Source organism: Manacus candei, unplaced genomic scaffold (assembly GCF_025592945.1).
Source record: "Manacus candei isolate 608988 ecotype Guabito, Panama unplaced genomic scaffold, ASM2559294v1 h1tg000017l, whole genome shotgun sequence".
Taxonomy (NCBI): Eukaryota; Metazoa; Chordata; class Aves; order Passeriformes; family Pipridae; genus Manacus; species Manacus candei.
In genome coordinates, this window is record NW_026138065.1 from 30,967,176 (window position 1) to 31,039,264 (window position 72,089).

The 72,089-nt window shown below is 39.6% G+C and overlaps 1 protein-coding gene across 5 annotated transcripts; it reads right to left on the reverse strand.

Annotated features, from left to right (window-relative positions):
• Positions 1-34,750: 34,750 nt before the first annotated feature.
• On the reverse strand, positions 34,751-44,098 carry ETAA1 (ETAA1 activator of ATR kinase). Of its 5 annotated transcripts, none has more exons than XM_051783888.1 (7): positions 43,895-44,098; positions 42,231-42,368; positions 41,891-41,967; positions 40,205-40,323; positions 38,644-39,895; positions 37,821-37,932; positions 35,769-36,012 (listed from the first exon to the last, which is right to left on the reverse strand). In XM_051783888.1, the coding sequence occupies exons 1-7, from the start codon at positions 44,073-44,075 to the stop codon at positions 35,897-35,899; spliced, it is 1,995 nt and encodes a 664-aa protein (XP_051639848.1). In that variant the 5' UTR covers positions 44,076-44,098; the 3' UTR covers positions 35,769-35,896. The 5 variants fall into 5 exon arrangements, with proteins under 5 accessions (XP_051639844.1, XP_051639848.1, XP_051639846.1 ...); XM_051783886.1 differs by having other exon boundaries at positions 38,152-39,895; positions 43,895-44,093; XM_051783884.1 differs by lacking the exon at positions 37,821-37,932 and having other exon boundaries at positions 34,751-36,012; positions 38,152-39,895; positions 43,895-44,091.
• Between the last annotated feature and the right edge of the window lie 27,991 nt (positions 44,099-72,089).

Genomic DNA, 72,089 nt, shown 5'->3' on the forward strand with positions numbered 1-72,089 from the left:
AAAAGGGCTGGATTTAGCGGAACATTTTTGCCCATTGATACGGAGAATAAAATCACACACTTCATATAGTAGGAATATTACCATGGACTTCAAAAGCAGGAGGTGAAATGCTCCTGCAAAATACAGCTCTCTTCTCTGAGGTCTTGGTTGTCTCTTGAATGCCATCACATTTCAGCAGACAACCAGTTTCTCTAACAGCTCAAGGTGACAAGCTAGTAGTGTAAATAAGAGTAAGCAGTGCAAGTGAGTGAGAAGGCAGGTAGATAGAATATTTTCAGTGAACATCGTGCTGTGTTTGGTTTTCAAGTTCTAATTATCACTTCATCTTTCAGAGCTGCCACTGAACTGGATATGGGTTTAGGGTGTTGCCCAATGACGGTTGCTCTTTCTGATGAGTCCTTACCCACTGACATCATTGAGATCAGAGTTTCCAGCTCCTTTGGAACACTGATACTTTTCCAGCTTTCCCTCAGACAGCCTTTTTGAAACCATGTGGATTTTACCTCTGTAGAACCATTGCCCACTGTGAGCAAGGAACTCAAGTGTTATTATCTCATACCTGCTAACTCATTTTTAGTGATAAAGCACGTCCTTTGCAATTTATCGGTGGTCTTACCGTCCTTTTTGTCTGTATGTCTGGGACTGTCAGGAATCTGGCAGCCCACTCAGCTACTGCAGTGTCTGGCTGGACTGTCTGGACAGTTGGCCACTGCCACAGGCACACAGATCATCTCTGTATCTCTTGTCTGTTTGTGGTCTGGCATCGCTCTGTTCTTGGGGTCTTCAAACATCGGAAACTCAGGATTAACCCAAAATACAACATTCAATTACAGAACTGGGAAAGTAGCAGCAAGAATTTAACTACATGTAGTCTGTATGTATATAATATCAGTTTATAGATTTAATACAAGTCAGGGCTGTGTTAAAGCCTCAGGCTGTTCTTTTTTTCCCAGAGTCGTAATATTATTTTTTTTCTGAGCCGGTTTCTTCTTATAGCATTAGGCATGGCCCTATCTTTTCATGTGACTCCACCCAGACCTGCAATGTGTTATATTTAGACATCTAAAGCATTCCCTGGTACCAAGGCAGCTTTATTAAAAAGTGGAAGTTTCTTGAGTGAGGATTAGCAGCTGCTGAGGGACACTGGACCAAAGTGGTCAGTTTTCCACAATGATATTTGTGTGGCTGTAATTTTCCTCTTGGCCATCTTTGGACTGACAATTGCTCTCCTTTTTAAACAAAGCAATGCTAATGAGGGAAAATGGGATGGAAAATTGGGGAAGTCACGCAAATCAGTATGTAAGATCTGAGGTGTTTGAACTTGGATGCACAGTCTGAGGCACCTTTGGGAGATCTTATTTTGAGAGAACTGCACAAGCATTTTGTGGAAACCCAGCTCCAGCAGCTTCTTGTGACTGTGAGTTTAAACTGGATGTGGCCTGAGAGCAGTGTAGAGGGGAGGAGGGAATAAATAATTTACAAAGGCTGGCAGAAAAGTTCAGTTGTCCATCTTTGATTTGCGTGTTTGCTTTGGTTTAACATTTGTCTTTGACTATGTAACACCTGGCTTTGATTCCTTTTATTTGGTCTTCTCTTGAACAAAGCTTTACTTTCCCACTCTTCTTTCCAAGCCAGAAAAGACAAGAGGATCACTAAAGCAGAAAAAAACATGTTGCAAGAGGACTCCTTTCTGATTTGGGGTAAGCGTGAGGGATTCTGTGGTGTAAGAAAGGCTCAGTGGCTCTCTGTGAGAGAAAATACAGGCCACAGAATAAGATATTTTGCCATTAGCTCTCACATCTAGTTTATCTTCTCCAAGTTTGTCAGCAAAGCCCCATCCTTCCTTCCTTTCAAGCTCCCCATCTGACTCCTTTCCTAATACACAGACTTCAGTGAATATTATAATCAGAGATGGAAAATCCTTCATGTTCTTTTCCTTCTGTCATTCATCTTTGTTTCTGTATATCAGCTGCAGATGTTTCTTGTGCAGATGTCTTCTCTTCTTCTCTGTCAAAACCAAGACCGAGGTATTGTGGTTGCCAGTGAATTCCATTGTATGGCCCAGCAACTTGGACTGGGAATCAACACATAAGTGACCTGGTGAATTCCCAGTCCTGCCACCAAGCTGAGCAGGCAATTTCCTCTTTCTGTTTGTCTCCCACCTTATTTTTTTACTATAATTCTTCAGGAGAGGGAATATCTGCTATTCTGTGAATACACATCACCTAGTGTAATAGCTGCTAGACATTACTGCAATGCATATTATAAATAACTGGAAGATGATTTAGAATTTTTAAGACCACAATATTTTTTTCTTGCCAACCTTTTTTTTCCATGGTTATTTTTCCCTTTGTCTATTCAGTGATAGCTTTCTCTAAATAAGAGCAGAATCTTACTTTTTTTATGAAGCACACAATGAAAATGTGAAAACTCTAGGTACTGCCTCAATATTATTGAGAAACAATAAAAACATGTCCTACTATCTAGAAATCACTGTATGTGAGGGAGAGAGGCAGGAAATAAAAGAATCATGTTGCATGCCCTTACTGAACAAATATTAGCTCTTCGGGGTACTGTATTATCACAAAGCACTTAAGAAATCCAAATTATTATAACAGTCTGAACCAAACTTGCTTAGTTCCTTCCCTGTCACACAGTCTCAGCTGCTAATGTTATTTTAATCAAAGATTTGATCAACAATATTAGGCAGAGAGTTAGCAGTGAAAATTAACACATATGCTTCTCGCTAGGGAGGAGATTATTATTTTTAAATCTGCATTTATTTTCCCACTACCCAGAGTGATTTCTTTGGAGATAAGCACAGTAACCAAAATATAATGTGTTCTATCTCAGTGTCAGTAGAAATAGACACAGTACCCAGAAACTTGCCTCAGGTTTTTGAGAGTTTTTTGAGGTCTTTGAAAGAAAACAATTCATATCAGTTTTAGTATAAGGTGGTGAAGGAGCTTTCCACTTTGCAGCTTTATGTTTTGCATGAACACTATTAGATGAAAGCTATTCCTCTTGCATTTGGATTCACAGGATATACCATAGTATTAGTGTTTTAATTAAACCTAGGTGCTGGAAAATTAGAACAGCCACTTTGGGGGTAAGAAATGTTTTCTCCATTTACCCTATTATCCTCTCACAGCAGGGTAACTCAAGTGAATATTCCTGTTTCCTGTGAGCATCAGGGAGACAACAAGTCCAGGACTGGGAGATTGTTGTGCAGAAGCTTGCCCAGGTACTGGAATTAGCCCCTTTCCTTTCCTGCCTGTCAGTCCTCCTTTCCCAACTGACTTGGGCAGACAGCATAGCTGAACTGTGAAGAGTGTCTGCTCATCCCTCTTGGAAAGAGCTTCCACTATCCTGTGCCACTGCCTTGGCCAAGCAAACCTGGAGCAGGATATCGGATTTCAGACCTCTGAACAGCCAGGGGAGAAGCCTTAAATCAACACAGTACATTCAGATCCAAGTAGGTAGCGTGGTCCAGAATCCACATAACAGAGCTGAAACATGATGGCACAAGACATTTAACTGATGTCAAATTTAAATCCCTATTAAAAAGAAGTGTTCTCTAGTCTGCACCAGGCCATTCATTCTGGTAATCTCATTCCATATTTCTTTTTTTTTTGAAAGAAGACATAGATTAATGACAGAATGAATCCCAGTAGAAGGAATGTGCTCCTTATAAGGCAGGCTTGGGGGGGAGATGGTGGAAATTGTAACATAGGATGACTTTGTTGGCAGAGAAAGTTGCATTTGTACCATTTAGATTTGAAAATCCTTCACCCAGGTCAGCATAGTTCAGCCAAATTAACTCCATCTGGGTAGATGGAGCTGAGGATTACCTGTCAGGAAAGGACCTAGAATAGCATATTGTAACTTAGGGACACATTTTAAAAACCTCTTAGTGACTGGGGCGGATCCATTCAGACAAGGGGGGGTGAGTGGGAGAGGGGACTCCTCAATGGGATGAAAAGGTCTGAACAAAGCCTGTTTGTTCAGCCCTCTCTCCCATCTAGTTCGTCCCGACTTGTTGATGCCTTTTAGAGAAATATGGTCGTGGTTCTTGATGGTCTTGAATTAATATACAATCTCGCCAGACAAGTGAATGTTCGCTATTTGCTCCGCTGTCAACACATGATGTTTAGTGAGATTCCTGTGATGATTTCTAAAGCCTCAGGCTCTGGAGTCACATGAACACAGACTCATCCCTAGCTTCTTGTAAAAAAAAAAATCTGATCCCAACAATAAAATAGAACTTTAATCTTCACGAGTGTAGAAGAAAAGGACAAAAGTTAGTTGCCAATTTGCATGTTTAAAAAACAATGCATGGCAAATGAAAACAAACCACGTATTTATAACAATGTCACTGTCTTAAAACTCATCTTGTGATGAAGAGAAGAGATTGGTGTGAAGGTTCAAAGCATCATATTACTGTGTGGGGAAGCTTGTGGTATCTTAGTATCAACTGGTCCAATCACCTGCAAGTATTTAAGCTCTGGTTAAAATGCAGGACTGCAGATGTCCACAAAACCTGGAAGATCTCACAAAACAGGCATTCCCCTGCCACTCATTGGCAAAGTCTGGGCTTGTTTGAGGCCACCCAAAACATCAGCAGAGAAAGGAGGTAGCGCTTCTCCCTTTCTGTTCCCCCTCTGTTAGAGCAGTTCCCTGGGAGGTGAGACCTCCCTCTACTGAGGCTATCTCTGCTCCCATCTGTTTTCTGTCCTACAGCTGCTCTCATGGGCAGGCAAACTCATTCTCTCAGGTACAAGTCTGTGTTGCCAAAGCTGGTGGAGATGTAAGGTTTTGTAAAATATTCATTGGCCTGTGGAAAGGATCAACAAGATCATAATACAGAGTGGAGTAAGGGCACGTACTCCAGTTTATCTTCAGATCTCAATAGCAAACTCAAAAGTCCCTTTTTTTAAGTAGAGACTTCTCTAGCTAATGGTCTCCTGCTGTCCACAGAAAACCAGCGAGAGTGATTGTGAATGGACCACAACTTCCTAAAGTACCTCATAGCGCAATATTAAAGACATTCCCAAATCATTATATGTTTAAGGACTCTAAAGGAAGAAAGGCTTAAACTGCAAGGGTACATGTCCTGAGAGTGTTACACAGGGGGAAAACATGAAGGGAAGGATATAATAGTGTCTTCATCTTTTTTTGTAGAGTGTACAATGTAGCAATTTTTTTTAATGCATTTTTTCCTCTTTTTTTTTTTTTTGACCTCCTAATGGAGATGTTACATTATGCATGTATTACCCCTATGGGAAAATGTTTTGGAGTTTTCATGGAGGAAGAGTAGGATAGAAAAATGTTCTATATCAAGCGAAACAGATTTTGTTTTCCCATTTCAGCCGCTGAAGTGAAAAAAAAAAAAAATCAATGATTAGTACAGGCCTAATCTGGAGATGTATATTTTAGGGATCACATTATGCTGAATATGTGCATTACATACACAAAGTAAAAATCCATGCCATTATTGTGCCTGATCAGTAGCCACTTTTCAAATTGAAATATCTCAGCCATTTTAAATGACGTTTTTATTTTTGCAAAGACGCTAAAAGCAATTAGAGGGCAATATTGACTGTTCACTTGCCAAATTCCACTGTTCCAATGAAAGCTGCTTTTAAGTTACTGTACACAAGTGCAAAAAGCATCCCAAATCATTTTACATACATTACAAGCAAAACCAAAAAGAAATCACCATTTAAAAGAAAAGAAAAAGCTGTTTATAAAAGAAACGCTTGCTCCCAAGTTGAAACCATGTGTCAGCCTAGAGCAATCTGTTAAAGCTGAGTTATGAACCCCTGGAAAAAAATAGTTGTTTGCAGTGCCATTGCTGAGACTCATAATTAAACCAGAGACATGGTGCAGAGAGGTCTCGTGCTGATGTTCTGCATAGGGAAGGTTCTCTAAATGCCTTTGGTGGGACAGACGATAAATTTTGTCTCTTTTCAGTCAGTAACATTTGTTAGTTACCTCTTTTAGTTGTTTCTTTCTTAATAAAAATAAAAATAAAAATATGAAACACTTGCATGTGACCATATACAAATGAACAGGATGGATTTTCTGTAATTTTAAAAAATTATGGTCAACCCATCTTTCCAGAATTCAAGGCTACCTCCAGTTCACCTGAGGGACCATTAATTTCTCCATAGCATGAATTTATGCAGCAGGGTGATTCTTAGAGAGTTGAGTAAAGGCATAGGTAAGTCAACTCAAAACTTTTCTGAGGAGCTCAAACATAGGATGTTGTTTATAGCCAGAGAAAATTATCAAGGTCCTATTGCAAAGGTGATTTTGATTGGATTGGTTGGTAGGTTATCCAGGTTGAGCTGGCAGGAGATTGCAGCAGATACTGTTGTCCTTTGGGGATTTGTTCTCCACCTACACTTTGTCCATGTGGCGTAAAATGCTGATACTCTTGGGATCAAATCCTCAGGGTCCATCGTTTTGTTAAAATCAATTGAGTTCCACTGTTGGGGTAAATCATAGGCTCTACTCTTTTGTCTGCCATTAATTTGTCTGTGGGCTACGAGCCAACATCTTTTCTGCCTCAAGAGTTTGATTCTCATTAATGCTGAGGCCTCTTTACACCTTGGCAGTGAAAGATGGCCTTGCAGCAAAACTTTATTTACACCCATTTTGTGGCCCCTTTTTCACTTCTGACACACTTTTCCACCTTTTCAATGCTTAGCTCTGAAGAACTCACGAATGTTTTGATCTCAGACTAGTGTTTTCATTACTGTGTTGTCTGCCCTCATGCATGGAAAACAGAGATTTTTTTCTGCCAGAAATGGGTGAGTTTTAATTGCAATGGTCCAAGCAAATGTCATGATTCAGAGTATAAGAGGACCAACAGCATAGATGAGCTGCACAAGTCTGTGTAAACAGAAGCTGAGACATGAGAAGGCAGAATGTCTTCCTTTCCTTTCAAGAAAAATGTTATCCTAGGAGCAAACTGAGGATACATGTTCTGAACTGGGAAAGGTTGCCCTTATTTTACAAGGCCAAGTCGTGTAAATACAAATTTCTTGTCTCTTTTCTCTCCGCTCCCCTTCCATCCCTCTCTGTTCTTTGGGGAGCTGAGTTTTTTTTTTCCCTGGGACATCCCAAACACAGTTGATATATCTCTGGTATTTTCTGGTGTCTGCGAAAACAATTTTCTCCTTCATTTCAAAATAACAATTGAGTGCCACACCATGTGCCTTTGAGATATGAGACAGGGTAACCCTGTGAAGAACTAAACCACAGCCATGCAGAAAAGGAAAGGGGGTTATTTGAGTGGAGTGACACAAGGGCGATGGTTAGTAGGCTGCACTGAGCCATTGTTCATTGGAACATAGTCTTTATTTATAAATTATAAGTAAAGATCTGCTAACTGCCCAACTGAGGACACTTACTCATCTGCGCACCTCAGTCCAAGCGCAATAAATACAGATCAAATGTTCACTATCCATATAATAACAAGGATCTGATCCAAAGCACATTTTTATTTCTACAGGGTTACCTTCGATAACATTGTTTTGTTGTGTTATACAAGGACGCGTCATTATTTAAAGGAAAATAAGGGACAGAGCTGAAAACAATTGGAATTGCCAGTTGGAACTCTTGACACACTCTTTGAAAAGTAGTACCTTAGCCAATATCTATTCATACTATTTTTTTTGCACAATTTACAGTGCCATTTATTTTACATTATTTTGTATTTTTTTTGCTAGCTCTGAAACAAGTTTAGCTAGTTTTGAAGCAAATTAAATGGAAAATTTAAAAAAAGCCAACTGTCAGGGCTTCAAAGTAAGCTTCTACTGACTGCAGTGGGAATTACAGGTGCTCTTTGGCTCTAGGAATGCAGCATTTGTGTTTTGCTGGGAATCATAAAGAACTGTATTGTGTGAGACTTTGTGCCAGGTTCCCCAGGACGCTGCAGGAATGTCCTGCTTGCAAAATGAAGAGCTCAGAAATGAAGAAATAGTGTGGCGAGTGTGGCAGGCCTGATACATCTCTCCCTTCCATGGCCACATTTTTATTTGATCTTTTTTTACCTAGTTGTATATTGTTTTTACACAACATCTCCACGTAACAGAGAATACCAGATGGAAGATATGTAGCCAAAAAACAAAGCCAAAAAAAGTAGTTTGTTTCACATGCTTGTCATTGAGCACAGCTTTAATTTATTACATCTCAGTGTAAAATAAGTCTTGGGTTTTTTGCCTTTTTTTTTTTTTTTTTTTTTTTTAAGTAGCCTTACCCATGGTGCCCATTTTTTGCGGGGTCTGAGTGTGTCAAATTCATTGAAGGTTTTACCTTCAGAAGTAGCCCTGGGAGTATGTTCGTCCCAAATTCACATGCATGGATTTAGGCACTTAATTTAAAGCACTAAAATCTCCTCTGGCTAGCATATATTCACTACAGGAAAGTTGGTGTCACGGGAGAGCAAGTCAAAGTAGGCAATAATTAAGGGTGTAAGGGGAGTCTTTGGCATGTACTGGTGGAGGCATCTGTCTCTCCCCTGTTATCCTAGGGTTCTAAGGGACATTTGGGGACAAGAATACAACAGAGTCGCAAGAGTCTGCTAAGAGTCAGGGAATTAGCTAGGCTAGTCACAAATATTACTATCCCAAGCTGTTCTTCATCACTCATGTCCTGGAGATTATTGCACTCAGGAGCTCCATCAGCAGCAGAGAGTGGTGAGTGCTCCCTGCTCTGCCTCGGTGCTGAGCCTGCAGGTGAGCTCTGACTGCGCTCATTGCTGCTCTGCCCCAAAGCTTTGAACCACATTGAAGGCAATTCGTGTCATAGAATCATAGAGCCATAGAATGTTAAGGTGTTGGAATGGACCTTAGAGGTCATCTAGTCCAAACACCCACTGCCATGGGCAGGGACACCTCCTACCAGACCAGATTGCTCAAGGCCTTATCCAACCTGGCTTTGAACACTGCCAGGGTTAGGGCATCCACAGCCTCTCTGGGAAACCTGTTCCAGCATCTTACCACCCTCATAGTAAAGAATTTCTTCCTGATACCTAACCTAGATTTTTCCTTTCCATATGTACACATTCCCCCTTGCCTTATCACTACAGTTCCCGATGAAGAGTCCCTCTCTGGCTTCCCTGTAGGGCCCTTCAGATACTGGAAGGTTGTTATGAGGTCTCCATACAACCTTCTCTTCTGTAGGCTAAACAGCCTCAACTTTCTCACCCTGTTTTCACAGGGGAGGTTCTCCAGTCCCTAGAGGAGGTGCTCCATTTCCTGTTGATTGGCAAGACTCTGGCACAATACTTTACTGCCCTCACAAATTGAGCTCTTTCTTGCTGGACATACCTTTCTCTGACTTTACCAGCCACACCTTCAGGCTACATGTAATTATGAGGCAGGAGCAGAGATACTCCCAATACTGTTTAACGTATTGACTCTCCTATTTCATCTCTTTCCTGCATGAAATCTCATGAAACAGAATCACACAGTAATTAAAAAGAAAAAAAAGAGAGACCTGTAGACTTGTGATGTCTCCACTCCTGGGGCATGAGTAAGGTTTCTGTAGAGATTTTGGTTTGTTGTGGGTGGGATGTGTCTCATGTCATTTTAGATGCCGGTGAAGTAGATTCCCACACCTAAGCCAGTTTGAGTGTTTTATCTAGTGAGTGCTGGGAAACAGGCACTTGTCACTCGCAACTGGTCTGACCTGTTTTGGATGCCTACCATGGCAGGAGCTGATTCACAACCTAGGAGTACTTCTGTCCACATGCTAGAGAGATGACTAGCTGGCCCCAATGACTAGCTCAGAGCTGGGTGCCTGCATTTGAACATCTAAAATTGAAGTGGACTTCTCTTTTTGACTTTGGGGTGCATCTGTTGTATTTTTGGGCCCCTGCTCAAGAGTCAGAGAGCATGTTTTACTTTAAAGTGCTGCTTCCAGGCTTTGCTGTGGGGATGAGGCATTGACCACCCAGCCGAGTGCCAGGCTGAAGCAGCTTCTTAATGTTCTTTCAACCAGATGTTTACAAAGAATAGCAAAAAAATATTCCACTACACCCAACTGTGTGCTAGACAGCAAAAAATGCAGTGAAGATCAATCAGCTGAACCAGAATTACAGAAGGACGAATAAAAATGGGGTGCATGAAGTTAGTTTCTGAAGCCCTGTTTAAACCAGCGCATACAGGTCCTCTTCTCCAAAGCAGGGTACAGCTGTTTCTGTTACAGTTGCTACATTTTTCTTGTATCTTTGACAAGCTTTGAAAATCCTTTTTGCATCATTGATTTTAACAATATTACAGAAACGTACTTTTTGCAGCTTTAGGAGAATTTCTTGGAAAACCTGTGTTCTGTCATCTATTACATCAACGGTGGCCCCCACAAGAGAAAGAAGTGTGTCTTCGTTACAAGGAGTATCACAGTTTTTTAAAATTAGATAGCAAAGAAGAATTTTCATGCTGTCTTTAGTTAAACTGGACAATGGATTTGTTTTTTCTGGAACAAGTCTTCCATGTTTCACCTAGAAAGGAAGGAAAAGTCTTACCTCTAGCTTCTGTGTAAATATTTGCACAATGTTAATTCTTGAGTTTGTCTGTGATCATCTTTAATTGTTTTAAATAATCATAATAAAGAAAAGAACCACTGATTTTTGTTACAAGATAGACTACATGTAATTATGTAGGGAGACTGAAGTAGTGGCTTAAATGTACAAAGTTCATTGAAATACAGAGGGAATGGATTTGGCTCAGCGAGTCTGAGATGAAACAGAGCTGTTTTGGGAAAGCCATTACAAGTGTCAGCCTGGAAATTGGCTATTTCTGCACCTGCTAAAGAACCACATTAACACCAGTTTCCACTGCACCACCTTTTGGTTGTATGAATAAGAACAGCACGAATTTGGATTTCAGAAGACCCTACTGATGGCACAGTAGAAGAGAGTGAAGATATGATCATTTCAAGAACAAAAAAAAAAGGATAGAGCAGTAGACCAAGGGTCTACTGTATGTTCAGAGGGTTTTGAAAGCTAGGCTGACATTAAAGTTAAGGTTATAGACTGATATGAAAATTAGGACTATCCCCTTGAAGCTTCTGGCAGCTGCCCTGAGAGCCCCGGTTGTTGCTACAGAGTTGCATCAACACAGTAAGTGACACCCTTAGTTACTTGGATGAGATATTATACCTGGATTTTGCCCTGCTTATTTCTTACTCTGTTTGCTTCAGGCCAAGTTAAGATTGTTTATTTGTATGGAATAAGCCTTTGTGAGTGTTCCCTAGGCTTTGACTGTTTGCTTTTACAGGATGTCATTTCTATTCAGGGCTGGCCCTTCAGATTTCACGATACTCTTTCAGAGTCAAGAACTGCTTGGGTGAGTATCATCACTTTCTACTGCTCCACTCAAACACCAAAGCAAAAGTGTCCTAAAGTGTCCTGAAAGTGTCTGAAGGGTACTCTAGTTTTAGAAGTGTTCCTCACACTAACAGTGAGCTGACTTGAAATCCTGTGTCTGACCAGCTCCAGGCTTTCTGAGATTTGAAAACTTAACTTCAGATATTTGGCTGAGCTTCTTAATGAAAATGGAAAATTTTATTTTGAGCCTCAGCCTTCCTGAAGAACAGTCTGTGCCAAACCTGATGGGCTTTAGATAAAAACCAGGATTTGCAGAACGCTGTGTCCCAGCTCAGACAGAGGTCAGCAGGAGTTTTGAACGGAGTGGGATGGGCTCCTCTAGCTGGAAACTTCTTTATTTGCCTCTGAGCTCCACAGCCGCTGGGGTTTGAGACCTACGCAGGTGCGCGGTGGGGAGTGAGCCATTTGTTTTGCTCAGAAGAGGATATTTGTGATGAGGGAAAGCACGGATTTTATGTGCTCACATTTTTTTGTTTCCTTCTTAAGCAAAAAGGGAACCTTTAGAATGCCAAAATCTTGTCTTAATATTTCACGGAGGTAAGTCTTTTATAAACGCATGTTGCAAATGGCACCATAAATTCTCCGCTATGGAAAATTGCTATCTGGTTTGAAACTAGGCAGGATAAATAGAACTATAAAAGGTTACCTGGAGTAAACAGATAGGGTTTCCAAAATGTACCACATGAGATAGATTGGAGCTCATAGTAATCTGTTTTCCATGCTTAACATACGCTCAGCATCAGCTGAACTCTGTAACTGAGCTGCCATCTGTATCAATCCCGTTCCTAGATGTCACGGCCCTGTTAATGAAATCTGGAAGTGGAATTGTAAATGGATTCAGTGAATGGTAGATGTCAGCCATTGCGTGATGGGCAATCATCAATCATCCACTGTCAGTTATTTCTGTCTCAGTGAGTAAGCCTTTATTTAAAGCATAAAGTAAGAATGTTGCCAGACCACAGGAACAAGCCCTGAGCTGTTTGCAGGTGCTGCTATTCACAACTGCCAATTAAACCCCTGACATTTCCATAATGGCCAAGAGGCAAAGCATATGCACTTGATATAAACATTTTTGTAAAAATTAATCTCAGTTTATCAATACTTCACTTTTTTTTTTTTTTCCCAGAGCGACATACAACATCCTACTTGGCCTATTGTTTGTTTGCTGTAGAAAGAGAGAAATACGAGTTGGAAAGCAGCCAGGGCATTCATTTCCCCAGGATATACAGTAGATTCCAGTGGCTCATTTCAACCCTTAATTGGGGAGGGAAAGCACAGTAGTGAGGAATCCCAGCTTCGGAAAACATTGTGTGTGCCCCTTACTCCCCAACCATGTGCATGTGCCCAACTCCAGAATTTCACATCACACACTGGCCTTTAGCTTGGTAAAAATGAGATGTTTGGTTTGGCAAACGCTGTTCCTGAAGTTACCCAGCCCATTGTGGTTCTTTACTGCTATTGCAAAATTTTGCCTTATCTGGATTTTTATACAGATCTCTGGGTATACTACTTCTGACTGGTCCTTTTTATTACCCCTCCACTATCTGAAAAAGAAAAAATCCAAACCACCAAAACCTAAAAATGCAAACACTTTTTAATATACTCATTATTTTCTTTTGGGCAGGAGAAAAAAAATAAATTGTCAACTCAACTTATCAAAAGCATTCATCAGTACCGCTGCAAATTTATATCTATTTCATAAAATTGCCAGTGACGAGCTAGGTTGTTGTTTTTTTTTTCCCAGAGAAAATATTTTCATGGAAAAAATTTATATATTTCTACAGAAAAAATAAACTGCCTAGTATTGCCACCTGACATTTATAGTTTGGAGGACATAAAACTTTTCAGAGGTCCTTTTATTTTTTGCTCTCAGCTGTTTATAGTTCTTCAGGGGTACCCTGATCTGTAAGTAAATACAGAAAAAGAAAGGGCTGCATTCACTTTTTCGAGGAGATTTCATCACATGCTGATTGCTCTACCCCATTTTGCTGCAAAGTCTAGGCAAGGCAGAACATCGAGTGGGAAACTGGATAGCACTGGGGCATTTTTAAAGTTGTCTTCTTCACTCTTCATGGTACTGAGGAAGATCACATAAGTCATCCAGCAATTTGAAGTGAATTCTCACATTTCGTACCATCTAGTTGTAAAACGCTGCACTATTGGAAGAAATCAATTTCTGAAACCCATAGAATTCTGTTAACATGATATTTTTGGTGTTGTTGTTAGAGGTCTTCCTGGCGTTTGGTTATTAAATTGGGTGTGACTTTTTGCCCGATAGCTGTGCCAGTGTAAGTGTTAATTGTCAGATGCAGAGATGCCAGTGCAGTTCTATCAGCATAGCTTATTTTACTTCACCTAAATGAAACAAACCATCCCACCTTAAGCACTTCATGGCACTGGAAGTGTATTTATACTGAGCAGTTTCTTACCTATAAATGTATCTGACATTTTATGTATAGATTGATGTTTGTTCAGTTTCTTTTTCTTTTTTCCATGTAGGTGCCTTGTGAATTTCCATATCACTTCAGATTTCAGGGATAGATGTTGCTTCAGGACTCATTTTGAGTTAGTTCAGGTAACTTTCTAACACATTTCTTAAGTTTTTAATTTCTTTTTCATTCAAAACCATTCAAAATGTTTGAGATCCATGAAAACATAGTCTGCAGATACTAAATAAGAATATTAAGGCCTAAGTAAGGTTGTTGATTCAGTCTCTTTAGAACCTGAAGGATCAAACTGGCTGAGTTACCCAGGGCAAGTCAACTAATCCCACATATACCACCTGTTAATTTTAAAATAAATTAAAAAAGAAAGTGCTTCGAAAGGGCTGACTTAAAAAAGTTTTAAAGCAAAAATCTCCCAAGTGTCAGCATCAAGTGCTTCTCTGTAGCATATCTTTTTGCCCACAGAGTAATTTCCTGGGTTCAGAATGACTCAATATTCACTATCACCCAAGACAACCATCTTCTTTGTATGCCCTCTTGTAAGAAGAAATCACTGAGGTCATGCTGCAACGTTGTCACCTCGTAGTCGCCCCCCCTGCACTGAGCTAAAAGGCAAAGGTAAAAGGTAACTATCTCCCTTTAGGCTCAGTTCCTGTTCTCTTGTAGATGTTAAGGCAATAATGACAATATTGCTCTGACTGTGTCCACATGACAATGCAGAAATGCCCAGGCTGGCTGTAAATGAACCATTGTGGATACTGGACGCAGTCAAGACGAGACAGCAGAGAACACCAAGAGGACTAATTTACCCAGCTTTTTGGCAGTGTTAGCTCCATATGGGTTAATTTATCCTGTCAGAAAGCAGGCTCATTTATGGTTAGCTCATTTATAGCTTGTTTGAGTACCTCTTCACTGTACTGGAATTTGCAATGTAGACATACTTTCTATTAAGGTGACAAGTGTGTGATTGTATTAAACAAAAATATGAAGGGTGAAATTTTGAAGGCACCCGAGGGCTTCTTCTGAAGGTGATTTAACAGGTTGCCACTTCCAGGGATTTGCTTCTCAACTTCTGCTGAAGACGACATTCCGCATGGATCAGAAGGTGACATCCCGTGCCCACCTAAGAGCCTCATGAGTTCACAGCACAACATTTTAGCTTAAATCACTGAAGAGGATGTGTTTGCATTAATACTCTACACGATGAACTGAATCAGAGCAGATATATCCATTGGTATGGCAGAAGCAGGCAGACAACTTGAGTGGTAACACTTCATATTGCTCCCTTTACAGAGCCCAAAGAGAACTCTGTGCCAGAGCCCATAGATTTACAGTGCAACAGGGAGTGAGTACCTCATTCCCTTCAAATCCGGTCAAAAAAACCCTGCCACCAATATTTGTCTTTTTAGGGTTGTGTAGGTTCAAATGTCACTATCTAGTCATCTACTGTAGACTCTGATCCTGATCAAGCAGCCAAAGCACAAACCCAGCTTTGCAGCCTGGCACAAGTGAGATTTCTCAGGTGCTTAAATCTAAACACAGTTCTAAATTAAGATTTGCTTGGTCAAGCTTTACATCCATTTACTTCAGGGTAGTTAATACCCGTGAGTGCTTCTGGTGCAAAGGGATACTGGCATGTAGAGAAGGATTTGACATCCAAGTGAGCAAATTAGTACCAGTCGCCTTCCTTTTATTGCTGCACTCACATAGGATGAGCTCCAGGTTTGTCTCTTGCTTCCCTGCTCCTGGAGCTGCCCAGCTATGATCTACTGTGCTGACCTTACCAGCCAAGTAATGACTTTCATGCTGCTGAATCCCATCAGCAACTTCATGTCTCTTGTGGTCGTCTTCATCCATGGCTAACCTGTATTATCGTTGGCACGCTTAAAATTGTGATGTTATGTTTCAAGTGTTTTTAAAGCTGAAACACACAAGCTCTTTTATTTCTCTTCTGCCTTGTAGGATTATTTCAGCTCTACACATGCGAAACCTCATATTATGCAAGAAATTAATCACATCAGGGTAAAGTAGCTACTGAAAAATTGCCAAGCACCATAAACATTGGTCAAAATGCAGGCCAGCCATTTGCACAGCAAGTAATTGAAGCTAGAGGTTCATTGGAGCGACGTGTAACTTTTCATTATGAATTAGAAAGCTTTTCAAACATAAAACGATATCTAAGAAGACTGCACTACCTAAAAGGTTTCAGTAAACACTGGGAAAAGAAAAAAAAAGTGTTAAAATATGCTGGAGAGATCAATCATGCTTTGTGGTTACTTGCTCCACGTAGTTTCACACACATTCTCTGATAAACAATGTCCCACACACTCTGCCCAGACCCATTATTTTCTTCAGCACCAAAGCATCAAGGGCCAGATCTTCATTTGGTTTAAGTCAGCAGAGCTGAGGTTGACTGCTTGCCATTGATTTATGCCAGCTGAAGATCTGGCCTGAAGAGTGACAAAAATATAATTTTATGTTTTATTTATGGGTGTAAAACAATAGTCCTAAAGGGAGCAGATGTTCCATGTCAAGGGAGGAGGTTTATTAAATGCAATTCCAGACACAAAAGCTAATCTCTGTGGTCAGGGAAGGCATGAGGCCTGTTTTACATGATGAACTTTAATTGAAATCTTGCTCTTTTGTGTTCATTTATTTCTTCTATTTGGGAGCCGACAAGCATCATTTAAATTACTTACCAGCTGCCAGACACCTTAAAACAACAACAGATAGTTGTCTTAGACACCTGGAGAAGGTTAGACAGTCTTCATCTGTCTTTCCAGTACCTGCTGAAATAGTATTAATTTGGTATCACATATTTTTAATTAAGTGGTCACTTCACTGAAGAAATTTCCATCTGTTTCAGATGGAGCTGTGGGGAGAAAGATCGTTCGGTTTTATGGAGGGTTTTGCAATTGTAAAATGTCTCTTTTTTTTTTCCAATTTGGAATTAAAACCAAAGGATTTTGAAATTCTTTCAAGAAGAGAAGGGAGTGTCTGCCTCTAAGTCCCAGGCCCCAAACCTCTTATTGTCCCCAGCACCAAAACTATTCCCTTTGTGGACGATCTTCCCTCTGTAGATCCTAGAGCAGGAGTTCCTTGGCTCCTCTAAAGCTGCTGCCAAAAACTGAATTTAGGGAGCTGAAAGAAAATCAGTGGTAAAAGCCTGCTTGCAGGAATGCTACGGTTTTTGAGGCACTCTTCATCATGTTTCCTTACAGTGAGCTGACATTTTTGACTCCCATGCCGCTGTACCCACCCTAAAATGGGGAGAGCATTCAGTAATGTGTCTGTTCCTTGGCTTTATATGGCACAGACACTTACCACAGTGATATCTGAGCTCTTCAGAGGCACACAACAACAGTCAGCTGAGCAGTGCTGATTCACATCAGATAAATTTTGGACCAAAATGTATAAGGATGAGTTTTTCTCCCTGACCTTCTGTGTTCCTTCCCACACCCTTGCGGTCAAGTACGGTACATGGAGAGCTGGAGAACAAGCTGTACTTATCAGAGGCCAACAGTGACATCTAAATTGCAGCTTCAGAAAAAGAGGACAAGTGGAGGAAAATTGGAATTGAATATTCCTGTGTTCAATTAAAAGAGAGAAACAAAAGTAAAAATTGAGGAAGGCTGTGTATGAAAAGCAAAATGGGGCAGGCGCTGACTCTAGTGTGTCAATTTAGCTGGAAATCCCAAATTTAATATGTGATTTTGTTCTGAAGCAGGCTGAACATAAAAAGTTCAAAATTTTCTGTGAACCAAAATTAGAAAAAAGAAACCTAAGTCTAAACTGGTAATGGGATGCAGGGAACATTGAAACATTTAATTCATGTTTCAGCATAATTTTTTGTTAATTCGTGTTAGAAATCTGCTGCCTCTTCATTGTAACACTTTTCAGCACAAACAGCAGCAACAACCACAACTTTCCATTCTATAAACATCAAAGCAGGAGCTTCCAAGGTTATAAAAATACCTAATTTTCGTTAGCCTCCCTGGATAAGAAGTTAGTGGAATAAGTTTTTCACAACAGATTTAGTTTGTTAGACATGGCATTTGTTTCCTTTCAAAGCCATTCTGGATAACATTTCCAGTTGCACATTTCCAAGGGCATGACTCACTTCATGGGATAGGATACATCTTTTGGAAATGTATTCACAGCTACCATGGTCCTTCCAGACTCCCTTGTAAGTCTCCCATTAGAGAAACAGGACCTTTAGGACACAGTCTCACCTGATTTAAACCTCTGCTTTAGGATGATGTAAATTAGACTGTGGAACTGTCTTTTTTCCCTCCCCAACACCAAAAATTAGTGTAGGGTGACTAACACCAAGGATCAACTTAATCTCACCCGAATATTCTTGTCCATGGGGATAGCTGCTGTAGCATGCTGTGGAAAAGCAGTTCACATCTCTAATCATCACACGCAGGCAAGAAAGAAGGTTTATGCACTGAAGCCACCAAAGAGTAATAAAATGCTCCAAAAATAGGAAGGGATTAGTTAGAAAGAAGTCTGAAAGCACCTAAATGTGTACAAATGCAAAGTGCAGGAGGAGTATGTTATGTGCTTAATTATCATTTCAAATGTGAAACGCTACTGAGGGAGAATAAAAATTAAGCCTTTCCAGGGGAACGAAAGAAAGAGGGTGGGTTGTGATAAAGGGGGAAATAATTTTCCTATCAGATAATCTGATTAGTCTGGGGAATAGTTTTCAAGAGAAGCAGTAGCCTCAGAGTTTGAGTCATTTCATACCACAGCTTGGAAATGCACAATAGAGATCACTTCTGTCTAGGAAGGGAATGAAAAAATAGGGTCTACCAATCTTATCCAGCCCTCACTTCATTCAGTAGGAATCTTTTCCACTGACTGAAGCGGGTTTTGGATCAGACCCTTTTTAACCTACTACGCCGATGGCTGTCCGAAAAGACTTAGGAAATGACACGAACTAGAGCCCAAGTATGACACCGAGAATGGCTTTTTTGGGCTGCTGTAAGGAAAAAGGCAAGTTGCAGAAAATGATGAAGCAGGCGGCTGGCAAATCAGAGGGACTGTTTTACAGCTGGGAGCTGAGTCAATCCTTAAAATGCCTTTATGGAATTAAGTGACATTAAGCTTGGGTGTTGGTAATTCCCTTAAAACTGTAAGCAAACACTTCCCGAGCAGCAGCTCTAAGGGCAGCGTCATTGCTTGGCAACTTTTGCTTTTGCCACAGCAGGGGCTCTGTATATCCAGCTTATTTTATTTAAACGCCCAGCTTTTGAGAGAGGTTTTGTTATGGATAACAAAACATAGCTACATTTTAATCTGATTCAAAAGAAAATAATAATAATAGAAGTGGGGTAGCATTTCTGTATATGCCCGAGTGATTCCCTTTGCCTGCTTTAAACCTACCTAACGGCAAACCTCACTTCATTCTACTCTGCTCTAATTAATTTGACAGGACTGGAAACTTGCTCTTCCTGTTCACACTTATTATTCATCTCTTCAGAATGCCCTGTAGGGAGTACGAAGCACAATAAAGCAGTATTTACCAAATCCCTCAATGCTAAATACACCTTTTAAGCTGACTCTGCACAATGCCAGCAGTGAGAAGATCTGACTAAAGGGCAGCCAAAGAAAAACAACATTTTCCAGAGCATCATCTCTTTACACATGGTTAGCAGGTCTCAGGCAAGGAAACTATGTCTTTTTGTCCCGCTTCAAATTCTGCAGTAGGCTCTGGGGATCCCAACTTATTCCTACTGTATCTGAAAGCTTTGCCGTAGCCAAAGCAAATGACAGAGTGATCATACTCAATAAGCTCTGATGTTAGTTCACAAGAGCCACTGAGTAATTTCATACAGGCGTATCTTTTAACCTTTCATCACCCAAATTAGAAACATCATAACACAACATAAAACACATCTGAAAAATCCATCGGAGACAGGAACTCAGAAACATGCAAGCAGAAATAAGCGTTTAGAGAATTAGAAGGTGTTTAGACAAAACAGTGAAATTGAATGTCAGGTTTCCTTTTTTAAAATTCTGGTTGCAGAAAGGGACCTTTTACAAACACACAAGGTGATTAAGGAATTTAAAAAGCGAAACGCTCTTATTAGCACACACTGAGGAAGTAACTCAGACATTTCATATTTTAAAAGTGAAAGATCAATGAAAGAGATTTTCAGCAGCAAGTTACCAGTTGGGTCCTCGACTCTAATCACCATGTCCCTTTGCACCTTTATGCCTCTGTAAATATCACCTTACATGAAGCTAAAGGTTAAGTTTTCAAAGTACCTGAGAAAATTTCTACATGGCATAGGGCAGCACCCTGCAGAAATACCCACATCAGCCCTAAATGAACCAACTCAAGTACAAATAGGGATGGAATTGAAGCAGTAGGGCAGTTTTTTCAGTTTTTTGCTCTTAATCCCCAAATCTTGCTTTGCGTGGCATTCAGCCAGAGTTAGATGCCACAGTGTGCAAGTCACTGTTGCAAATGGAGACCTGGAGCCAATTTTCTAAGAGGTGTGGAGAAGCAGATAGGCATTCAGTGGGATTGTTCAAGGCTTATGTAAAAATGGAAACTAAGTAACTGTGCATAGGTGCTTTTAAAAATTAAATATTCTAAACATCTGAAAAAATCAGAGAATTAAATTCCTGACCTGCTTCTGAAAAAATTTATGTTGAGTCATTTTTCTTAGTTCCTGAACCTCCTTCTTCATGTTGGAGAGTAGCAGATCCCAACATGTTTTATGGACAAGCATGCACCCAATCACACATGGGCTTCCTTATTTCCTTTAGTTTTAGCTTTTTTTCATTTATCCTCCTGTTGACCTATGGAAAATTTAGTCCCAATTCCTTTTGCAGTCACAAAGTTCTTACACTGATGTTTCGTTGTTCATTACAAGGCAAAGCCTAATGTAGACAAACAGGAGACTCCCACCAGTTCAGCTTGGGTTTGGATCACAGAGTTTCACAGAGTTTCACGGAATATTCTGAGTTGGAAGGGACCCACAAAGATCATCGAGTCAGATACTCATAAAGAGAGGAATTGGTATTATTGAATTGTAGATAGAATAACAGCTCAATTCCTTCAGGCATAGCACCTCTCTGAATTGCTGTAGAGGAAAACCCACTCTAAACAGATTGAATCTGGAATAAAACCTCTGATAATTGGGAGTAGAATGGGTCCATTGACTTCAAGGGGAACTACTGCATGAATAAAAGGAGGGCTGGCATTGGCCTTTGCTGTGTTACATAAGAAAGATGGTTCTCGAAACTAATTAATCCTTGAAAAGATCAGCTGACCCATCTCATTGTTAGCAATACATTTTTAATTATTCATTTTAGTCAAGCATCATTTGAACACAAGTCAATTTGCAATTTCATTAGAGTACAGAAAAGGCCTGGGGTCTATTCCTGGTAAAAAGGAAAAAATCTCTGGCAAAATTTCATAAAGGATGTTAATCCTCTAATTAATTTTATGTATCAAGCAAGAATTAATGTGTCCTGCTATTTAGGCAGAAGTCATCTTGCCAAGAAGCGCATTTTGTCATACCTTCCCCTCCAGGAAAACCTCTTTACAAGCTTTGTGGCAAAATACCCTGGCAACTAATGACTAGCTTTGAAGCAACATTCACAGACCATTTGCTTTGATGACATTTGGAGCTTTTTTCTGTCCCCCCCCAACTCATTCCAAAGTCTATTGTAAGTGTAGTGCTCTCACTGCACTGCCTTTGAAAACTAATCAATAAAGTAAGATTTGTCAGGTTGCATCTGAGGAGTATCACATCTTTTAACTCCCTTCTTGGTTGAGCTGCTGTACACATTTTTAAACTAAACCTTATGAACAGATTTGAGTATGTTGTACGTGCTATATTCACAGGCACACAAGTGTGACTCCTTCCTTTTTCTCCCTTGCATTAACTTCAAAAGCTCAAAACCTATGCCAGTTAACCTCCCGTAAAACTGACATTATATGGTCATCATACATAATCAAGTGATGGATTGCATGCCAAAAAGTCACAAAGAGCAAATGTTTACCCCTGTTATAACTATGACAATTATGGTATTGCAAAAATGGAAAAAAAATGACTTCACCCCATGCTAAAGGACTCCAAAGAAAACACATCCATATTAGTAAATTCTGAAACAAATTTTGAATACCTCACTAGCATCAGCATAAATCCTAGAGTGAGGCAATCCATACTCACAGTGGCAGATGGAGATCAGAATATGGGCCACAGAGTTTCATCTTTATTCCAACTTTTGACTTTCCTTAATCAATGCTAAAATCTTTAGGTCTGATTTTCTCATTTTGATGGCTTTGTGTAATGTGTCTCTACCATACCTCATCTAATTTAATAAGATGCAAGCTAAGGAAGTACTTAAGTTACTTATCAAGGGTTTCAGATGACACATTATTATTGTACTCAAAAGTCAATATTTGCTAATCATGTTAGTACAGGAACTGATCCAGGGCTACAATTTTTGAATTGCAAAGGCATTTAAGATTAATTAAACCTGTCTCCTCCTCACTCGACACATACACACAGAGCACACACCCCCACCCCCACCTCTCCCCTGGAATGGGTAAGTTGGTGTCTCTGTAAGAAAAACCTGTCTAGTCCACAGCTTCAGGATGAAAAACTACTAATTTTCTCAGCTTTCTCCCTCCACCGTTGAGCTGGTCATTCGGAACCTGACTTCAGGCACCAGGGTAGCTCACCTTCAGCATGTTGGGGTCGTGCCCTTCCTCTTTCAACCCAGGCAGTTGTGTTCTACCTGTGATCTTTGCACAAGACTGCTCTCAGGGGAGAGCTGCACGCTGAGCAAAAGTAGAGCCAATCTGGCAGCGTGATGCAGGTTGAGAAAGCCTGATTGCTCATTTTGTTTCAGTGGGGATTGCTCATTTTGTTTCAGTGGGGATTGCTCATCTAACAGTCTCACACGTTAAAGGTACTGAGGTGTTGAGCGGGTCTTGTTCCACACAGTGGCAGGAGAGCAGCGAGTTTACGCTGTGTTATTTGCTTTAGTTTTTCTTTTATCATACATAATGGGAACAGTTAAAAACTGATCTATGTCTTTCTTTCCCTCTTTCAAAGCTGTTGACGAATTTGGCATGTATAACATGACAAGATTTAGTGCATTTCCTAGGGCTAGGTACAATGTGAGCAGGTGATGTGCAAGCTTTCACATGCAGACTTGCCAGTGCATTTTCAGGCTGGATTTGCAACCCTTCTACCATGCCAGCCTTGGTCTCTTCTGAGTGTACCATCAGCTGCTCAGAGGCCATGTCTGTGTCTGGGCATGAACATTTGATAAGCAATGTGGTGACTTCCTGATATCATACATTTATTATATTTATGTATTTATTCCTGATATCATATATTTATTCAGAACCTGGCTTAGAAGGAGATACAGATTTGCCCTGAAGCAGGAATCTCTTAGGCACTGAAATGTGGCTTATCTGGTACCCAGCATATATTACTGTAGTTTGTATGATATTGTGGTTTTCCCTTGCTCCTTGAAACCATTATTATACTGGTATAAACAGAGTGGATTAAAATGTCTGTATGAAAACAATAGAGTAGAGCGGAGAATTGTAATCAGACACATTAGGGGAGATTCTGATCCATATAATATGGGCAAACCAGAACAGTGAGTCTATCTGCACTAGATTAGCCCAGATTTACACTCACAAATGGGAAAACAGTATTGGAAGCCACAGGTCTGATTCACCAGAGTTACTTTTAAAATCAGTGTGTGGCAAAGCCTTATAGAGTGGGAAGGGCTCACTGCTATCAGGAGATAGAGTTGATATTGTGTATTAAACCACACAGTGACTGCACGGGTTTTGGTAAAGACATGTAGAAGATCAACATGCACATTAAAAAAAGTAACTGTTTTGAGTACTGTGGTATCCCTCCTGCATTCATCTCAGATCAACCCAGTATTAAATAAAGTACTCAAACGCACATTTTTTGAAATCAAAATGTCACGTTCTGTTTAGTATTCCAATTACTGTTGAACTATTAATCTGAATGTGCTAATAGTGGCTGTCATGTAAGTTTAGCATTTGAAAGCCTCTCAGCAGTAATCTACTATCCTCAGGTCATTTTTTTCCGTATTAATTCAATATAAAATATAAGACAATTTACTCTTTTAAGTGGTTCCCCCTCCCTTTTCTTTTTTTTAATTAAACATTATTTTATGCAAGTCTTTTAACTTACTAATTTATTCGTTTAGACCTGCCACACACAGGCTGAGTTATTAATTATTTTTATTTATTTTTTTTCTTTAAATCAATCACGGTACCATTTTTAACGTGCTTTGGAAGTATTAAAAATATCAGATTTTTCTATATGTGTTCATCTATTTGCTTCAGTCAATTGTTAGGGAATGTCACACTTACCTTTACTGGCCTGTGCAAACTCAGTTTGATAATCTTAGCTCATCTCCCAGTGGAGTGCATGTTCGTGTCACAAATGTCACCTTTGAAACTGGCACTAATTGGCATTCATGTTGGAAGTCTCAGTAGAATGGCCATAGACACAAGGTGAAATTTTGGTCTGTTGAAGGCAACAGGAGTTTTGTCATTGACTTTAATAGGGTCAGGACTTCTTCCAGAGGCCGAACTGCCTCTCATACAGATGTTCATATTGGGCTGGGAGCTTCAAACCCTCTGTGGTTGCTCATGATTAATAAAATGTGGATTTCTGATGCCCTTCATGCTGTCTCTGCCAGGACCTAAGAGGATCTAATCCTCTTTTTAAAGGGGAGAGTGAATAAGGTAAGACCTTCAGCTTCCTCTCTCACTGTCCTCCACAAAACTCAGTTCTGTTCCTTCTCTACTTGATCACAGTGTCTTTCCAGGCCCAGTGCAAGTTCACTGTCTTTTGTTACCTCTTGATTCTTCTTCCCTTCTTGTGTATTTTTAACGACTCTCTGCTTTTCTAGACCCTCTACTGTCAAGCATACTCTGGCTCTTGAAAAAATGAAATTCCTTTAATTCAGCCTATGTTTTTAACAACTCACTGATTTCCTCAGGTCTGTCTCCACTTCCTCAGAAGCTGCTCTTTTTTCCCAGTTCCAAGCAGTTTATCAGTCTCTGGTAAGAGAAGCTAGGCTTCTCCAGCTCCTGTACTTGGCTTCATCCTGTACTCGGCTTTGTCCTTTTCTTTACTGGTCTCTCTCTCCCTCCCAGTCCTTGGCTTCTGTAATTCTCTCTCATTTCTAATTTGCTCTGGATATGCACCCTCACTGACAGCTCCTTTATTTTATTGTGTCTCCCTTTGCCACTTGGTCTCCCCATTGCCTCACAGAGGTATCCATATCAAAATCCTTGATGCACTTGCCTTTCTCTGCCACTCATTCTCCTCTGCTCATGTAGACTTTCATAATCATCTGCTTCTGTACATCCAGCTGTCACTTCTATAATAGCTTGGCCTCCTAAGGTTAGTTATTTACCACTTCCTCCTGATGATCCTCATCTCCTCTATTAGTTCTGTTACACTTTCTGTATCCCAGATTGCCTCATAGACCATCTTTTCTCTCATCTTGCTTCCCCTTCTGCCATTGATTGTCTTCCCTATCATGGTGGCAATCATGATTTTTTTTCATCAACACAAGCTAAAAATATTACGAGCATCTCTGTTCTTGATGGATGATGTCAGCAAGATCTCCTGACTTCCTCCCTTCCATCTAAAATACTGCTTGCCAATACTGCCTTGTCTCCACCAGCCAGCACCTTTCTTGATTTTCTACTGTCTGCTATAAGAAATGCAAGCCATTAAAAAAACCTGTGAAATCTATTGCTTGAGGTTCTGCTGCCATTTATCTTCCATTCCATTTAGCCGACCGCTTCTCCCATTCTTCTCTTTTACAGGTTTCCTCTGTCCCCTTTTTCCTTTGTCTGCACTTTCTGCTGTGCTGCTCCACAGAGGAGGAAGCATTTTTTTTTCCTTGTCATCCATGAGCAATTTTTATTTTTGCTTCCTGAAATATTTCGTTAAACCTCATCTCTAAACTTTGAACTGTCCCTTTCAGTCAAGCAGAGGTTTTAATGCACTGGAAGACGAAAACTGTGATAGTAGCCAGAGCCCCACTAACGTAATCTCTTCCCTCATGCTCAGGCACAGTCCCAGTGAAGTCAGGCAACATCCCCCAAGTTACCTGAAACCTGTGGAGCTGGCAGAGAGTACTGACTGGTACTCATGTTTGAAATACATGGCTGGTGCTCAATGTGCTACAAGATGCTGTTAAGAATGTAGAATAATATTGAGAAATCAAATAAACACATTTGTGATGTAGCAAAAAAAAAAATAGAAAATGGTGCATATCTTGAAACCTAGAGTAAAGCTGAAAGCTGCAAATTGTGCAACTGCTGTTATCTTGCACTGAAGCACATGGGCTACTGTTTTGAAAGATTTCCTTTAAAAGTTAGGACTGGAGTTCTTGGTACACACAATTGCTTGCTGTGACTTTGAAAGCGCTGTTACACAGAACTTCAAGTTTTATCGGGTGAGTTTTTATGACTAAGACTATGTAGGAGTCAGAATGAGGTTATCTCAGTTTTATAGAGCAGGCTGATTTTTTTGAGTTGGTTTTCATTTTATTCTGCATAGGTCCCCCAGCCAACCTAAAAGGAGTGCTGGAGGAGTGGGACAACTGAACTCCCTATGACAGAAATAACAAAATACTGCTGTGTGTGGACCATTAAGTGAGATATCAGAAATATTCCCTCTGATACAGGGAGAGTATATGATGCCACACAGTGCTGCAAAATGTCTCATTCTTTAGTGTCATGATCTAGAGGCTGTACAGACCTTGACTCAAGAGTCCAGATGTTCATACAGGGCTGCCCTTGACCTTATGAACTTCAGGTCAGACCAATATATTCAGTGTTCTGCAGATGACTCTCTTTTTGTGTCAGGACCACAATACAGTTTGGACAAGGTCTAGATTTGAAAGTTTTAAGCAGTTAGTTACACAAAATTAATGGGAGAGTCCAGATTTCAATCTCCAACCTGCTTTCCTGTATTCACATGCCACAACCTCTCTGCAATCAAAACTCCTCTAGTATAGGAAATCAGATTAATTTCAATGCTTGGAGTCACTGCATGACCTAAATATTGTGACTTTCTTGTCTTGCAATCCATGTATTGTCCTGATCCATTTTTCTTACAGAGCGTGTTAGGAAAGGTTTTCCTTTGGAAACACTGCAGTTCTGAGCCAGCTTTGACATCTGACTCAGAGTTCTCCACAGACTAAGAAATCTGAAGGTGACCACTGTCCCTCCACGGGGGCTCTGTGGAACAAAATCCTGTCTTCTCCTCTCCCACACCTGTCTGTGTGTGAACAGCAGGTCCAGCTGGCTGTCCCTTGCCAGCCAGGGCATAGTCCTGTCCTCTCAATCACAAATTTGATTTTAGATATGTTCATATGATTTGGTTTCAGTACAAGTTAATTACTGCAAATTCCTGGCCTCTGTGCCAATCAGGGCTAATGAAGCCTCACAACCCCTCCAGTGCAGCAGTGGATGGCTGTGCAGTACATGTTTATCTAAAGACACTGAAAATCTGTGTTACCCAGTTACCCAGTGCTGTGTGGGTTATCCAGCTGCAAGTAAATTTTTCCAGGCATTTGGAATACACCTTAGAAAGGAACTTAAAAAGGCATCTCTCTGTCACCTATGGGACCATTGCAAACACCTGTCTTGACCAATAAAAGGTGAAGCACACCTGTAGGGCTGGAGTGAGAAATCACAAGTTTCTCATAGAGCTCAAAAGAAAGTTTGCACGTTCCTGCTGTGCAAGGACATTTTACTTATTGGAGGTTGACTTTCTGCACATTCAGAGGAACAAATCGTCCGGCTGTGTAAAGTGTCCCCAGCTCCACAGAGGGGCTGTGACAATTTACACTACCTGAGGTGCTGCTCAGCATTTTTGGTTATGGACCCTATTTACTCATGGCTAGTTAGAGTTCCTGTGGAGCTGTTACAGCACTGTGTGAGTGTAAATCTTGCTTAAGATGACTTTGGAGCAGTTAGGAGATAGCCTGCCTGTCTCTAAAGCAGGAGCATCCTTGAGCATATGCTTGGCATAACCTTACAATAGAATGGTGCCACAGCAATCTGAAATATAGCTATTTTTACATAAATGAAGACCTACAAATAATGTCCACTAAAAAGTTGCCACACAGGATAGTTAGGTAGTAAAAAAAAACCCCTTTGTGTTTTGGCATACCCCATTTCATTCATGTCTGCGTTTTTAAGCAGTTACAGCCCAGAGCAAACCTGGATCCTCATCTCCCCCAGTGTTGTGCTGACTTTCCTACTTTTCCTTCTAGAAATTGTTTAGTCAGGGAGTGGTGTCATCCATTCTTTTATTGCCAACCAGTTGAACAGCAGCCTGAAGTAGGCAAGGCCTGAGGTACTGACAAGAGCAACAGTTCTTACTCATTGCAGTAAAAGAGGGTCAGTGTAAATAAGAATTCAGTTGTCTGGCTAGACTCTTAAACACAGATACTTTCTGTGTGCTCACAGAGGTAATTCACATTTCCCTGTGGTGGGATGCAGCTGTGCTGCAAAGGTTGTGTGGTATTTTCACAGCAATACAGACATTTCAGAACACATTCCTCTCCCCTCAACACCGTGAGTGCTACCAGCAAAAAAATTGGGTAACGGTGAGCAAGGAAACCATTACTGGCCTCTGTAAACCTCCCGGAGATCAGCATGCACAAAGCCAACAGTGAGCAGGAGCAAGGAAAAGCTCAGTCTTATGAGTCTTCATCAGTTGTCCACTCCTCAGGGGAAGTTGGTTCTGCAAAGCACAGCATGACATTTCAATGTGTTTTCTGGACGTGGTACATGAATTGGAAGGGATACAAAACTGTCCTACAGAAAGATGTATTTCTAGGTAACACTAAGGGGAAAAAGTAGGTCCCCTTGAAAAAATATTTCCCTGGCAATTTTTTGGCTTTAAAGATATTAAATTACAGTACAACTTCCCAAGAGTGTTCTTGCAAGTCATTTATACCATAACGCATAAAATTACAGTAAGCCTCCATTAGTACTGTGGCTACTCTTGTAATCAGTTTTGAAGAATGTGCTCCATCAGTGGAAATATTTTGATTTAAGTTCATATTGAGGAGCAATCTAAAACGTATACTCTAAATTACACTTTAAAATAAGTCCCATGGTACATCCCTACAATATATATGGTGTGCTGACTTGGTGTAATTAAATTCTTGTCTAAAGTTGTCATCAAGTTGCAGTAAATATTGGAGCTACCTTCATTTTAAAATAGATTTACTTCTTGATTTTAGCTGATAAATATTCTTGTATAGAAAATTAATTAAAATATGTAACCATATATAAAACAGGGCAGGATTGGCGTTTTCAGCTCTTATGACCAAGCAGCCTGGCAGTGGCTTCTATCAGCAGTAAGACTGAAAACAGCATGGAGAAAAGCTCAGGGTCCCACATAGGACTTCTCCAGATGAGAATGAAAGGAATGAAAGTCCCAGGTCCTCTCCCATCTTATCTCATTTCTAGATCAGAAATAACATCAAATTAATTACTAATTAATTGAAAGGCTTCCTGTGAATAACAAAAATTAGACAGGTTTGGAGGGTGGAAGTGACCATTCATCATATGTGCTCAAGCCATCACGGGCACAACCCTACCATCAAATAAAAAGGATGGAGAAATTTCACTGAGTAGACTGGGTGAGAAAAGGGTCAGCTCCTCAGGGAGTCTAAAAAATAATGGTATTTTTCAGAAGTTTGATGAAATTGAATGTGATGATGGAGGAGGAAGCCTCAAAAAATCCTTGTATCTGCTGAAGAACTCAGGTGGAGTTCTACAATCATTCTTACTGGAGAATCCATACTGGATTCTGGACTGAACCAAAAAAAGCTTCAATTCCAACTTGCATCTTTTAGTAACTCCATTAATTAGTCTGTAGGAAATCAGGCTTGATTACTTTCAGTGCTCACAAAACTACTTGTGTTTTTTCTGGAACACAGACAGGCAAATTGCTGAGATGACAAATACATCTGACATGTCTTCCAAGAATCTCTCTCTCCCTTGCATGAATGCTTAAATCCCTTCATTTCCCAAATGTATGCTTGTTTGACAGTTTTATAACTAACAGGTGTTTTATGTAGATTTTTTGGTGCCTCAAACTTTTTAAGAAAATGAAAAAGGGTCTGTCTTTATCTGGTCTACACCGATTGACATTATCTTAAACCATCTTCAAATTTCTTTCCATTCACCTCCATAACTCTTTCCACAGGCCGGCCTCCAAGTTTTCTTCATATCTCTCTGGTTATCTACTAAAGAACTGTCACTTGGTCAGACTCTTTTTAATGTGTTATATATCTCTACAAATTTTTCATCGGTGATGGGGAACTCTTAAAAAATTTCATATTTGTAGATTTCTGTATAACGTGAACTTGCTGTTTTCACTCACTCCACACACATCCTTTAGACACAGTCCAAATATTCCTCTCCTCCACATCTAGAGATTACAGATCATACAGTTTTAGTGCATCAGACTTGGGATCCTGAAACGTCAGGGTTGGATGACTTATGCACTAGAAAATATTTGAGTTACAAATCTAACTAAAAACAAATGTAAGTTTGAAACAGTAGATAGCTCCGATCTCCCAAAAAGGAGCAGAAGTCTGTTGTTGTGGAAGCCTTAATAGGAAAAGATTCCTAGTTAGATGTACAGAGCACACTTAACGACCATATTAGACATTGAGGAATTAGTTACCAAGTGATGGAGAAGACAAGAGCCCTGGGGAGTTTCAAAGAAGTCCATTGTAAAATTTGGATAGCAGGTTTCTGTGAGGAGCCTAGGTCAGCCCTTGTGACCCAGAGGAAAATGGTACAGAAAATGTGTCTGTGAGATTTTACTCCCAGCCCATGAACAACCACAGCTTTTTTTTCCCCCCTCTTACTCTTGGTTGACAATCTGGCCTCACAAAGGAGAAAATCTTTTGAGATCTTTTGGCACTGTACTTTGGGAAATGAGGTCTTTGCTGGTTTGACTGTCACTTGTGTTGAGTGGTGTACATTAAGTCACAAGTATCAGTCAGCACGCTGAAATTTCAGTGAGATAGAAAACACAGTAAAAATTGTAAAATAATAATTGTAAAATTATTGTAAAAATTGTAAAATTGTAAAAAATTCAGAGTCATTTATTCATTACTAACACCTATTCAAGTTCAATAAATAAATGGGTTTTGGGGTTAATGCATCTTCATTTAAAGCATTACAGTTCACAGAAACATCTGACCCTATCCAAGTACAGCATAGCCTTTAAGAAGCAACAAAGAAGACAGGAATCAGATTTGTGATATTTCTAAGCATATTTCAGGTTTTTGCTGCAGAACATGAGAGTTAATTTTTTTTTTCTTCAAAAAGGTCCCTTTCAAGTCATTATTGGAAAAGGAAGTGGAGACACTTCATCTACTGTTTCCAAACTGTTATGCAAGCCTTGGAGAACATATTTTTTTAATCTCTCATTATATTCATGTATATTCAGCTTTCTGCAGGTCTCTAACACTCAAAGGTGCAGCTAAGTATCCAATGGTATATTTAAAACCAACTGTTAATCAAACTCTTTATCACACTACTCTGAATCACCAATGTGACTCTCCATGAGTAACTTCCTCAGGTGCTTAAATATCCTCAGACACTTGACCCTACAGCCATGATTCTGCAAAACATGCCCAACACACCCTCAGCTTTAGGAATGTAAGAAATCCCACCCTGCTCAGCCAAAAAATTGAATAATACCCCAAACCTAACTTGCAATCTCAGTTGGAATACAGTATTTTATTTGGACATCTTCTGTTCATGAAGAGTGTGGCATGCAAATCTTCATTGCCATGTCTGTATGGATCCTAATTTCCCAGGGTTAAAACTTGAATCAGGTTTTTCCTTTAGTGAGGACAAGCTGCAAAGAGCAGACGACCTTCATTAAAAAGGAAATCTATAAATCCTATAGTCCTCACCTCTGCTAACTACATTGTTTGAGGTCAAAGCTGTTAACTGTGGCCTTTAAAAGGTATGTGTAAATGCAACCTTTATCCCCAAAAAACTTTGAAAATGTGCATAAACAATAACATTTTCTGATAAATGCTATGCTGTTTTAAAGGCTAAAGGTAAGAACTACTTGCAATAATGAAATGCATGGGCTTGATTCTTTAATTACCTGAGTGACCCCATTACCTCCAGTGCTTTAAGGAAATTGCTGCAGGAGCAGGATCAGGCCCTTAATGGTTTGCCAGCTCCATTCTGACATTATACCCAGACAACAGTCACTGAAATTTATATTTAGTTCCATAAGAACAGTGCATTAGATATCCTTAAGTGTTTTATGAGGCAGGACTTTTCTGACTATTCTGACAGAACCACCAGTACGTGCAGAAACCGGAGCTGTGAACAAATATTGCAGTTATGATTTACAGCACAATTGCCAGAGTCTTCCCTGGCTTCATCTCTGATGGCTACTTACTCAGGCTGTCATTTTTAGCTCCACAGATTATATCTGTCTTGGCCTCTTCCACAAACACTGGATTCACTGGAGTGTGCTGCAGACAATACAGCTCTCAAACAATGAAGCATTTGTGTTCATTTTCTCCTATTTTATCTTTGGAATTCTACTATTTAGGTCACTATCTGTTGCTTCCAGCTATTCTTTCCTGAAAAATTGTAGCTCTTTTTAGGCTTAAAAAGATAAAATCAATGAATTCATCTATGTTATTCCTCTGGGTATAAAGGTCTAGATGCAATAAGTGGTACACATAGTATAAGATTACATTGCTATTCCTGAACTGCAGCCCCAAGATTAATTGTGCCTTATAGGCCAAAATTTGAAGAGCTGCTGGGTGCTGGCCTCTCTGAAAATCTGATACAACTAACACAATAAACCCCCAGTATTACTAAATTTCTCAAATGCTTTAAAGGTGATCCCTCACCAGCATGAACAGGAAGGGTGTGAATGTGTGTTTATATTCCACAACACAGAATTTTAGATACAGATAAGAAGAATAAAGATGAACAGATCCTGATCTTATCTGCCTTTCCTATAAGAAAAAAAATCCACCACAGGTTTTGCTTGGGAAAGGTATTACTTGGATTTTAGTGAGCAACATCACTTGTGAAATCCATCAATATCTGTGGAATAAAAATTATACTTTACTCAGGTATGAGGACATACAGGAATTCCATTTACATTTAAACTTAAGCTCACTGATTGCTCATGTAAAAAACTGCTATGCTCTGAATGAAAAGAAGATGAGTGCTTAAGCAAACAGTCATAAATTAATTTATAATGAAACATGACAGCCATAATTTAATTTAGAGTGTATTTAAGATTGTTGTTACTATTTGGACAGGTCTTTTTTGCCTGGAGGAAGATGTGGCTTCATAGTGAAATGTCAGCTATTGAAATACTAAACTTCTTAAGCGTACACGTGTATTAATTAATTAAAATTATGTAGATTCTTTCCTAATGAAGATCTGTTGTCTACTGCAAGCAGTCAGACAAAAGACTGCATGATTGAGGCATTATCAGTGGGTCATCAGGAACTCACCAGGAAGTACGAGGGCTGCTGAGCATAACCTGTAAAATCTGTAGGGTGGTGAAGCTGCTGCTCAACTTCCTTTCTCAGCGGTGAGGGGAGGGAGCAAGTCAAGTCACAAAAAGAAGTGATTCTATTCAGTTTGTTAACTGAGAGATGGCATGCTAGGGCATTTGGGAATAGTCAGGCTGTGACCAAAAATATCTTGGTGCTTTGTCTCACCATGAGGTAAGACACCATGCTCCCAAGAACTTGTGATTTCTATTTGGAAAGTAACGTTTAATAAAAACCAAATTACAGGCCTTTGAAGTTTAATACCTACGTTAAAAATAGGTACTTATAAAAAGTAAAATAAAAAACAAAAGTTCCTCTTCCACGATTAGATTAATAAGGGCGGGCAACGGATGCATTTGCCTCACTGACAAAACTGATGTGTTTCACACTGATCAGCTAAGAAATTCTTTAAATATGGTTAAGCAGCACAGAGGAAGTATGTGGGTTAGTAAGAAGTGACAGTAATTGGTTAAAATGGAGTTTGTGTCTTCCTCCAGTTGGAAAATTTGCAAAGGGTCCTTTCCATACCCCTTATGGAAAGATCATTCCCCTTGTTATACATTGAACTCTCTTGCTAAAAAAAGACTCTCCAACACCTACAACAGTTCCTTCCTTTCTACTTATCTCATCTTCTCCAGTCATAAGTATAATTAACCAAATTACCCTTGAAAAGAAAAATTACCCTGATTTCTCTACAGAATTATTTCTAGAGAAATATCCTGGGGAGGGAAGGGTTGCTAAGCTGAACACTGTCCTAGCAAAAGCCTCATTTTTATCTTTCTCAATAACATTTGACATTCTTGTGCATCAGTACCTTAAAGACAGTTTTATAACTCTCATATTTAATACTGATAGTAGAAGCCTCTTCTTACTGCCATTTTCTTGGCTAATAGTGCATCTGGCAAGTTACCTGATAGTTCAGATTCTCCTAGAACACCACAAAGACAAGCATATCCCTCAATTACACAGAACAAGCTACATCTTCAGGATAAAATTTTTGCAATGGTCACTATTTGGGGTTTACATTTATTTGTCATATGGACTGCACACTAGACAGTTGTGTGTTGAACTAGTTCCTCCAGAAAGGAGTTTTAATTTAAATAAATTAAAGGAAGCACTTTGTCACCAGTGTAAGCAGAAAATTGGGGCATGGAATAATTAAGAAAATTACCAAATGAGGACATTCAGGTAAGGTTCATATGGTATTCCCATTTCACTCCCTTTTACCAGTTTCTGTAGTATACTATTTTCCAGAACAGATTAGAAAAATGTAAAAAAAAAAAGTTTAATGATGACTTACAAATATACAATACTTACATTTTCAAGAGTTACAAAAATGGCACATACTACAGAAACCAAAAGCTTCCTCCAACCTTTGGTACATTTTATAGTTATTTATTTACAAAGAAAAATTACAGTCACTTTTCATAGTGTCACATGTTTACATATAAGCATTTCTCAGTTGAAAAATATCTTGCAGCTTACCCAGAGGCAGTTTTTGCAGTTTGATCTCTACACCCATCTATCACATCAAAAATTCTATCAGCCCCTGTTAAGCTGACATGACATTGCATTTTTATGTTTCAACAGCCTTTAGTCTGAAAATATGTACAACCCATAAGACTAAACTGATGCATAGTTGTTGAGATCCCACCTGATTTATTGTATATTGCTCATGGTTTGGTAAAATGACACAAGCTACCCTTTTTAATTAGCTTGGTGATGCGTGTTTAGAAAAGGGTGTTCCAATTTTGCCAGGGTATTTCCAACTCTTCATGAAAGGAACTTAAAAAAACACAACATGTCCTTTGCAGGATGCTTTTTCACCTTATGAAACTTTTATATTAAATTTTTCCTTCTCTGTGTACATTTCTTACCTCAGGTAACAGAGATAAACTGAGCTTTCCAAAGCCTGTTCATTTCCATTCGTTTTCCAATTGTTGGATGTTTCCTAGACTGTACTTTATTTCAACCAAAACTTAAAAATTGTCTTCTACCTGAGAGCAAACTTCATTTTTTATTTCCTAGTCTGTGTGTACTTGAGGGTCTTCTTAAAGATTAGAATACTTGCAATAACACAGCCAAAATATAGTCTGGTTTTGACACCTTCATTATATGTGTATACCAATGCTCTCATGATTTTCAGACTATGCAATTTCAACATGTAACAGTACATGAACTCAACATAATCTTCATCTTGCTGAAGGTAGTTTGGGACTACACATTCACAACTTATAGTTTTTAATTAAGACTAAATACCACCAGAGTATTAGTTATGGTTCAGGTCCAGATTTTTTTACATTGAGGAACAGAAAAAAACTTGCCATCAATAGATGTGAATGGAGTTTTAAAAGTGTCTTCCAGCATTACAGTATTTCCCTCCCACAGACTTACTCCACAGAAAAAATAAACTCCAAATTCAAGCATCTTTAAAGAATGCCTGTGTTCTGGATTTTCTTCGTGCAAGAGCTTCTTGTTTTTTTCTTTCAATCTCTTCTTGAGAGCATTTTCTATTTTTCTGTTCCACCACAGACACTGTAAATAAAAAACATGTATTAGGAGCCTTCAGGTTTGTTCAATATGTATTTTAACTTATCTATTTTCAGTGTTTGAAGATCTATGGCAGGAGCACACTATTCTGACATTCTGGGCACCCACGTTAAAAATGGCTCATCTATCCTGTCCCCCAGGCAGGAAGGGGGATAAAATGCATGACCTTTGTAGTGCTACTGATTACTACCTCCCAATGAAAACACTGGGATGCAGACATTTGCTTCAAGGAAATTTTACTTGGCTGCCCTTCAAGTGAACCTTATGACATCAGGAGTCAACATAGGAGATGGTGATGGGTTAAGAAAATTAAGGCTATCAGAGTGAAAAGGGCTCTACAATTTAGTGAGTTAGGCAGAGATATGGGCATGTAGATGGTAGAGACACAGGGGTCAGATACAGTACAGGTGTCACACAAATAAAGCAAGGAAGGTTGAAAAAAGGTCAAAAGTAGCAATAAAAATTGGCAAAAGAGACAAGAACATGATAGCTGAGCATAGCATTCTATATGTTGTGTTACAGAACTATAAATTCCCATGCTATAAAATCCTGACCTCACTGGAACCAACAGGAACCCTCCCTGCATATATCAATAATTTTACCACTTTTATTCACCAATTTCCAATTAATGTATTTTTAATAAGTGTTCAAACCATATAAATAAAACAAAGGGTCTCTTTGTTTCTCACAAAAAAGGTGACCGTGAAAAATTAAACATCAGTTTTTGAAAGGATCACGCCATCTTTTTATTACAAAAAACTCACTCAAAATTCAAGATGAGGACAGTTGTTGTTTATCTGTAAAGAAAATCTATGCTATTATTTTTATTCCTTTATTCTCTAGAACACTCCACAGAATAACTAGTTATCTCCCTCCTCCCCTTCCCATTAACATCCAAAATTGCTACCTTCCATTTATCTGCTTCTTTGCTGGGAAAAAAAACACAAATAAAATACTGATTCTTTGATAAAACTGGCTGATAGCTTACAGGGATTGTTTTGTTGTTTTTGTAAAAGTGTTTCCTGAAAATGGGAGTTGATATAGGACACTCTAAAAGGTGTGTTTTATCAAAATTAATACCGATTAAAACTTTGCCAAGCTGTGAGAGCAAGTGAAAACAAGACTGACCGGAACTTGATCAGTTCTACATTTCCCTAGCAAGTAAGCCCAGTGCATGGAATATTCCTGACTGTCACTTGATGATGAAGAAGTGCCTGATCTCCCCTCTGGATGAAAAGGAAATGTCAGTGTTTAGACTGATAAGACAAGAATATTTCACGGGCAATTTCAGCCAGAGAGCAAACAACGATACAGGCTGAGGTTCGAAAAGCACCAAGTGATTTGAGGTTCCAAATTCCAGGTGTACAATAATAAAAAAAACCTGGCATTTCATATCATCCGGTGCCTTCTCTCCCTGCCCCACCATTAACTGGGGTTTTACTATGCATCCAAATAACAGTATTTTTAAATAACAATTTAAGAACACAGTAGGCTTAGTACTGCATCAGGTTGCACTTGAGCCTAGTGATTCTGAGTGTCTGTGGAGAGAGGGTCTGAAGTACTTAGGGAAGTGGAATGAAAACGGGCAGGGATTCAAGATACGGGTCAGGACAATTTTATTTTGGAGAAAATAACCTCCAAATTCTCACTAGAACATTTGCTAACACCTACAAGAATGGATGAATATTGAAGCCTGTTGTAAGTTGCAATAAAGTACAAATCTCTCTGACATTCTGACTACAGTAAGGAAACAAACAGTAACAGTCTGAGAGTGATACAATAAAGACAAATACCTGATGAAGGCTGTGCAAAAGACTCTGAAAAGTGCCTCTTGAAAGGTGATTTCTTATTGTCAAGCTTGCTGTGCAAAGTCATGTTCACCTGATTCTTGGTTCCTTCCAAACCCTGCAGAGTAATTCCAATGCCAGAATGATTCCCTGAATTTTCACACCCTACATGAAGACCACCCTTAGAATTGTTAATCTTTCGGAACTTAAACTTTGAAGGTACGAGTGATGTTTTGTTACTAGAAGTGCTACTTGGTATCTTTCCTGTATTATACAAGAGATCTGGGCTGTCTAATGTTTTATTGCTAAAAATGTTTACTGCATCAACAGGACTTACTTCAGAAGCAGTGTCTCCTGCTGGCACAGAATTTGACCTGTACCATTTCCCCAAAACAGTCTTTGTAGTCTCTTCAGAAGCATCCTGATGACAGTTTTTTGTCAGTGTGTATTTGCCCTCTGTAGAAGGATCTGAGATCACAGTTCGAGGACTTGAGATGCTCTTACAGTTCACTGCATGACCTGTTGTGGCCAGCCCATGTATAACCTTTGATGAATTCCTACAGGAATCATTCAGAGAGAGAGCCTCCTGTTTTGCATTTGTTTTTTGTGCCAAGAGGCAATGTCCTTGTTTAGAGGCTAGGAAGCTCTTATCAACATTTGATCTGGAATTACTACTTGCTCCTTGTATAGTTTTAGTTCTTTCATTTCCTTGTTTAGCATCTTGGCTCTGAGTCTGCTTTTCTATATCATCACACACCTGATACAACAACTCATCATCCTCAAAGTTAGCATCCCAAAGGCTATCGGATCCACAAAACATATCTAATACCTCATCAGAGAATTTTGGTTCATTCCATTCGTGAAATGGCACAGGACATTTCTTTGGCATTTCAAACACTTTAGTTAGATCATTAGGTTTCATACTGGTAGAAACACTGGGTGATTGACAGGAAATAGCATGGGTGGTATTTCCAGGTTTTTCTGTCCGTTGTCTATGAGGATTAGATCTCGAAGGAAAAAGAGGGTCACTTTTAGGCTGAGTAGTTTCATTTCCATTCTTCACTTCAGATTGCACTGGAACAGAAATACAGTTCAAATCACTGTTTCGAGCACTTTTCCAAATGGAATTTATTTTATCTGGCTTAACATCACATTTGCCATGCAAGGCTGTAGTCTCTGAGTTTTCTGTCTTACATGGCTTTTGTAAAGACAGAGATTTTACAACATTTTGTATGTTTTTACTAGAATGTTTCAAAGGTGAATACTGCAAACTGTTAGATTCGTTTACACTCCCCAAGCAAGTTACCAAATTGCCACTACTTCTTTGCTTTGTTCTGCTAGCATCACTGAAACCATGGCCAGGTGGATTTGCAGGAATTGGTGGTGGTTCTTCAGTACTTATCAATTCAGGATTTTGGGTTATTTGCATCATAAAAGAGTCATCTGCCAAAAAATCTGTATCCCAGTCATCAAAGTCATCATTAACTACTCCAGCCAGCTTAGTGGAGTCCACCAGTTGTGTCTTCAAAGAAGGAGGATTTTTTTTTGTCATATCAGGTTTTGGTACCATGTGGTTCACACTCCCCACTGCACCTTTTTCTTGTGCCTCTGAATTACCACGTTGCACGACTTCAGTTTCCTCAAGAAGCTGCTCCTCCTCCAAGGTACTTTTGTTTTTATGAAAACTGTTATTTAAAGAAATATCTGACAGTCCTTGGCTCAGCTGCCCACTACACTTCTGGGTAGAACAGTCAAAAAGAGCATGAAGGGCTATTTCAGACTCAAGGTCTACAGACTTTTGACTGCTGGACCGACAGGGCCCTGCAGCAGGAATGCCAGTGCTCTGTCCAACTGGTTTCAGGGACAGAGCAGTATCTGTTTCAGAACCTTCACCAAGGAGTGGTATCTCGTTCTTCATGTTTACTTCATCTTTAGAATTATTCAAAGGCTCTGAGGTGCTCTGGATGAAGTTATGACCAAGCTTCTCCTGTTCCTGAACAGCATCTAGCTCTACTAGGTTTCTATCAAATTCCTTAGCCAATTTCATGAGTTCCTCTTCGGGAATTGTTATCTTAAGATCCCTGGATAAAAAAAAAAAACAAAAACAAAATAGAAAGTCAGAGCTACTGAGAGAGTTTAGCTAAGCTCAATAACATGACCATGTGAGCTGTTCAATCTCTAGTTTAACAACTACAGAGAAGATGACCGAATCCCACAATGTGCAGCCAACATGCAATCATTTTGATAGAAATACCCCATTAAGAAGAGATAACAAGCCCAAAGCATTCTATATGCTAATGTACAATTACATGGCTCACTATATATAAAAGACCACAAATCTTTTTTCATGAAAACCCAGCTATGATGGGCAAGAAAAAACTGTAACTCACCTTGTACAACTCAACTTTGTCCTAGATCGCACTTTTACTACTCCAGGTGTATAGGGAATAGCATCCTCACCAATCCATGTTCCTAAAATGGAGCCTTCACTACAGGCTGATTTTTCATCCTGAATGATTAGATTTATAATGCTTAGAAATGTGATGTCAGATAAAGATTGGACTAGACACACACCTTGCGTGAGTTAAAGTTGCCAAACCAAGTAAACATATGAAACCTGTTGAAAGCCTCAGATAGGAGCTAAAGCAATACAAGTTAAAATTGAGATGAAACTTCAATTATATTGTTTTAAAACAGGAACTTAATTAAAATAAATGAATTTTACTTTGGTGCTCAAATCTAATACTCTGTTTACATCAGGCTTACACATATTCTGCAATATTCACGTTACAAGCTGTGATCTAGTTTACTTCAGTATATAAAACTAAGGAGCTGCCTTGAGAGGCACTGACTTTATCCACTTAAAGCAGCATTAACAGATTAGAGAATTTAAAAGAAATCACATTCTGTATGCTACCAGAAAAAAAATTATGACTTCTTCCATTACAACTCACTTACACAAAAAGCCTTCAAACTGAAGTAAGTGACGTTTAGAAACTAAACAAAGTTGTTTTAGAACTTCAAAGTTCAGGCTTGAATTTAAATTCTGAAGTCTAAGAGATATAATAGTGCACTGGTAAATTGTCTACAGCAGCAGAGCAATAGAATGTGTGAAATTACTGCATGCAAGCCAGAAAAATAAATTTGAACTTTACTAACTACTAGGGTAGTTTGGGGTAGGTTTTCTTATTCTTTGTAAAATTAATTTTTAAAAATTATTTTTATTTAAGAAAAACAGAACATGAACAACAGATAGTTGTAAACCCTGATATTATTTACATTTATGGCAGGGCTGTAACCATTAACAGGGAAGGTAGTGGCATCCCTTACCAATGGTTTTCCAATTCTTAAGTATAATTTCTCACAAATATGCCAAACAGTGAATACAATTTAAATAGGCCTGTCAAATAAGCAGGTATGTTTTGGAAGCAAAATACTACACATCCATTTTAGGAATTACATGTTCTCTTCTTGCACTTAAAACGCAACAATAAGAAAACACTTTTATTTTCACTTTCTAGGCTGTGGACATCAGGTTCAGGGCAAGAGGGAAAGGGCAGGGATCCTAGGGTAAAAAGGCAAATTATTTAGAGTATCAAAGCAAGGTTACTCTGTTTATATTATTGTGGAGTTATCTCTCATCTCAATCCTGTTTTTGTACTTCAGCAGTCAATCAGGACCATTCAAAATGCCTAAAAACAACTGTCAAGTAAATCCAGTGTGTGAAAAACTCTTACCTTTGAACAGATGAGTGATTAAGGATAAATAAACAAAACAGTATTCCTAAAACCAGGGGCAATAACTTGCATTCTGACAGTAAACCTTTCTAAAATGGAGCTGCTGCAAGCCCACTTTCTTAATGCATCTTTTTTTACAGTATCTGTGACTCACAGAGCAACCAGTCAATGCTACACTTACAATTCTAATTCAATCCAGTTTTATGAACACGCTACTAATTTTCTACACACCCAACTCTTACCATGAAACTACTGTAACTAAAACTGAGGCTCAGGCTGAAGCACTGTTCTGTTTGATTACTGCATATGCAGAGAGTTGGTTTAGAAAGTAACAATTACCTGAGGAGCAATACGATTAACAATTTCCGAGATTTCTACTGCGCACCCACTGGTGGACTGTTTGGTTTTTCCACTGCCTATGAAAACAAACAAACAAGCAAACAAACTTCTCAAAAATTGCAAACCAATTCAATTTATCTCAATTCAAATCTATGTGTTAAAATCAGAGCTTGATTCAGTGCTATATTGAAGAATTTATGGTTTTTTAATAAAAATAAAACCAAACAACTTAGCCATTATAAGAGAAAGGGGTCTTTTTCCAAGAAATCTTTGGTAACTTTTAGTACACTCACACTGTACGCCTCAAACAGGTGTCCTGAAGCCTGGATTTTGATCTTACCTAGTCTGTGTGCAACTGGTGAATGAGAATCCCAAAAGATTTCTTGCTGTGTATCAGTGTCATTAACAGGAGAGCTGAAAGTAGGTATTCGGGATTTCCTACTCAAGGACCTCTTTGGAGTTTTATGTAAACATGACTCTGTGTAAACAGAAAGAGGATACTTATTAAAAAACAACAAATAAAGGGCCCAAATCACTTAGAACATACAACAGGTCAAGGCATAAAAAGATCATTTAGGAAATTCAAGAATAAAAATAAAGCTTACACTCATCAGCACTATTTATTCACAACAGGAATATTGTTCACAACTAGACATTTAATGCAGAATAAGACTCTAAGCTTTGCCAGTTACATCATCACAGATATAACAAGATCCTGAGAGCTACACACTCAGCATCTGATGGTAGGGATGGGAACTGTCAATCCTTCCACTTGAGAGAATATTCAGCTTACATTAAAAGAAAAAAACTATGTATACCTACATGAGAAAATATTTTATATTCTTGCTTGCTTTGGATCTTTCACCCAGACTGATTTGAGCTACAACTTTAATGGGCCTCCAAACTGCTCTGGGTCATAACCTACCTTCGTCTATACTTCCTCCCCTGGGCCTTTCCACCTTGGACTGTTAGAAGCAGCAATATAGCTATTCAAAACCTGCTTGCAGCTGCCTCTGATCAGTAAGTGAACTGAACACACTATGTGAAGCTCAGTTGGTCACCCCTGCCCTTTAGAAATGGTGTTACAGATGTGAAAGCCTACAGAAATAATTTAAAAGACGCAATTACTAGGCGCAAGAAGTGTCTTAGGAGATGTTTTGCACTGAAGTGCCCAGCGTGGCCAGGTTTTATCCTCTCCTAGAGTGGATCAACAGCCTCAGTTACTTCTTAGTGTCTCAGTGCCACGGGAATCACAGAATCATAGAATGGGACAGGCTGGAAGGGACCACAGTACGTCATCTGGTCCAACCTCTCTGCTCAAGCAGGGCCATCCCAGAGCACACTGCACAGGATTGCACCCAGATGGTTCTGGAGTATCTCCAGTGTGGGAGACTCCACAACCTCTCTGGGAAACCTGTCCAGTGCTCAGTCATCTGCACAGTAAAGTTCTTCTTTATATTCAGGTGGAACTTCCTGTTCATCGGTTTCTCCCTGTTGCCTCTTGTCTTATTGCTTGTGACCACCAAGCAGAGCCTGGACCATCCTCTTGACACCCCTGCTTTAGATATTTATACACATTAATGAGATCCCTTTTCAGTGGTCTCGACGCTGAACAGGCCCAACTCCCTCATGAGAGAGATGCTCCAGACCTTTGACCAACTTGGTGCCCCTTCTGCTGGACCTGCTCCAGGAGCTACACATCTCTCTTGTCCTGAGGAGCCCAGAACTGGACACAGCACTCCAGATGTGCCTCACCAAGGCTGAATAAAGGTGCAAGATCACCCCCTCGACCTGCTGATAGCACTCTTCCCATTGCATCCCAGGGCACCAATGGCCTTCTTGGCCCCAGGGCACACCGCTCTGGACAAGAACAGCCCCTTCCCAGGGCACAGGGGCGGGGGAGGAACGGGGGTTTCACACCGCGCCGGCCCCTCCTCACGGCTCGGCCGCGCCCCCAGGGCCGGCGGGCAGCGCCGGGGCCCGCAGGGGCCGCTCCCGCCGTACCTGCAGCGCGGGGCGCGCACCCCGCCTCCGCCGCGGGCAGGCCTCGGCCCGTGCCGCCCTCCGCCGCCTCTTCCTCCTCCTCCTCCGCCAGCCGCCGGCTGAGCTGCTCCTCGCCGCCGCTGCGCCTCCTCAGGGCGGCGGCGGGCCTGAGGCAGAGCCCCCTGCGCCGGCTACCGGGCATGGCGCTCGCTGCGGCGGCGCCGCGTCCCTCCCGCCACTGCCGCCGCCGGCACCGCCGCCATTTTCCCGGGCAGCCCCGCCGCCGCCGCTGATTGGCCGCCGCCGCGCCGCCTCGAGCGCCCATTGGCTCCGCGCGGCGGAGGGGAGGCGGACGCGGCGGAGAACTGCGGCCCCGCCCCCCCGCCCGCCGTGAGGCGTGCGCGGGTCTCTCCGCCCGGGGATGGGGTGCTTCGTTCACTCCCATAGTCCAGGGAAATAAAAGCTCAGTCCGCCGCGGCATTAGGGGTAGAGCGTGCCCTCCAGTGGGCCTTGGCCGTCGGCTTGTCCTGAGGTGCCCCGAGTTTTGCCATTGACAAATTTTGCCATTGGCAAATTTTGCCATTTTGCCATTAGCAGATTTGCGGAGGACACCCGGTTGGGTGGGACTGTGGATCTGCTGGAGGACAGGAAGGCTCTGCTGAGAGGTCTGGCCAGGGTGGATCGATGGACTGAGGCCAATGGCGTGAAGTTCAACAAGGCCAACACTTCAGCCCACAACGTCCACCTGCAGTGCTACAGGCTCGGGCAAGGGTGGCTGTAAAGTGGCCCAGAGGGTTGACAGCAGCTGAACATGATGCAGCTTTTGCCCAGGAGACCAAAAAGGCCAATGTATCAGAAAAGGCCTATATCAGAAAATAGAGTGGCCAGCGGGACCAGGGAAGTGATTCTTCCCCTGTACGCGGCACTGGGGAGGCCACACCTCGAGTACTGTGTCCAGTTCTGGGCTCCTTGCTTCAGGAGGGAGGTGCTGGAATGAGTCTAGAGAAGGGCAATGAAGCTGGTAAAGAAGAATCTATGAAACGATTCTTATTAAGAACAGCTGAGGGAGGTGGGGGTGTTTAATCTGGAGAAGAGGAGGCTCAGGTGGTGACCTTATCACTTACTACAACTGCCTGAGGGGAGGTTGTAGCCAGGTGGGGATCAGCCTCTTTTCCCAGGCAACAAACATCAGGAAATGGCCTTTAGCTGCAACAGGGGAGGTTTAGGTTGGACGTTAGGCAGAATTTCTTCACAGAGTTATTAAACATTAGAATGGGCTGCCCAGGAAGGTGGTGGAGTCACCATCCCTGGAGGTGTTTAAGGAAAGACTAGATGTGGCACTCAGTGCCATGGTCTCGTTGACATAGTGGTGTTTCATCACAGGTTGGACTTGATGATCTCAGGTCTTTTCCAACATAATTGAGTCAGTGATTCTGTGAAACCTAGCAGGCATAAGCCATTTCAGCTCAGTAAGGAATTGGGGCTGGCAAAGAAAGGCTTACAGAAGCCAGATTTGGTAGGTAAGAAATTAACATGAGGTTCCTGAGGGCCTGTGGTATTACATCATTATTTCAAATAATATAAATGCAAACACATGTATATATTACTTCATGAGGTGGTTATTTCCTCCCCGAGCCACTAAATGTAAGGGTACAAACATATCTACCAAGAATATAGGGTCAAGGAGTGAACTACTTGATAATTGGTCACCTGCCTGGTTTTCATTTAATCAGTTTGGAGCTCTTCGGAATCACACTTCATTTGTAAGATGTGAGCAGTGGGTTTCAGTTGAGGATCAGGAGTAAGAAGTATTGAAGTCACTAAAGGGTGATTCCCTGAGCCACGAAACCTTTTCTTTTCACCTGAGGCCGCAGTGAAATTATATGTTTTTTGACTTCTCTATTCTCATGAGTGTAATTAAAGTCAGTAGAAGCTGTTTTAACAAGGAAAATAAGTACTGTGTATTAAACCAAGAAATTATATTATATACATGGTTAAATTATCACAGTTAATCACAGGGAGTTGTGACATTTGAATAATCAATTTATGCCATATCTATCAAATATAAATTGGAGACAAGACTAGAAAAACAGGGTCAAGAACTAGAATCCAAAATCCATCATAGACATCTGAATATGGCTATTACCTTGTAATCATACCAATGTGGGTAGATCTGTGCATCAGCACAAAGTGTGGTGAAGGTGTGTGTGACATTTTTGACTGCTAGTTTGCAATATAGTAATTAAAAATTATAATGCATCACACAGGTACAGAAATGGCTTACCTGGACTCCAAGCCACAGGCACTATGTCAGTTACTTGCTTCTTATTTCCAGCTGAAATGGATATGGAGAAGAAACTTTTTACAGCAGTGGTAGATACATCTTGAGGGAAAGAGAAACACTGAAATCGGCACAGTTACTGGAAAGTGCCACTAAAATCTTGATGTCTCCTACTACCTCCCAGTGACCTCTTGGCAGCTGGGTACTGTAAAGTGTTCTGCTTTTACACTCCACTATCTTAACAAGCATAGTTCGAAATACTGTCATCAATAATTAAAATTAAGTGACATCTGTCATAGTCATTGAGTGCTATGAATTTTTCTTCCTTTCTCCAAGCTAATCGTTCACTAACCTCATTCATAAAATGTGAGTATTTGACATAGGTCTTTCACACATTTGTGAGGTTTTACTCATGCAGTGAAAGCTTTTTTTTTAATTTTTTTTTGGGGGGAGGGGGAAGCATATTTAATGTATATCTTGTTCTGCATGAGAAATCTTGTTGTATCAATTTAAGCCTATGTAAGGTTATGTTACCAAAGGTTGGCAAAAAAAAAAAAATAAAAAAAAGAAATCTGCATATACAGAAAGAATGAACTAGTTTATGATGGGGAAAAAAAAATCCCACTTTCCTAATGAATAAAAGTGTGTGTGTCTCCTTGCAGCTTAAGAACTCAACGCTGAGCCAGTGTTGTTTATTAAGTTAAGAAATGTAGTGGTAGAAGCCTGTGATGTTGGAGGGTTTCTCTGTGGAGCTGTAGCCTCAAGGAGGAGGGAGTTTGCATTCCCTTGTCATGGCACGAGCAGCTGGATCAATGGCTAATTGTGGTGAGGCTGTGTTCCAGGGACTTGCAGCAAACTTGTGCTGCAGTTGTGAGTCCTACTTTCAAATCAAGAGGCATAAATAATGGAGGAGATTGAATGAATAATAAAGTTAGTTCAGTTTTTAATAGTGATTTAAACTGCCCGAGAAATTTTCACAGTGTTTTGTGAGACAGGGATTTAAAATGAAACAAAATAAATGTGCAAGATCTGAGAAGTTTCCTAAGAATTTCCCATTGGTGTAACGAGAGCATTGAAAATAAGAGTGGAAAAAAGACTCCTTTTAAAAGTCCTTTGAACACAGTGAGCATTTTTATCTCGGAAAGACTATGTCTCATTAGTGAGTTTTTTCAAAATATCTAATGTATCACATCAATGTAACTAACAAAGGGATGTGACTTTATGTTATAGTTCATCTTTCATTCTTGTTAGGGCTGTGAGAAAGGGAAAATCAATAATAGTGATTTCAATGAAAATATCAAGATTTGTGAGAGGATGGAAGTTATTATAAATAATGAAATTAATTTGACAAATACTAAATTTTTTCCAGTATGTTTCAAAATGCTCTGTGATATTTTCAAAGTGAACTGTCTTGGGCCTTTTTTCCCAAACTACATTTTCATTTCAAAATTGATTTCTTTTTAACCACTGAAAAAGAAGGAAGCCAAACACACACACACACACACACACACACACACACACTCTCTCTCTCTCTCATAATTTGTCTCCAGTGAAAACATGTGTGTATGCATTTTGATCACCTGAGACCAGGTGAAAAGGCAAATTCTCTGAGCCATATTTTCCTTGGGTATTTTATTTTATTTTAAAAAATGGTGCGAGTACAAACTCTGAAACTCAGTACAAATATATAGTATTTTAAAAGATGTTTTCTCCCGGGGAAGGAGCACTTCAATAAAGAGTGGGTGTAACTACACATGTGTTGTTGAGAATTTCTGGAGAGGGTGGCTCAGCAATGCTCAGGAATGTGCAGAGAGACACTGAGGGATGTAACTGGGGTACCTGAGATCTTCTAGCCAGCCTTGCCCCTTACTGCACCATGGATTATCCTGGGGATAACTATGGAAACACTGAATTCAGGAGCTAGGTGAACTATATAAATGAGAATTTAGATGCTTAATGTAAGATGCAATTATAAACACAACCCTGTGGACCCAAACAAAAATAAACTGAGACACTGTTATAAAATTTAAATATGAAAGTGCATTTTTTCAGCAACAATTTCCCACCTTCTTCCCTCCCAGAAATCCTACTGATCTATATCTTCTCCTAAGAAGCCTTGAAGTGTTTATTAAAGTGGAGCACTACATGATAGCAGATAGTTTAAACAAGTTAACAAGAAGAGATATGTTTCTTTTGCCTTAGTTGGGCCTTTAGGAAAAACTCAGAGGATATCTGAAATGTTAACTTAATGGACAATAATTTTTTCCATCCATAGGGAAACCCAGGCATCACATGTATATTTTTGCTGTTATTAATAGCATTTTGATAGCACAGTTATAGAGCTTGTCCTTGGCTTGTCTTGAAATATCATACTGACTTCACTTATTATAGAATGTTACTTTAATTTTCCAAGGTGAAATGCTTGCAGAGCAGAAACTGGTGAGGAAAATATGGCCAAAACAGTTACATATACCTTTATTTTTAAAGTGCTGTCCAGAAGGGTTTGCAGCAATTTTTGCTGATGCATAAATTGACCTAGACAGTAAATGATACACAGCCTTAGAAATACCTGAAGCAGCCTTGCTTGGGAATTTTTAGTAGAGAGTTATTAAATGTCAGAGTAATTTACACAAGCATAGTCTAGTTTATGCTTTTGCATTCTCCTTCCCTCTTTCTCTCCACTGTGCCAACCGAGAACTAAAGGAGCTTTAAAAATATTTTACATATATTTCTTTCCTTTTTTTTTTCTCCTTTTCATAGAGGTTCAGATGTTTTATTTATCACACTCAGAAAACCTCATTGAATGTGGGACTATAATGTGTCTCACAAAGACCCGATCCAGCAAAGCACTTAAGTACCTGCATAACTTCATCGTGATGACATTTTCTGTTGATCATTAACTGGCATTTAAAGAAAATATTCCATTGCTTGGTATCTGGGTATTCAGAGGAAATTATCAGCCAAAATGAGTGAGCCATTTAGAAGAATTAGGTCAGGCAATGAACAGGCTACAAGTCGCTGAGGTCTGTAGGTAACCCCGGAGGTTGAGACCCCTGACGGAAAACTGGGGATAACCAGGAGAGCCTTCCAGGTATTTATTGTATTGTAGGCTTAATTCCACAGCTGTTCTCCAGTGATCAAAGTGAACTGCATGGTTATGTGAGACTGTGGAGGCCACTGTTTGTAGAACTTATGCCTTAAACCTCAGCTAGGCCAGTCAGCATCAGTGCACTGCTGCCTGGAGACAGCTCAGCAGCTGCTTCTCCTGGAACAGGTACAGTCATCTCAGCGTTGTGCTGGCTCACACTGGGTAGGCTTGCACTGAGGAGTGACTAGGAGGAGTCTTGAAGCTGTCATTGCCCGTCCATTCAGTTATTTGCTGCATCTCACCCAGCTGCCAAGGAGCTTTCAGAGCTTTTCGCTATTTTTCACTCATGTCCATACTACCATTTTTTGCTGTAGCATGGAGGGTGTGCTCTCCCAGCTGAATGCACCCTCTGCTACCTTATTTATACACAAAGAGTAGATATAAACAAGGACAGGATCAAAAACTGTTCATGAAATTCCAGCAGCAAGGTTTTCTTTTTTTTTCCTTTTTTTGTTGTTGTTGTTTTGTTTTGTTTTGCTTAAATCTGTTGATCCTGCTGTATTACAGCTCCAGGCTATCAAATAGTGAGAAATAGGTTTTCTGTTCTGCTCTCTTAGTTTCTGGATTTTTTTTTTATCCCTTATTGGAAAGCAGGTTAGAGGGTTCTTTGAAGAACAGGAAAGAATAGGTTTCCAGCTTGTTTGGAAAGCCTGACAAATATTGATCTACTATATATCCTGTATCTACTGATTTTTTTCATCAGTGACAAAATCGGAGCTGTATCTGAGACCTCGAGTTGCTAAAACTCTCACATCAGTGTAAATTAGTGAAGTATCTTGTCAGCTACCAAAGACAAAGCAGTGGATGGTCAGAGAAGATCAGCTTTTTGATCAAGCTTTCTGGAGAAGAAAACAGGCACTGCTTTTTTATTTAAAGCAGACTTGGCTTTTGATTGATACATCCATTCCAGGAGAATGTTTAGCTTAAACAACTTACTGAAAAATCAGTGACCAAACTAGCGTGAAATTCTCCAAATACAGTCATTCTCCATATTTCTCCAAAATACTCAGCAATTTTTGGATAGATTATTTTTATGTCAAGTGTTCATATCTTGAAAAAAAATTCTGTTACCAAAGTGCCTATTTTATAAATTCTATACATTATTTTTTGAGCCTGTATCCCATTAACTTTAAGCCACAGTTTACATGGAAATGCATCACAGTGAAATCCCCCTGTTCCATGTGCCTGTGTGATTCTCATTATGTGGCATCTACTGCTGCTGGTTTCAGTTTTGGGGTGGTTAGAAGTTACTCTCTCCTAACAGCAGTTCTGAAATCCCTGCACAATGATTCGAAGCCTCTGACCACTGCCTGATGGTCCCACAAGTGCCCTGTGTGACCTGACTGCTATTATTAGTTGTTTCAGTGACCAGACCAAGCTTGGAGTGGACATGGAGGTTTGACCCAGAATTGTGGAGCCCTAGTTTTAGGAATGAAGCAAGAGAAAAATTATGATTCAAATGCCTCACTTGTTTTCTGGCAGCATCATTTCTTTCCCCAGAATGGTTGGTGCTGGAACCTTCCTCAAGCAGGAGAGAGTTCTGAGTACAGTGTCCCTTCCGACTTTATATGGCATGGCTTGGTGGTCCTAATTCATAGAGTGAGCAAACAAGTGCCCAGATAAGAATTAGACACCCTTTTGATTATTAATTTTTTCATTTATTTTCAGATGGCTTTTTCTTTTGTCGTATTGTTCACATATAATGCGTCTGACTCTTCCTATGTCACACTACATCTTTGCAGTAATTTTCTGTGCTGTTCTGTCCCTCTGGATTTTACAGCAGTGGATCAGAAAGGAAGTGCAAGCCTTAGCAGAAATAATAAATCCACTGCAGGTCTTGAAGGTACTAATTTCTGCAAAACAAAATACTGCCTCAATTCTGTTATGGGCTAGAAGGAGTGATCAAAGTGAAATACATTCATTGTGGAATTGGTTTGCAAAGCCTGCTTCTAAACCATTACACACTCTTTCTAGATTTTTTTTTCCCCCTCAAAAGTAAATAATGCAGTTGTGTTCTGCCTGGCCTGTGGCACTGCATGCCATGCAGCTCTGGGGAGTTCAAGGATTGTTCCCAAGCCAAACCTGTCTCACGAGGCGGGCAGGGAAGCTGTGTTTGCATGGCAAAGGAGTCACTGGACACATAGTTGCTGCACAAGAATTCTGGGAGTCGTGGTCATCTCCCAGCTTGGAGTCTCTCGGAGCACTTGAAAGTCTGCGGCACGTGTTCTGTGACTCCAGCCAGAAGACTGAAGTGGTTGGCCATTGCTGGAGTAATGTGACATTTGAAAAAATATTTTAGGAACTGTCCTATAATAGCAGATATTTCTAATCTATGCAATCTATCTAATTAGGTTCAACCATGCCCAATTCCTTGTCTGATTGCCCGAGCCTTTCCGCTTAACCAGTCAGGTTCATTCAATAATAACCAGTCAGGTTTATTCAATAAGGTGTCCTATAATGCTATTTCCTTCCTTGAGAGTATATGTTATCATCCCCGACACAGACTTAAGAATCTCTCCACTTTTTTCTTATTTTAACATCCTCTGTCTCCACAGTAAAGCCCTGTGCTTTTCTTAGGAGTCTCCTAGCTGAGGAGAAACCTAGGTGAGACTTTGGATCTCATTGCTTTTATTTTTAAGTACCTAGAAGATTGTTAAGAGACACAGAAAGTATAGAGCAGGCACAATATAGGTAGAATCCCCATAAATTTAATACAAACTGATTTAAATTGTGAATTCAAATAGTAAACAAGATTAGAAATAATAAGAAATTAATAGAGTTGCACAGGCAGTTGACTCACTATTACTGTCATTTCCTTTTGGCTTTGGTCATGGGGATAACAAGGTAAAAAATAACTGTTTCCTTTTATTGATTGGTTTGATATTTGAAATAAAGATGATTTTTTTTTTGTCTGTACAAGTCTTTTGTAAGTTAATATTATGTTAATTAGAATGGATGTCTTCCTGAGCCTTATTTTCTTGTTCATTTATTCTAATTAGCTGATAAATTTTTAATTGCCTACTGAGAGATCTTTACCATATTGTGATTTTTGTTTTACCTTTACATTTGGAAAACAATGGTATGCCTAAAATGACTCAAAAGTATTATATGGAGGTATTTGTGCAAGGCATAAATGCAAATCATGATTTCTTCCTGCTTCCTAATTTTAGTGCAATCCACTTTGAGTTAGTGCTTATTAATCAAAAAGGTTTTCATGGTTTGTGAAGTAGTGGAGTAGTATGAAGGCATTTCAGTTAGACAAGCTTCATGGTAGAAGGTCTGTGACTTGGTGACCAAATGGAAACGAAATCTCTTGGCTGTGTATGAATACTGCAGTGAACACTTCCCAACTTATAACATTTATTCTTTTTCTCCACAGAAGCATTCTGAGATTCTCAGAATGAATGTATTCATAAGCTTAGAAATGGAAGTATAAAGTTCCGACAAGGCCGAGTGTTGATTAAAACTTATTTTCTGGTGACGGAAAATAAATCACAGTTCTTAGCAAGTTATTTTAAGTTATTCCCTGAGCGTTTAAAATTTGCACCATATTTTTAGACTGAATTAGTCTTGCTGTAACTTCTAGCCCTTCGGTCTTGTTCAGCCTTTGCCTGCTAGATTGAAGAGCCCTCTATTATCAAATTTTTGTTCCCCATGGAAAGCACTTGTAGCCTGTGATCAAATCATTCTTTAACTTTCGCTTTGATAAGTTAATTGATTGAGTGCCTTGAGTCTCTTGTAGTAAGACATGTTTCCTAATACTGTAATTGCTCCCTTGGCTTCCTCGTAATCCATGGAATTTTTCATAGTCTTTCTTAAAACAACACCAGGAACCCAGTGAAACTACTAGTCATTTCACTGATGCCAAATAAGATAACATTAACCTCCATATTCCTATTTATTATTGTTCATACATCTGGCAAGCACTGTAGATTTTGTCACTTCACTACTCTAGAAATTCACAGTAGTCTGGTTACTCATCATGGCCTGTGTTCCCAAACCTTTGCCTACTTTTTATGATCTCTTTTTGCCAGAGTAGAGTCCTCCCTCATTAAATCTGTCTCATTATACTCATTCCTTGATCCATGGCCTTCCTGTTAGCTGTACTGAAGTACATAACTTCTGGTTACACTCATCTAACCCAACTGTCTTCTCCATAATTTTCCATTTTCTAGTCATCTTCCCATATTGTGAAAATGCTATTTTTTTAACAAAAGTGAAAGATAGTCTAGGAGGCAAGAGCCAGTTCCGCAATCGTGTAATGACGGCTTAGATGTATCTGCTAGATAGTTTTTAAGTAGTTTATGATGCCATTCTGATTCATCACATCTCATTTTAGCCATCCAAAACTCAACTTCTAATGGTTGCTAGTTTCCTAAGCTCTTAATAGTCAATGGAGAGAGATGGAGACCTTCACAGAAAGAGGTAGTGGACTTATCTGAAAAATCATAAATCACTTTTCGACAGTGCCTTTTTCTTTTCATTGACTATAATGGGAACATAGAGAAGTTAAGACAAGCTGCCAAACTTTTAGACAGCTATAATTACTGTGGATGAATCCCATCTCTTATGCTTTTTAGCTTTTCAGTCAAACTGTGGTATGATACAAAGCCAGTTTTCTTACAGGCATCCATCAAGATGGTTGCCTTTAGCGGTCCCATTTGTAATCACATCAGAAAATGATATCACGTTAGCTTGACAAGATCTGTTTTCCAGAAACCCATGTGGATCAGCTTTAATTAGATTATCCCTTTTAGTTCTTTATCCAGTTAGTTATCACTTATATGCCTCTTTTGCTTTTCTATCAGATCTTTTTATCAAATTCCTCCTTTTTTTACTTTAATATTGACACACATCCAAAATTGTGAAAAATCTGAGGCTCTAATGTCTTAGATTTTTTTCCTTTGTTTCCACCCCATCTATATCAGGTGGACTGTTCTCTGAGGTGCTCCTGCAATCCTTGATCAGTCAGCAGTAGGTCTCAGGATGACTTCGAGCCATTTCTGGTAAGAAGACCTTCAGAAGTCCTTTCCATGCAGCCTGTCCATATGGCTAAGTCCTGCAACCTGCACGATGGAGGGTGAGGTAGTGGGTTTCTTCTTTTTTTGTTCAGGATTTTTTTAGATCTTGAAGTGAAAAGTTTCCTAAAAATGTTAGATTGTGTGTTTCTAAACTTGCATGTTTTTAAATTTTTTTTTAATATTTGAGGGAAAGTTACCACAGTTTTGGTTTTTCTTTCCTTTTCTCTGTAAAATAGAGATGTCTGAAAGTAAGGAGACAGACCATGGTGTTCTGTTGCCCTCTGACTGCAGAAAGGTTTACAGGGCTGAAGGGAAATCTATGACCTTGTACTACCTGTGTGCTAAGAGATGAAAACCAACTGGTATTTTTTATGTAATATTATTGCATGAGGAGAATGCTCTGGAATAAGGATTTTTTGCCTTCATCTTACAAGGATGCTTGAAAAACAAAAGCAAAAATGTACACAACACTGTTTTCTGGATAAGGAGACTCCCCAAAACTTGAAACTCTACCTTGTCAGACAAAAGACATTCTTGCAAGAGTGTTCATTCAAGTCAACATTATCCTGAAAACTACTGGTGGCATTTTAAGTACCAATATGCAAAGCTAGCTGGTACTAAAGTGATGAGCTGTGAAGGCAAGTCATTGCCATCCTGTCCAGCTCGATCCCTCTGTGAAATTTTGCTTAACATCGCGAAGGACAGAGGGTCTCATATTTTATTTCAACCTCTCTTGTTTGTCTGTTGGAGGGATGTGCTGCCATTGTAGAAATGGATCCTTTCACAAGATGCAGCAAGATTTCTTGTATCACACAAATCATGGACTGCAATATCAACAATTATAGGAATAATTTATTTTCTGTAGAGATGGATTAGAGAAATAGTTCAATGACATGTCCTTCTTCCTGGGTAATCCAAGGACAGATTTTGCTGGGAGGGCAAAGTGTTGTTACCCAACAATGATATTTTATAATAATTCTGATTGTCCTTATAAATGTCAGGGAAGCAGTTAATGTCTATTGTGACCACACACTGTTGGAGGTTAATTTACCTCATCTGGAGATGTCTAGAATTTTCTTTCTTATATTTTCTCAGTCTTATCACTTCCTTCATTTTTTGCTATTCTCTGCTATTTCTTCCTCTGCATCAGAAGTAAAGGTAATGGTTTTGCAGGGCCCAGACCACCAGATGGACCAACTGGAGAGTTTCAGTTCATTAAGGGACAGAGAGTGTTGGGTTTTTTAAGTTCCTACTTTGCCAGACTGGTGTCATGTGGGATGTTTTGAGATAATAATTTCCAAAATGCAGTTTTAAAGTTCAGGACTAGTGTCTTGTAATGCAGCAAGTGCTTCACAGGCACACTACATAGCCATCACTCCAAGATCTCCTACAAGGGCTTAACAGAATATTTGCACTGAAGCCATTTCAGATCTTTGGGACAGATCACACTTATGCTCATTACAGGAGTTACCTAACAGCAATGAGTTGCAACTCTTCATGAAGGTATTTATGTGACTGCTTGTTGGGAGGTGTTCATCCAAGTGTAAATTACTCTGCCTCAGAACAGATTTTAGCTGGTAACAACAGCTTGGATGACTGGCACATTGTCATTTCCATAACACACCTAAAAGGAAGGTGCCAAAAGAACCTAAGCCGAATTGGTGCAGCAAAAAATTTCCAGTAAAAATTTGTCTCGAGATATGTTGGTAGAAACAGACTGATTTCAGTTAATAACTGGGATAAAACAGGATTAAAACTCTATTATTTTTCTTTCACGGTGTTGAGTGAGGAGTGATCTCCACTCATATGAAAGCATTGCATGGTGATACCGCTGTGGTAAAGTTCTGTGGTTTACACTTCTTCTAGTGCATACTTGTCCTCTTTTCAGATGTCCCTGAACTACCTCAGCTGTGCTGGTGTCATGAAGACATCTTGTTTTCTGTCCCAACAATTCTGTCAGAGGTTTTATGGGAGAAACTTCTGTGCTGTTGTGGATATTTTGCCCTTGATACCCCAAGAATAGAAAGGATATGCAGTCACTCCATGTGCCAGCTAGTCAGTCGTGTTACTCTCTCTGTTGTGCAGTTATAACAAAATTTGATGTAAAAAAAAAAAAAGTGTATTTCTGAAATTAAATTCCTGCTAGTATTAGGAAAAGTGGTGGTTAAGAAGAGCAGACAGACCCAATTTATAACCCCCGTTCCTCTGGACAAGAGAATCGCTGCACCAGAGTGATGCTACATGTGCTCCAGAGTTCACACATTACTAAACACATCTCACATGCACTTTATTAGACAGAGTATAATCCAGACATGGGATGCAAAATCAAAGTGAACCACACTTTGTAAGTTTACAGCTCAGGAAATGGAGAGAAGCTGCCTTCCTTCTGCTCACTATAACAGAAATCCTTTTGAAAAGAAGGTTTGTTCCAACCCCTGCTTTGGAAATGATTTCATCCCATTAGCTGTGATGGTCACCATTCAGTCCTCGAAGTGATGACGTGATGTACGGGGGGAAAGGGTTGTTTCTAGTGTTATCAGGATAAATCTTCCTGAGAACACTTGACCAAGAACACACATGTTTTGCAATTATGCCTGTTTAAAGAAACCAGCTATTTCCCCACAGTACTGTAGAATCACTTTTTTTTTGTTGTTGGCAAGAGATGTGAAGAATTTGCAATTTCTATATATTATAATAAATTTTATTGCAGGATTGGTTCACATCCAGGTTTTTAAAACAGAAGGCATGTAGCCCACAGTTTTGTTTGTTCCATTTATTTAGCATGGCATGGCTGGGTCCTGGAACTAGCTTATATGAGGTCATTACCCTATTGATTAAATAGTGTGATGAAAAGGGCACGATAATACACTGCTGGGAGATTATTGCCAGACACTTTGCAAACAAAGCTGCTGAAAGGAGAGCAGTTGTGAGACCTTCAGTGTGGTGTGTAATTAGCAAGCAAGTAGGAATTAAAATAAAGGATACATGGCATGATATAGTGATTATGTGCAGATAAGCAATGTTTTGAATACTCCCTTTTGGTAACTCTAATGAGAATACATCTTAGTACAGGAAATGTCTGCTGGGACTACACTATCCAGAATCCTTAAACAAGCTGTGTGGTAAGTTGTCCCTGACAGTGAAAGGAAGGCATGGAAGCAATGCTGCAGATCTGCCTCTTTCTTCAAACCTTTCTCCCTGGGTCTTTCTTTTCTTTCAAAAATCTCATGCTGGTGTAATGAATGTTGGAGAAAAACAGTACATCTGTGATATTTCTTTGGGATGGAGCACCATTAAAAAAAAAAAAAATCCAAACAGTCTTTTTGGGGATAACAACTGGGTTTGAACAAACCACCTTTTGAGTGGGAAACATCAGCCACTACAACATGAAAGAGAGACCTAAACCTGAGATGTACAGGCAGGACCAAACTTGTGAATCTTGCACTCAGCCTAGCCTCCCCTCTGCCCCCCTGAAGAGCACAAATACTTACATATTCCTAAAATAAATCAGGGCATCTGATTCATTCTATGGCATATATTTCACCTCGGCAACCCTTTTAGGCCTGCAAAACCCAATATATTAGAGGCTTTCCAGGCAGCACCTCAGTTGCCTAAAGGGGAATGAAATGAAGATTTTCAGAACGTGGCATGGATCAACAGCAGAGAGATAGATGGGTAGATACTGACAGACATCTTGCTGGCCATTTTTTTACCCAGTTTCAAGCTCTTCCCAGTCATGAAATTCATCACAAGACAATGAAAATTTCCTAAATTTTATTGTTAGTACAATTCTTCAGAACCCTTATCCATGGCTGTAGACCAGAGAGGGAGAGCTCTTGTCTTAGTGTCTTCTTTCAGAAGTCTCAAGCTGCATTTTAAATAGACAAAGTTAAACAGGCACAACAACAGTAACAGTGGGAGAGAAGAGGGCACCAGGGAAAAAAAAATAAGGGAAAGGAGAAGAGAGGAAAAGAGAAAAACAGTGCTGTTGTAGGGGAAAGCATCTACTCAAGAAGGGTAAAGCAGCCATGGTGAGGGCAAAGTGAATGGGGAATACTCCGTCTGGCTCTATTAACCTTCATTTCAGTTCCTACCTTTTCCATTTTTCAGCTTAAGTAAGCAAGCATATAGCCATGTTTATATAATAGCTGGAGTAATGAAGATGGAATATACCAATTTGGGGCTAATTCTTGCCCTCAGGAGAGCATAGGGACTGCAGCTGTGGCCAGCCCCTACCAAAAAGGAGTGGTGAGGAGAACAGCTCCTTGTATCTGAATTCCCATTACATCCTCACCAGGGACCACCATAGTCTAGCCCTTGGAATAAATAGATGAGGTTAATTTTTCCAGCCATAGAGTTAGTTTAGCAGCTCTCAGCACTGGTTCAATTGTGCTCCCACTCAAGCTAATGAAGTAGTTTCTTTGAGAACAATTGGGCCCAAAAAGCCCATTTATAGCCTTTTTTCAGACGTTGGGGTTTGAACCTTGGGAGTATCTTTTGTTCTCTTCCTATTTGATATCTTCACCTTCCAGATCTAACAGGCAGGATTTTCCTCAGCATTATCACAATGCTGTTACTTATGGCCATAATGTCCTCTGATTAGAGGGCTTGGGAGAAGCGCAAACCTTGGCACATTTGACCACATCCTCCGAAACTGAGGTTGTGGCTGAGCTAATTATTTTCACGGCTGGAAGAGAACAGGCAATGCTGCCTAAAGAGTGGGAAGATATGTGTATATGTGAGCCTGTGTTTGTGTGGTTATACCATCTGGGAAGAGCAGAGCCAGATATACTTCCCCTTGGGGTTTTTTGGCTTTTTTTTTTTTTTCTTTTGACGTGCAAATCCTCAGTAAAGATGTAACTGGAGAAGTCTCATTTCTGTGCCTGAGGTCCTGCACTTGTCTGAGGTTTGGCATGCTGGGGACTGCAGAAACCCTGCCCTCTGGAATTCCTGTTCTGCCATTCCCCAACTGACGTCCTTTGCTTCTGTGGGCAGGGGGGGAAGTTGCCCTTCCTCCGCATTGCTTGTTTTTGTTACACTAGCAGTATGAGGTACCCTTTATTTATAATCTGAACGTTAGGGATGTTGGGCCAATCTGGTGCTTCCAGCTGGCTGAACACTTCCTAGCGCTTTGGATGCCAGATATAACATAATTTATTGTGGAAAACAGTAGGGGTAATACACTTCTCGCTATCAAAGGTTAATGTAGAATATCAGCAGCTCTTCGGCAAGGATACACGTATTGTTGGACAGTCTGTGATTATGTGGCTCTTATTAAAATAGAAAAACAAATTGCTTTCCTTTTTGATGCTGCTGTTCAGCTCCTCTTTTCTCTCCTTCCCCTCGGTTATTTTAACTCCTTCATTGCATTATGCAGCTTTCACACGTTTCCTCAGGGAGAAAAAAGCAGTTGTACTTTGTTTGTTTGGCATGGAACTGAGCAAACTAAGGGGGATTTTTTTTTTTTTTTGTTGGCTTTGTTTTAACTAAAACATCCATTTCTGTGCCAAGACAGAGTGAAACTGCTGAGTTAGCCAAGGCTATAAATTGAACTGGTCCTTTTACCTCTAAAAAATATTAAAGCATCCTTCTGCCACTGAGCTGGCACCCGTTGCTGGATCAAGTGCTACTATTAACGGGAAATCGGGAAAGTACATTATCACTCCAGTGCTGTCATTACCAGAGGGTTTCACTGAACTATAGCATTCAGGAAAGTGAGACTGTGAAGACCAGAGAAAAATGGCACACTTAAAGCAAGGGAAGAGAAGCTTCAGACAAAAAACTTGGAGACACATTAAGAGTTTGTGAAGGTACCCAGCATGGGAGGCAAGTGGCTGCTTTATTTAAAGGGGATATATTAGGTAAAGTGTCCCATTATTCTTTGAGTTTAGAGAGAAACTGATGTAGACTTTTCTAATGGGCTTGTTTAACCAATTCTAGATGATCTGAAACCTGCCAAGGCAAGATTGTGTCTGCCTGAAATTTAATGAGGTTCATTCTGCACCAAGGAAAACCCCGAAGAGAGGTTTTATTGACAACTTTGTTTCTTCCCTCTAGAGTAAGCTCCCTCTCAGGGATTCTTCTGCTTAAGAGGGATTTTTTAATCATCAGAAATACCCAGTGAATTGCATTGATAGTTCAGTTAAAGAATATAATGAAAACTTATAGAATAGTCAGTTAGTAAAAGTTGTGGCTATTTAAGACATTAAGTTATCACTTACCCCGGGTGTTGCCAGGTCAGCAGGTGGGGAGGTTGCCTTCTTCCTGCAAAGCCGTGCTGAATTCACCAGCTCTTTTGGCATCAGAGCCATAAGGAAGACTTAAGTGAACATTTTGTTATAGTTCACAGTCTGGGCTGCATCTGACTTCCATTTTATGGGATAAAAAAATGACAAATAATATGCAAATTCAGTTTGGTTTGCTTCTCCTTTTCAAAGTTCTTTAGGGACCTGAAATAATCTTCCTGACACCCATGCAAGGTAAGCGTAGCTATCGAGTTTTACAGATGTGGAAACTGAGGCACAGAGAGGTTAAATAGTGACATTTGAAAAGATGGGTGCCTAAAATTAAGCAACTTGAGTCCATGATCCAAATAGAAGGAGTTCCAAGCTCCTGATTTCACTAGAGAGCAAGGATGCTCAGCATATCCATGTGGGGCCCTGAACTGATGTGCTGAAATCTGCTGCAGAGCAAGTGTCCCCCAGGTATGGTTCTCCAGCCTGTGGTCAGACCCCTAGACCAGAGCACTCCTGAACGATTGTCAGGACCTGCATGTTGTTTCTAACCCTGTTTAAGATTTGAGAATCTGACACTTGTACTGATTTTTGCTCCCAGCTTACCTGATCTTATTGAAATCCCTTAATTCTACACCTGCTTTTTTGTGTGTGGGGAGGAGAAGTCTCCTTACAGGCATGATCAACTTCATAAGAAAATCTCTATAGCAACATAAAATATATTTTTGTTTTTGTTTCCTGGGATAGGATTTCCTCTGAGAATTACTCATCGAGCCACATATTTGCTTTGCTCAGCACTATTCTAGTAGAAATATTTCTTGTTTATTTAGTCTTACACACGGTCCGACATTCCCATGTTACCACAACACAGTTGATTGAGAGCTTGGAGTGCCCAGGGAATCCAAGATTATGGCTCTGAAGTTAAAAAGCAAGCACTGATTTTAACTGATTTTAATCTTTTGGGGTCTGGTTGGGGTATCAGCACGTTTGATTTTTCCAGCATGTCCTGAGCCCTGACTCTCTGCAGAGCTGGGATTGTTCCAGGTGTCTGAAGGCAGCAGCCCCTGTAGTTCACAACAAACATTCCCAACCTGGGGCTCCCAAGGAGCAGATGTGCCTTTGAAACAGTGGTTATTTTAACTGAGCACTTTTTAGTTTGACTAATACAATTTCTGTCAATTCATAGTATCAGTAAGTTCAACAATATTGAGCTACTATTTCACAATTCCTTGAAAATCATCTATTCCCCAAGTTACAGCGGAAAAGAATATTCCCCCCAAGTTGTTTTTGAAGAGGTTTCAAAAATCATTCAGATAATGAGACTTTAGTGCTGTGAAATTTTATCAAAGGGCACTCTTTCCCTGGACTCAGATATGAACCTATTTTGCCAATCAGATAAAACTTCCCAAGCTTTTTCCTAGCAGCATCAGTGGTTAACTTGATCTTATTGCACTGTAAAGGATTTTGTGCTACAAATCATTTTTCATAGAATCTCTTTGTTATGTTGGGTGAACTCTGGAAGGATTATTTGTAAGAACATTTCCAGGAACATTAACAGCCCAGCGTAGTCTCCAATGAAATGAAAATGACTTAAAAAGGGTTTCTTTTAGATTAATAAAAGAGAGAATGCATAATGAAAAGGGCTGATAGGGAAATGTTTAAGTGTATTAATAGGTAGAAGAAATACCTATTAAGCAGAATAATGTCTGTATAGCAGCCCCCCGTCCATTTTAAATTGTATATATTATTTTAGCAGTTAAGAATCCTTCCTTCCACCTTGTGAAAGCTGACAATTCTTACTTACAGCCTGAAGCTAAATACTGCAGTGCCTCAAAATGGAAGATGAAACAGGCCAACAGGTTTTCTTTGTCTTTTGAAAAAAATGGAGTGTCATTTCTTCTCCCTCCCCCTCGTGTGTTCCTCCCCCCCGCTACACCCCTACTGGTATTAGCAGCTTTTCCTCCAAAAAAGCACTAGATGGTGCCCCTTTTCTTTGAGAGTGACAGAGCTGTATTCCCAAGAGACGTGCTGCTGCCCTGCCGGGAAGATCGTCGGACACAAAAACTTGTAGTGTCTCCTCGTCCCTTAACACAATTAAGAGTCCAAGATAAGTCTCTTTTCCTTCTTTCAAGTCTCCAAACCCGAACTAGATCCATCTTTAGGAGACCGTCTTGTTCCTGTCGGAGAATGAGTCATGACTTCAAAGATTCATGAGCAGTAAAATAATTTTTAAAAAAGTGATTTTAAATCAAAAGGGAGAAAAAAAATAGGGTATGTATCTTCCCCCCTGTTCTGAGTAGCCAACACTGCAGCATGAAAGGACATTTGCATTCTTTGCCGGGACGAAAACTTTTCAAGTCAAGGATTTTTAATTAGTTGTTAGCTGGGCAATCTGACTGATATTAATTTGTTCATTTTATTATGACTCCTGTTAATTCGTTAATTTTATTATGACACTTATCCTTTAACCGAGCAGCCTTTTGTAAACACAATTGATATTACACTTCAATATTTGTCTTTCAAAATAAAGTGCCAAACAGGGAATATGGCCTAGCTTTATATTCTGCATGTTCTGTCAACTTTCTATCTTTATTAAAAAGAAATAAAATATTAGTCATGATTAGCAGATTGTCACCTATATTTTGAAACTGGAATGAATAATTGCCTAAAAGGATATTACTTACTTGGATCTATATTTCTTTCTGCATTGAAATAACTGTTTACCTGGTGCATGTCATCTTTGTATCTAGACAGTCATTATATTCTAGACCTTTAACAGAAGAAACAGATAACATGACATTGAAACAAATTAAAATTCAACAACAAATAAAATGTTTGCTTGTTAAGAATGAAAGCTGAGGCACATATCAAACCTCTCATTGTGAAACCCCTAGTATTTAACTGGAAAAAAATCCACTTCCTTTAATCTGTTTATTTATGCATTTGAAATGACATAAAAAGTAATCACTCTTAAAAGTGACCCAAGATAAATTAGTCCAGGTTTGTCATTTCTTACTATTTTTGTAAATGGTCCTTAGAAAATTAGGTCCGTTGGCATCTGGGAACAAAAATTCAACTGGGAAAAGAAGCTTTAATATGAAACAGAAAGAATTATTCCCATGCTCTGGCTGCCCTGTCATATGTCATGACATGTGGCAGGTTGACTGCTCATTAATTCTATTTATATCAGTATGATAATACACCCCACTGAGTACACATGTGTTAAAATATTCATAAATTATGTTTAGTGCAAGCAGATATACATTACATGCCAAAAGAAGACTATTATTTAAAGACAAAACTGGTAAACATTCAAACACAGAAAAGTCTTTTTAATGTTGGTCCAGTATGTTGTGTATCATCAAACTCACATTTAATTGCCTTTACTTGCAGACTCTGTCTCCAGCAATGCAATATCCAATGCACCTTTATATTTTTAACAACTTGCAAAAGAAGCAGCTCTTACTGAAAGTAATTGGAATTTCAGCAATTACTGTAAATGTCATATTATCTCAAAGCAGTAACTATAACAATTTGAAATATTTAAAATGAAGGTTTACTTTGACCTTCACATATTTCAAGGTAGTTTTACACAGCCGAAAGCTCTCCTCTAAATATTAAAAAATTCAAATATGATCTATTTTTAGAGGGAAGTGAGGTTTTTAACCCCCAAAATTGTTAATTGTAAATTTTAAGCAAAAAATAGCCAAAAATAGTTAATCATACATTGCTCAGGATATTTTATGTTACATATACATGTTTCTTAAATTTCAAAAATGCCTTTTAAATCACTAAAATGAAAAGTATTTTTTACAGGTAGTTAATTTTTTTTATAGAATGTGAAAATAATCTCAGGATATTAAAATAGATAATTATATGTCTTAAAATCTATTTGTTCACAATCAAAATGCTTTTCCATGTGCAACTAGTTTTGAATTGCTCCTAGCTTTGGATCAGAATTATTAAAATATTTAGACATGTTCTTTTATCTGATGAGAAATCATAACGAATTATGCTGAATTCCTTTATTTGAAAATACTTTTAAAATGACATTTTAAATTTAAAAATGCATTTCAGGACTTCAGAAATTATCGGAAATTATTGTGGACTAATGGCACAGGTGTTAAAATCCCCGCAAGTTTCAAAATTATTAACAGAAGGTATGAAATGGTACACATTTATTTGCAGTTACTTTGATAGCAGTTCTCCCCCTACATAAGTACGAACCAAGCTGGTTTTGATATCCTGTTAATGCTTCACATTTGGAAAACAATTTCAAAACTTTTTAAAAACATCAAATGTTGCAATGGGGGCAAGCGAGAAGGGGGGGATGCTTCACGAAGAAATTTTGGGAAGATATATGGTGAGATTCAGAGTTTATGTGCATTGCAAAGGGCAAATAATTACCCTGTTTCTACTCAGTTTTAAGGGATCTGATCAGGAGCAGGATGAAGTGACTGGCTCTGAAGCGTATAGAACCTTTCTAATCACAAAACCATACTAATGTTTCTAGCAGCAGTGAAGCATGTTGGCTTCTGATAAAGGAGAGAGAGGGGGCACAGGAGTGTGATGTCGCAGAGCCATCTCTTCGGCACATTTGGGAGGAATGATGGCTTTGCCCACAAAAATGTGCCCCTCAATTTTGGCTGTACTGCCAAACGCACCGGCCGAGTTGCCCAGCCATGCAAGTGGCTCAGTTTTACCCATCAGTGAAATGGTTTAGAAGGGGTTGGGAATTTTCTCTTTCTTTGATTCAAAAGGCTGGTTTGAGGAAACTGAAACTTTTTTTTTTTTTTTTTTTTTTTTGCAGGCAGGTATCGATTTCAAAGAAACTTTCATCAGAAGAGATTTGTCAGCCTTCGGATGGAATTTCTGGTCGAGACCAGAAGGAGATGGCAAGGTTGGAGTATCAGGTAGCACCGCAATGGGTCGGGGCACTCACCTGGAATGTGGAAAATCAAGGTTCAGGCCTGGGGACTTGAACGTGAGATTTACAAAGCGAGTGCCCTGAACACGGGGCTTTAGAGCTGTTTGCTTGCTGTGCATTTAACTGTTTATGCAAAGTGGAGCTCTGCTATAGCTAGCAGGAGCTCTTGAGACCTGAAGTGCCTCTGATGTGCTAGTCTTAGGAAGAGCATGAGACCTAAGGCACTCCATGTAAAGCGGGACAGAGTGGCAAAGCATCAGCACTGAGTGCTTTACTTACCCAGCTTTTTAAGACTGTCTGTTCGTCTCTCGCTCTCCCATATAAAATTCAAAAAAGTCTTAGTCCCAGGGAGGAATGGGAACATTTCTGAAATCCCATAAAAGCTTTGCAAAGTGCAAAACCTGTCCCATCCCACCGCGATCCTCTTTGCCACAGAAACAGATTGCAAAAATCCACTGAATTCCTGGGAGCAAACTGTGACTCATGTAAAACGATTCGGCAATTGCTAGAGGATTTACTGGGTGTAAGGTTCATTGGCAGTATAAAAAAATGCAGTCTCTTAATAAGGCAGATTTTAAAAATAAAACGGTTTCTGAATTTTAAGAAACTTTGTAATATATAAACAAGGCTTTTAATCTTGGTAACGTTAGTTGCAAATTATATACAGCATCTAATTTTATCAGACGATAACAGTTGTAGTTTTTATCTTCAAAAACAGGTTGTGAGTGCTAGAGGGGAATAACTCTTCATAGCAAAAGCTAAGTTAATTTTGTGTTGTCTTATGTTGCTGGCAAAGAAGCTTTTCTTTATTTAGTTCATCTCTTTTTCTTTTGTTTTTTGGTTTCGGTTGGTTTTTTGTCTAAAAAGGGAGACATTTCACGGAGCATTTTATTTAAATACAGAAAAAATCACATTAAAAAGATCTCTCATTATAAGCTTTCTGAAAGTTTGCTATGCACTTTCATGTAAATCTTGGCCTCAGTACAGAACTGCTGTACAATCATTTTCATCTGAGATTTGAACATATTGGAAGAACTAGAGCAGTTCTTTCTTCTATCCTGTCATTTTTTTCCCTTGGAAATGATGAGCATATGGCAACCACCCTTACTGGATTCTCAAACAACAGGAGGGACCTTATTTCGATTCCTACATCCTGTCATCAGTGAATCCCATGATATTTTGTTCTTGCAAGGCTAAAGATGTGATTCGCATTTGCCATAAGGACAGAGCTTAATGTGATGCCATTTTACCACAGGAGCCCTCAATCAGTTAATTAAACATGATATAAATCACTGCATGTATTTGTAAAGTAAGATTAATATGGCAAAGTCAGAGTAATGAGGAATCCTCACCATTGTCTGAGTGTGAATCACTGATACGAAGATTAACCTTTTTGAAACTGGATATCTTTGAGTGGGTTTTGTTGGCTTAATCCCTCAGACTGCTTTGTGCAACTTGAAACCCAGAGCTGTCATCTTTAGCCAAAATTTCAGCCATAACTTCCTCAGCTTTCACCCAATCATTTAAATCGGCATTCATAATACTTAGAAAGATCAAGCCTTTCAGCGTACCACAAGGCTTCTTCATACCACCTGGGACATTGGCAACATGTTTAATAAATATTTCATTTCATTTCATCATGGAGATTCTTCTTCTGTTGTTTTGTTGGTTTTTTTTTCTTTTCTAGGGGATTTACAGGGTACCCACAGCAGCACATTCCATCACTGCGGTCACTTAGGTTTACAGCCTTAATAAAAGGATTTTTTTTTCTTTCTTGAAGTGCTATGGAGCCTTGTTAAACTAGAGCAATTACAGACACACAAAATAGGTGCTCTGGAAGGATCAAAGCCCTCCTGAAGACAGCTCTGTAGGGTTCTGGAGCTCTCTTTGAAAAGCACTCAGTTTACAAAGTAGAGATGTACAAAGCCACGCTTTAAAAATCCCATGTTCAAGTAATGCTAAAGGCCTGACATTATTTAATATGGCATTATTTGATCCACTTCAGCCACTCCCTTTTCACCTCAAACTTTGAACCACTCTGATGGAAGTCTCCTTGTAGATGGTCATGCTGTGGCACCGTGTGCATCCCGTGGCACTGTGTCTTTCATGGAACATTATCCTTTAGTTATAGAGCACCAGTCCTGTATTTTGCTATTCTTAAACACCAGACAGATTCTGTGCAGTAGGCAGCCTTGACCCTTTGTATTTCAGTTAGGAGTGTGTATGAGAGGAAAGGAAAAGGGAAGAAATGATGCTGTCCTTGTTCTTGAACTGAATCCTGGCCAGTGGAGACAGGGATCAGGGTGGAGGCACATCCAATGAAAGGAAAAGGTGCTGTTGCATCTGCTCCCTCAAACAGAATCCTATGCTGGAGGCCTTACAATGTCTGAAGAAGTCTCAGAAGCATTATGCTATCAAAGGAGCTTGTGAGAGGATAAGATACAGTCAGAATTCTTAAGTGCTTTCCAGTATTCATAGACTTCACTCAGGAGATCATTCCATCATCTTGAGACAGATCTTGATAGCCCCACTATGAATGAACTGCACAAAAGGTACTGTTTTAAAATGTTGGGGGGGTGCCCCAGCTGGGGTTGGGACGCCTGGGGAATAATTCAGTGTCAAAGAATTAAACTTGCATCTCCCAGATCACAGGAGAATACTCTGCCATTGCACCATCTGTTCCTTCATCAGAAAAGATAGAGAAGGAAGAAAAGATATGGATGCTTTCTACTTCTTCCAGTGTATTTGTGATGCTGCATGTGAAAGAGCATGAGCAGAGAGCACAGTAGTGACTCCAAAAGCCAAATGAGAAAGAGATGTACTGGACACTGACCCTTCTTCCACACATTACCTGCAGACAATTGTCTGAGCAGACTAAGCAGTGAGTGTCACATGCTCACAGACTGTCTGATGTGCAACCCATGGAGCCTGTGTACCTCCATAAGTGGTTGGTTTGGGTCTAGGGGCCTTTCAAGTTTCTATTCTCTGTTCTGGAGCTTCTGTTTATTCTTCGTTGATACAGCGCTTAAGGGCTTGACTCTGTGAGCCCTAAGTCAGCAGCTTAAGAGCCTGCAGAGCCCAGCCCTAAGGTCAGGGACTTGTGTGACTGTTGGAGGAAAGCCCCTGGCTGACCTTTTTTGTCTGTCCTGATGGCCTTCAGAAAACCAGTAGATCCTGTGCAGCTGGAATCACTGTCATTGCTGTCAGAGTTTTGAAAGGTCTGTATTTGCAAATGCGTGAATGATGAAAGTAAAAAGGGTAACAGGAGAATCCCTGTTGTATTCATAACTTTTCTAAGCTGCAGGTGCATAAACATAAACACTTGAGATGTGCTGATCTCCTTTCTGTGCTCTTCATTAGGTTAAAACAGTCAAAATTGAAACTGAAGTGAAAACCCTATTCCAGAATTGAGAGTCTCATTTGTGCTACTGTTTTTCTCTCATTCATGTTCTTTTTAAGTTCACAAATTCAGAAGATTTGCTTTTGATGCAGCAGTTAGCAAACATCGTGATACTGATTTTTGGATAGCTATATTTGAGATTTAGCCTGGAACTGTACATAAATTACCTTACAATACCTTAGAAAATGTCCTATTTAAAGAACTTGGCTTTTCTATGATCACTGTCAATACAATTTTCATGATAAAGATTGTCATTATACCAAAATGGTATAGTACTGAAAGGTTATCAGATAAGAGATGGGTTTTCCTTTGAAGTCTTAAAAGTATTCCTAATTCTGTTATGATCCAGGATTTTTATCATAAATGGGTTAGTTAGATAGAATGACTAAAAAGAAAATAAAAGAAATAATTATGATGAGCTAGCCTGAGAAAGGAAACTATGAAATGTGAGAAAATTCTCTGGAGCTGGGTTATATCTGTAGATATGCTGGGTATTTTTGTGACCATTTGTGAGTGTTGCCACTGTTCTAAGAGGTTGCAGGCTTTTACCTTTCCTTCCTTCCTTCCTCTCTTTCTTCCTTCCTCTCTTTCTTTCTTTCTTTCTTTCTTTCTTTCTTTCTTTCTTTCTTTCTTTCTTTCTTTCTTTCTTTCTTTCTTTCTTTCTTTCTTTTCTTTCTTTCTTTCTTTCTTTCTTTCTTTCTTTCTTTCTTTCTTTCTTTCTTTCTTTCTTTCTTTCTTTTCTTTTCTTTCTTTCTTTTCTTTCTTTTCTTTCTTTTCTTTCTTTTCTTTCTTTTCTTTCTCTTCATATTTCACTGAACTCTCATCAGCAGGGGCTGGAAAGCAGTTGCTGTGTCCATCCCCTGTAGCAGGACTAAACTGCCCTGTGTTTTTTACAGTTTTCTGTTTAGAGTTGCTTCTTTTTCTACTCTTGGAATCCATCATTCTCATAAAAGTCCAGTTACAGCTGCATTTACTTACTGTGTGGCTTGCTTTTATAGCTCTTCCAAACCTATATTGCCTTTTACAAAACCTGCAACATATAGTCCCATGTTCATTCTTGTTCTTATTTTTACCCTATGGGTGATATTGCTTACTTATCCAGTGCTGTCAGACCCTGAATAGCTTTGCTTGCTTTATTCCTTTACTACATTGTTGTGTTTTGTCTGATATCTAACCTAAAATTCCTTGTCATTTACGATGAAAACTTGCAAAATGCAAACAGTTTACTCAGAGGATTAGAGTTGATGTGAAGGATTAATGCAGAGCTAAGGAATCTCCCTGCAAGATATTTGGATCAAATTCAGCCTGCACAAGTTACCACAAGTTGTAGTGAGCAGAGAGAATGTACATTTTCATTGGTTTGGGGTATTTTTGCATATAGTCACTCAAATATTGAGGTGGTTTTGTTTTAGGGAGGTTTGTATGCTTTTAGGGTTGAAGCACTAGAGTAATTTTATTTCAGGATTTGCATCCAAGTGAATTTTACAATTGGTGCCTGAGCAATCAGGGAAAAGGTACTTGGAGCTGATAAGAAATAAATGTATGAAGTAGGAATGTCTGTGTGTGTGTGTCCAGCCAGTAAGGGGAAACTGTGCCACAGGACTTTTGTCCTCACAATCAGCACAGCTCAACACACAAATTGAAAATTTGTTTATAATGCTTTTGTGGAATTGAACTGCTTCATTCTCAAACTTTTTGAATATTGTTGAAAAGATAGTGAGGCATCACATCCTGCTCATATATTTTTTGTAGAAAAGCTAACCAGAGCGAAAATCCTCAAAAGCACATGTAAGAGTATTGCCTGTGGACTTTCATGAATATCCAGCAGTGCTGGCTGGAGATGTGAAAAGTCCTGTGTGTAGCTGGAAACAGAGTAGCTCAGAATGCCTGAGAAACCTGCTGTCTGGGAGTGAGTAGGCAGGACAGAAGAGTGGTGTGAATTCCTTAAAGTCAATTTGCAGGTTAAAAAGTAGTCTCGAGTTCCTTCTGTTAATCAATTGTTTTCCCCAAACACTAGTTCTAAATAGTACATTTAATACTGAGTAGTAAATGTTGGGGGAATAGAGCTCAAGGATTAAACCTTCTTTCTGGGCAAGTTGTAGATCAGCCCATAGCACTGGAATATTTGTTGATTCAAATATTTGATATATAAAAGTGAAAAAAAAACCCCAAAACAAAACCAAACCCAAACCTGAGCTTGAAAGCAATCAGAATCTCTGTTCATATCCTTTATATTAAATGTGTTCTAAATTCCTGTCATGTTTTTGTAGGTTTGTAATCCTTTTTTATTTTAAGACTAAGATAGGCTACAGAGACATGTATCTGAATTTGCCCTGTAAAGAGTAAGTGAGTGCAGTCAAGACTGCTCTGCTACGTAGTCTGGAGGATCTGACCCAGCTTTGGTATTTGGTGGTAATGCTCAAGTAGGCTTTAGTGGCTTTTGCTTTGCCTTGTTATTTCTTTGCAGCATAATAAAAAGCTCTTTAGAACATTGCTACATAGATTAATATAGAAAGTGCTGGTGATACTGTTATACACAGGGAGTTTAATACTTGGATACAAGAGCAAATTGATTGCAGGCAATCCTGTGCTTGAGTACCCAGGAGTGAAAGGAATGATTACAATAACCTCTGGGATTTCTTCTCAGAAGTGGTTCCTGAAAACACCCACACCCACAAAGTATTGGGCACAACAGAGTATTGTTTCCTTCTGATGTGGAATCACAGAAACATATTTTACTTTGGGAGGTGGGAGGGGTGGAGGGGGAGAGGAAACTCAAGAGACATTAATGTTTAATGTTTTTAATTTTGTAAAATGAACAACAAAAAAGGATATGGTTTGTGAGTGCCGCTGAGATTGTTTAAACTCTGGCAGCTTGCTGTCAGATGAGATGTTAAAAGCCAGGAAGGAAGAAACTGAGGGGCAAACTGGGTAAACTGCTGCTATCTCACCTTTGGCACCCTGATCTGATGGAAGAGTGAAATAATGGTGAAACAAATTTGGCATGCATTGCTGTGGTCTCCCTGAAATGACTTGTGCCACCTTCAATAGTATCAGACAGGACCTTGAAATGCAGCCAGGCAGGTATATTTCTCTTCTTTGTGGAGGGTTCTAGCTGTTATAGAGCTCATTTTCCTGGCCAGCCCCTGGGACAAATACTTCATTAATTGCACTTTGCTTCACTTACCATTTCCAGATCACCCTCT

Excerpts from the sequence above, each read along its gene's own strand:
- ETAA1 (XM_051783883.1), bottom strand. The coding sequence starts at position 44,075 with ATGCCCGGTAGCCGGCGCAGGGGGCTCTGCCTCAGGCCCGCCGCCGCC. Across the intron at positions 40,324-41,890 it reads TTAATCGTATTGCTCCTCAG|GATGAAAAATCAGCCTGTAG; the intron begins GTAATTGTTACT and ends CTAATCATTCAG. Across the intron at positions 39,896-40,204 it reads ACAAAGTTGAGTTGTACAAG|GGATCTTAAGATAACAATTC; the intron begins GTGAGTTACAGT and ends TTTTTTATCCAG.